Here is a 72,089-nt window from a genome sequence, read left to right as displayed (position 1 = left end):
TCTTAATCCATCCATCCATATATCTATTCATAAATCATCTGTCATATATATCATCTGTTATCCCGTTCCAGGTCGCGGGTGGCTGTAGCCTATCCAGACTGTCATTGGGTGAGAGGTGGGGTATCCCCCATATCTTGGAAGTGTAGTTTTTTTTAGCAAATGCTACTTAGTTCTGCATTTATTTGACAACTTTGCGTGGAGTATACGGTAACATTTGTTAGTAGGATCCGTGTTTTTTCTGGTTTTGGTCTTTCTATGGGATCTGTCGACAATATCACCAGACTTTTCCCTTAACTTTACCACAGCTGCTGAAGTGTTAAAGTGCCTGCACATTTTCAAAGGAAGAGGGGTATAGAATATAAATATGAATATTATTGATTGCATTACTCAGCCATATTATATAAATACTGTCAAAAAAATGGCAGCTGCACATTAATTAGGAGTATTGATAAAACATCAGGGACTCTGCTGGTTCAGCAGGCCACACATTATTAGGGAAAGGTTAAGTGCCCAGCCGACATTTAATTTCCTCCCTCAATCCCTCTCTCTCTCCCTCTGTTGCTCTTCCCTTGTCCGTCTTTCTTCTTCTATTCCACCTCTCAAGTCCCTTCTGTATACAGTTTTGCTTCCTGTATTTCTTTCTTAGCCTCCTTCTCTGCAACTTAAACACTTGAATCATAATTCTTCATATGAGCTGCAAATAAAGTTGGATCCCCATTGGTTCCCCGCAGTCATTTAGTGCATGTAATCACACACACACACACGCACACACACACACACACACACACACACACACACACACACACACACACACACACACACACACACACACACACACACACACACACACACCAGCCCTCACTGTCATTTAGCAGCATCCTCTCCAGCAACACGCCTGCAAGATGGATGCCCTCTCACACGCATTTATCCGCCAGCACAGCGGTGCTTTATTATCTAATTTTGACAGCTCAGTCCCGCCCAACGAGCCGCTGTACCGCTGCCGACGTTTCCCCCAGGGACAGTCTGGGCGAGGCCTCTGCTGAACCCAATCGCAGAGTGCTAAACGTGCAGTGCGGCTCGAATGCTAATTTACTGTAACCAACGCGCTGAAAGACCTCCTGTCATTGCAGATACCCCCTTCAGCCCCAGCCTGGCTGCACCCACAAAAAAAATAAAAATAATATATATATACACACACAGAAACCACACACACACGCATAAACAAACAGCATCAAGCACAGTCAACTGAACTGATTTTTATTTTTCTCTACTCCATAAAAATCTGCATCTTCAAACGCTGTCCAGGGTCCAAGGTTTACTGGGGCTGATAAAAATGATGATTTTGAGGCAGGGTGTCGGCGCTGGAGGGGGAGATGACAAGACAAGATTGAAATGTGTGTGCGGAGCTGTGGCAGTCAGGCAGCGGAGATGAGGGATGGCTGTCCGCTCACTCTGAGGTCTGAGTGGATGAAACATTAAGCCACCTTAGGATAACTGATGGAGGCTTGATGAATGGTCGTAGTTAGCATCATCGCCATTCATCACAGCACAGAGAATGATTGTGATTCATCAAATTCACTGGTTTGCATTAGGATTAGCTTATGCTTGTTTTTACGTCGTCTGAGCTGTGCAGCTCGTCATCAAGTTGTGACAGCCGGCCTAATCGGGCTGCCATACTGAGGCTTGATGGGTAAAGACAAGTGACTTAAATGTATTTATGTTTGCTTGATGCATCTGTGTTAAAATGTGATAACTGACACAACATTTGCATGTTTCACCTTATGTGCAGAAAAGAGCATCCTGAGGTTCCAGGATTTGCTGTTTTTGGTTTTCTACAAAACCAAAGTGAGATAGAAACCTCTGAAATAGACTGTCAGCCCAAAGCCTACAATTCAGCCCATGATTGAGTGGGAAATCATGTATTTCCTTGGAGCAGGCAGTACTGGCTGAATACCTTCTCCAGTGTTTCAAAAGGCACAGGGGAAGAGTTTTCTCTCCAGGCATTTATGACCCATGTTACTGTATATCACGCCTCTTAACACTTAAATAATTATTTTGCTTAAAAATCAGTGTCAGATTTTCCCATCAGACCGTCACCTGTTAGTTTCATTGCTTTTGTGAATTGTTGAAATTCAAAATGAAATGAGCCCTGTTGTTTTGTATTTCTTCTTGAAACGAGCAAATGTCATCAGCAAAGATGTATTTCTTCCCTGCCTACTCACTTCTCTATAAAAATTCACCAACAATGATACACTCCCTCTGATTTGAGGGTGAATAAAAAGCTTAGAGAACATAATTCTCACAAATCTTGTTTTTTTTTTTATCCAAAACAATGAGTGGGTTTGGCACAAAAATGACATTTCTGTTTTAGACAATAATCAAAGCAAAGTTGGGGGCGTTACTTCTCGTAGACTCGGGACTCTTTGTGCCACTTTTCGTCCTCTCCTAAAATCGGATAATCCTCATTTTATGTCCACGCTTCGCCACTGTCATCTGGTGCTTCATCCATTGAATTGGTAATTTCATTCCAATCCCCCCCAAGGCTCGCCCTGCAGTCCTAACCGCCTCCTCCCGATCCTTACACGCAGGCCCTGCATTTGGTCAAATTGCCTAAACCCTGAGCGATTGTAATTTCTGAAGAGGCTGCCGAGTGCCGCTGTGAAGGAGGGGAGGAAGGAGGAGAGGAAGGAGGAGGGCAGAGCAATACTGAGGAAAAGAAAAAAAAGAGGATGGAGATACGGCGATGGCATTGGGCATGCAGGAGCTGGAAGCTAGGTGAGAGGGGGAGGAGGAGAAGTGGAGGACGCAAAGATGGATGGATGGGGAGGCGGTGTTAAGTGCTCTCGCAAGAGGAGTCGAGCCCTCCCTCTTGCTGGTCGCAGCCTCGCTCTTGGCGGTCTGATCTCCTTTGAAGCAATTACCCTTTCACCTGGACAAGCTCATCACAGAATCACTACGGTCACCCCCCCCCCACCACACCGCAAACACCTCCACCTCCAAGAGTCCAACCAAGACTGCAAATACTGCAGGAAAGGGAAGATAGTAGACAAAGTTGTGCTTGAACAAAACATAAATAATGCAAAATCAACATAACCTGTAGCCTGTCAAAGAGCAGGGATGAGCCTTCACCCCTCAAACACTGTCAACAAAACCAAACATAAAGGAGTGTGAACACACAGGGGTCCTGAGACCTCAATACACTATAACAGGAGAAAACACACAAATAGACAGACCACAACTAAATAAGAAGAATGAAATGTAAAAAAGAACTGCTGCAGTGAGAAGGAGAGAAAACTAAATTCAATACTGGAATGTAATGCAAATACAGAAAACAGTAGCACAGACAAAAACAGAAACTTCTTCCAGGGGATACTAAAAAAAATGGTGAACACATCGGTATCACGCTTGTTGACGCACCAAAAAACATAAAGTTTTCTATTTTTCAAACACCACTTATGGCTTACCACGTTTAATTTCAACTAGAATGGACCTAATATAAGTAGATATTGCTTTAATCACATGGGCATGATAGAAATATAAAATATGAAACCTGTTTGTGTATTACGTCCCCTTTTGTGACATTTCTGTATATTTTTAAGCTGGTCTCTGATTACCCTAGACTGAGTCTTGTCATAATTGTGTTAGTAAATGCTGATAGATGAGATGAACTGGAGGTGAAGTGGGTGGAGGAGGAGGATCACAACCATTCTGCACTCACATGACAGCTGACACCAGCAGGGTGGAGAACTGATTCAGTTTGGTTGCAGCAAGTGGATTGGCTGATGATAATGATGATGATGGCAGAAAAATGAAAGAGTAAACTGCTGTTAATGAACAAGTGAGGCAAAAAAAAAAGAAGTGTTTCAGCTTAACTTGAATGTAGTTCTTTGAATCAAAAGCCACTGCAGCAACATGTCCTGTGCATCACTTATTAGTGCCTCTTGCAACAGTTTACGTTGTTCTCTGTGATACTTTTTTTTTAAGTTGGTGGTTTTTGTAGTTGATTTTGTCCACATGTGGGTTTGTTTGCTTTGTTGGAACAATTTTCTAAATATTGTACATCACATTAAGAAATTGGTGAAGATTTTTTTCTGTGATTACTTCTTAATCAGAATACATTTTCTGAAATTGCAGTGCATTCAGCTGTCGTTGACACCTTAATAACTGTTTTTAATTTGGCTTTGGTTGTAAAATTGCAGCTCTGGCCATTTATTCAATCCAACAAGGCAAAACTGGAACACCACGGCTAGGATCAGACCGTCCATCTACCTAATCACGGCTAAGATCAGGTTGATAAAATAAGTCAGAACTTGAAGAAAAGAAGTCAGCCAATCACCAATTTTGATAGACAAGTCAAAATTGTTTGGAGGAGAAACAAAGTGGAAAGTTGAATTACAGCCCATTATATGACTTGTATGACTTTTCTTTTATTTATTCTAACTAAATACGGTGATTTTGACCCATTTCTAGACAAAGACAAATCTCAGGTGACAAATGAATTATCCATGTTTAGTTGCACAAACACCATAGGGTATACAGTACATGTTATTCATGTTCAGTTATAACATTGACATGGAAGTTTTAAAAGAATGAGAGTAGGTTGTAATAGCTCCTGGATACTTTTCAGTCAGAGATTAACCCGAGCAGTTTTGAAAATAAACATGTGGGCCTATATAGTTAACCCAGCCGAAATTGAGGGAAAAATTATAGCCAAATTCATACGTTTGTCTGTCTGTACATGTTGCCCTGATGGACTGACATTTGTAAAATCATACTTGTTATTAATTAGTTTCCCTCTAAAAGCTTACACTTGCTTTATACATTGCTCATCTATTGTGTGGCATAGGACTGTTCAGGTGTTTGTGTCCATCTCTATATCTGTTGATACATTTCCCCTGTCCTTCACTAACCCCCTGCATGCTTTTCTGCAGCGAAGAAGTAAACAGTTAAAACAGGAAGCCTTAGTTGGAAGAAAGCATTGTTCTAACAACACTGCTGAATATTGACTGAATCGATATTCAGTGGATTTCTCGCTCACAAATAGTCAAAAGGTTGCATTATAAGCCAGACAAATGATTCCTGGCTATGGACGTTTGACTCCAAGCATCTGTTTTTCTTGCTCTGATATTTTTCAGCCAATAAGGGGTTAACAACTCTAAAAAGCAGAGCTGCCAGTTTGCCCTGTTCTAACATCATGAAAAAATTCCACTTAGAATGTCTAAGTATATACAGTTTGAATATATGCATATGTGTTTTTGTATGTGTGCGTGTGTGCGCTGCCCATTTTTCTGCGTGCATGAGTGCGTGCCTGCCTGTCTACAATTTGGGCTTGCACATGGTCCTGTCAGGGGTCTGCGCAGCTAATCTTTATGCACTCTGTGACCTCCTCACTGCAAACCCTGCTAAATATATTATTCCCCTGGGCCTTTCATTGCTGCTTGGTGTCAGAAATCAATATGTATGAGGCGCGTAGATGGGAATTTCTAATAGATCTCTGCGGCCCTGCGCTGCTCTTCAATATCTGCCTTGGACTATTAGTGCCGGCTCAGTGGCGGTGAAATAACCGAGATAATCTTTTAAGGTACCTTTCTTAAGGTGGAACCGCAACTCCGGCTCTGCATCCTCCTGCGCACACCTGAATGCTTCAGATGACTTTATTGTTTCAGCATGTTCATCAGGGGAAGTAAGCATGCTCTCTTGCCTCAATTTAAGGGTTTTTACATACAATGGCATTGCTTTAATACAATCTTAATAAAAAAAATTTTTTTTAAATTATAATTTTTGCTCTTTAAATCATGTAGAAAATAAAAGTAATAACCAAATACAGAACAACATAAAAATGATTCTTCACCAGTGGTCACACATCTCTCCCACATAAATACAGACCTATAAGAGTCATGCATTCTGATGAGGAGAGGCGTATTTCTGTTTGTGGATGTGTGGTTGTGCACGTGTGTGCAGAAATGTAGGTGCAAGCGTGTCTGGAGGGATGTGCCACAGTGCTAATTGCCCATATTCCTAATGCGAGGATGATTTGCTGCAGCACTTAGCCGCAGCAGCCGCACAGGAACCTGACTCTAGTTTCTGTCTCTCTCTTTCCCCCTCCACCACCTACAACCACCTCCCCCTCTTCACTCTCCCCCGCTACGCTGAGGAGGAGAAGAAGAGACATCCGGCATCAGCAGGCAGTTAGGGGATTGGCGGGAGTGGTGGAGGGAAGAGGAGGCGAGTGGGGGGGGTGGAGGTGTGGAGGTGGTGGTGGTTTGCTCAGACAGCGTGTGGTCTCGAGGGAGAGAGAGAGCCTGAAATTATTCTACGGTCACAGGCTTTTTTTTTTCTCCCCTCTCCATCTCCCGGCAAGACCTCGGTATATAATCCCTGGCGTTTCCTTGGCTCGTATATCTACCGTCCCTGAGACAAAGGTTATATCTCTCTCCTCCGCGACAACAGGCCGCTGACCAAAGACCACGAACCCGTCATTATCATCACATCATCAGCATACATAGAGAAAAATTAATCACACAAATGGCCTTAATTTTTCATAGATTTACCAAGTCATTTATTCAATCTGGAATCAAGAGATAACGCTGTGATGGGTCATATCAAGACAAACCAACCCGCTATTTTTGCTTTTTTATTTAGTTCCTCAGGTATCATTAAATGTGTGTCTTTAGTTGACACGCTGGCCCTGAAACACATTTAAATCTTCTCTTACCTCCTCACTCATAAGAATGTCACAAACCAACGACCCTGGCTCTGAGCACACATAAAATGAGAATCATTACGTGTCTCTCTTATTCCCTCTCTGCCATTTCTGATTCTCCTTGGCAGAGGCATTACCTGAGCTTGTTGAAGCCCCTTGATGCCAATTGGGAGGGTAGAATTATTAAAAGATATTTAGGCATAATATTACAGCGTGGTGGAGGTTTGGGATTCATTAAATTTGTCTGGTTAGATGAGTGTTGAATCGTCTGTGCCTTTAGAATGAAGGCCTGAAAGCAAAGCTCAGTGAATGACTCAAATGTTGAGAACGCTCAGGCGTTGTATATTGTTCTGGCGTTTGATAGTCATTAAATCTGGTTCCTACTGTACTCTTCCAGTCATATGTTCAACTGTTGTCTCTGTACTAATGCATGCACACTGACCTTTCGAGTGACAGGTAATCCGACCAATTAGGACAATCCATTCCCTGCTGCTACAATAGCCAATGGGAGAGTAAACAGGACTTTCCAAATGTACCTGAAGATAAATGTTCCATTAACATCTTTTTTAAAATAACGTCATAGTTAAAAATGTATAAAAAACTATACACTGATACTTAACTTTTAACAAATGAACGGATTTGTGCCCAGCTCTACTGACAGTTTGCAAGTTTGTGTATGAGAGAAATACTTGTATGTATATTAGATCGGCCAGATTTTTTAAGTATGATATGGGAGGAAACTGGTCATGCTAAACTGCCCTAAAATGTGTTGCGGTTCTCAGACTATCCAATGGCAAAGCTCGCCAACCAGCTCAAAGTGGCGTACAAATAAAAGTAACCAAAGTGTTGTATTTTTTTTATATGTTTATATTAAAATTACTATGTATGTGTTACTGATAAACTTATTTATACTGTTGCGTAATTCCATTTACGGACCAACAGTCATGCTAGCTTGTTTCGGACTTTGCAGCCCATTCATCCTTACAGGATCCTTTTTGACCATGGAAGTGTGTTTCCTTATTGGCCAATATACTAAACAGGTGGAGAATTAGGTACAAGACTGGTTGATTTAGAAACTGATGGAATGAGGACACAAATAAGAAACAATGCTGTGAATATTTCAGAATAAGGCTAATAACTAAGAAATCAAGGGCATATAAACCTAAATCACCTCCTGCTTATTGCAAAGAGCCACTGGTGGGTTGTGTCTAAGTTTGAGCACATAAATACTAGGAATGAAACAATATAGTCTTGAACCGTTCGGTATGGTTCATTACACGATTGATTATTGCGGTTTATACGTTTTTCCGCTTCCCTGCATATTTCGCTCTCAAGTTTTTTTTTCTTCTTCAATCTGTTTGTGTATGTGTTTGCTGGGATGAATAAACGTTAATATCCAATCACGAGGCACTAAAGTTGGGGGTAGCTGACAACACTGTTGTCAGGTTTCACACATTGGTTTTACATGGCGAGCGGTGAGGAGAGGCTGCAGTAAGAGGAAGCACTGGCGTCTCTCAGATCAGTGGTGTTGGGACATTTCAGTTTGAGCGTTGAGTGTAATGACATGGAAGAGAAAACGGTAAACAAAAAAATGACTGTCTGCAAACATTGTTTTACACATGTCGCCTACTCAAATGGAAACACTTATGGAGGCAAAAAGTTAACAGCAACAGAGCAGTCTGTCATGCAGCCACCAGTTGAACCCCGCATGATGCAGACGGGCTGAGAATGAACGGAGAAGCAGCGTTTGAAACAAACTCACCATACACTATGAAATATCAACACTTTACGACCATTTTCTGTGTGAAAGTCTGCGAAAATCATACAAAAATGTATTTAAAATACTGAAGTGTCTTCCTCAAGCTTGCCTCCTTTTCACTGAGACTGCACCACACCATTCAGGTGTGTTTATAAATGGAAACTTTTTCTGTTTAAAAGTAAAAAAAAAAAGTTCTAGTTTGGGTAAAAGGAATAGTTTTTCTTCCTTAAAGCCTTGCTGTTCCAAAAATGTGCCTAAAATTCCTAGCCCCCCCCCCCCAACAACAACAAACCAAACCAAAACAGAACAGAACAACCTTGACCAAAAAACGGATTTACTGATGAACCATGGGCTGATATTGTAACATCCCTACAGTATAGAAACACTACATGCTCACCATACCTCCTTTCCACACACAAACACATTTAATACCCTCAACCCTCCTCCCTCATGATGCTCATCTCAATAATGACGTCCCCCAGGTACAAATACACAGGAATACACCACACACATGCTGCCACCAGGGGCGCTGCGCCAGGAAGAGCAGACGGCAGCCATTGAGTGGGCAGTGATGAGAAAAAGAGGTGACGGAGAGATGATGTGTGAGTAGGGGACGGAGGAGGGGCTGTTGGTGTGTTTGTGGAAGTATTGGAAAACATCAGGGAGGATTGGCTTCTTAAAGACAGATGTCATGGCAGGCGTACGCTCCTCTAATTACGCAAGGTCTCCCACAGCCATTAGTAGCTGTCAGTAACATGAGGGGAAGCAACCAGCCGCTACAGAACACACGTCTACCACAATCCAACACAGACTTTGTGTGTGTGCATGTGTGTGTGTGTGTGTGTGTGTGTGCGTGTGTGTGTGTGTGTGTGTGTGTGCGTGCGTGCATGCAAGCTGTGCAATCCATTACATATGTATTTGCATGTGACATTACCATGAACCATTGAATATTTCATACATGTGATAGTGAACATGTTTCAGAGTTGAAGTGCATACCTTGGGTCGAGGCTTGATCATCTGGTTTGTGCTCGAAATTTCAGTTTGTTTATTCAGGTCGCTTCGCTTAGAAGATTATTTTTTCATTATCACCAAGAGATTCATATCTAATCCTTTGAAAGCCTGGTTTGATTTTTAGCCAATTATTTATTTTATTTTAATTTGTTTGTTATATTTGCAAGCCCAACCATTCCTTTTACAGAAGAATGAAAACTTTATGAAATTCCTATAAAGTGAAATAAAATGTTCTGTTCACAACACAGGGTATAAGAAAAAATACTCTGCTTATCATCACTGATCCCAAGCTGGTGGGAAATCCAAATCATGACATTGCACATGTTGTCCATTTTTGCTTATATCACATAAACATCACTTTTACTGAGGTTTTATTCTGTTTGACATCAATTATTTTAATTCTAGGTCTGTGATTTTGTGACGTGATTTTGTGACAAGAAGAAGGATCTGTATTTTTTTTTTAAAGACAGATTATTTTTCATGATTTAGGGAATGGAGATGTGAAGTGTAATTATCCATAGCAGTTTGTGCCAATAATACACGTTTAATCAGTGCTATCACAAAGAACCCCCCGGGTCAGGGATCACACGGCTGTCTGGTACTGGGGTCAGAGTCCGTGTCATGTCTGCCTGCATGCGGTCCCCGTGCTCCTGTCCTGTGTTTGACTAGATGAGGGCTGCTGGTATTCGTCCCCTCTGATGTCTTGTCACAGCTGGGATGGGGTTGAATTTTACCAACTTGGCAACACACCAAGAGAGTTTCTATGTCTGCTGCTACTGTACTGAGCTGTACACCTGCACCTGTTCACCTGGTCTCTGAGTCCACAAACACACCTCTGTCAAAGGAGCTGGCACACGCCCTGTTTGACTTCTAATTTGACTTTATCTTGTTATAAAGATGCACCACAAACTACAGTCCTTCACAGGGGAGGGACATACTAATGCTCAAAACTTCCATTGTAGCCACATGAGTACAATATCACATGTGCAGGATTAGTATTATTTCATAACATTTTCCCAGGAAGTCAGAACTATTGAATATCATTAGGAATACACTGGAAATGACATAGAGCTGACAAACTAAGGATGCGGTCTATGTGATCGACAGTGAACACCAGGGGGCTAATGGTATTTTAATCTTCCCGCATTGATATGGTTTGGACACCACGTTTCAGTGCATGCTGACATATGACGAACACACTTTAGTGGAGAAAAAAAGGCAGTATCCTCATATTGCAGTATCCTCTCCCCAATCCATGTGGTGGTAATGCTAGTAATTGTTTGGCAACAGTATTAAGCAACACACATGAAAAGATATACGTCGAGATGATCCGTAGGGATGGGTATGACTTGTTGTTTTACTCGAGTGACTGTTCTCTACTTGTGCACCTGTACAGGCAGAGACATCATTTGCCAGCCCTGTTAGCACACGTCGTTGTGAAGATTCCCGAGCAGGGAAGATTAGCCTGCTAATAATGAAATTGGTGACTGGAGTTCATTTTTGTGGAAGGAGAAGCCTCCCCTTAGTTTATGGTGTTTGTCAAGTTGAAATTCAAGACACCATCACCGTCTAGTTTCAAAAGCATTTCAACGGCTATATGCGAATATGTAGCAGTAGAGGACCAAGTGAATAAATAACTGTACCTGCTGTCCACTAAACACAGACAGATGGCCCTAAAGGTATCTCAAGGTGGTCGCACACTTCATCAATTCAGAGTGATCATTGTGTACAATACCCTTCTAATACATTGCTTCTATAGGCACATATTTTATATTTTCTTATATTTGTATGTATCTCATTTTTAAATCAGGAGATGTTATTCATGTCAGTGAATCCTTTTTATTTTGCATCATTTTGTTTCCCTCTCTTTTTTGTTCATTGTTTATTACACTACAGGCTATCCCAACTATTGCAGGTCTAAATGACACTAGATAGAATAAAAACTAATTTGCACTGTGGGTTCAAAATAGATTGAGAATTATGCGTCGTCATTTTTTCTTGTTGTACGTAACCTGTTTCAAACCATGACCCCAAAACTGAGTTGAAACAGAACCGTGACTACTGCGTCGATTACACCCCTAGTAAAGGCACATGCAAACATTGTTTTGTATAAATCATTTGTGTCTGCACACAGGGCCTACGAGAACAAAGAAACTCGTGGTCATGGGCGATATACTGTATGTCCTGCATTATTAGAAAGTTAAAGTTATTATTTTTGCTGGAGATAACTGGCGAACAACATAACTTTCTCAACTGTTAAAAAAAAAAAAAGACGTGACTGGATCCAACAGCAACAGGCATGTTCTCTTGGAAATGTCTGAAGACCACCTGGAAAATGTAGTATGTCATTAACTAGAATTGACACAGATGAGGAAGGTTGTTGGTGCAAAGAAATAAACATGAAATAAGTGCTGGGATGCACTGAACACCACAGATTGATTACATACAGCAGTGCACAGTGAGTATGCGTGGGTGGAATTTAATGAAAGAGCCTGAGAGAGCACATTGGGACAGATCTGCGCGCGTGTGTGTGTGTGTGTGTGTGTGTGTGTGTGTGTGTGTGTGTGCGCGCGCGCATGTGTGGATGTTTGTGTGTTTAATAGGAGGAAGCTTTTTATATGTGCCGATACACCTCCACATTCAGGCTGTATTTTGCCCCTTTTACTTTTTTTCCTTTCATAAAAAAAAAAATTGTGGAGGAAACCAAGCTGAACATAAACAGTCCTCTGTGGATCTCCAGCACGGTGTGGCAGGGCTACGTCACACTGTGTTGTCTACCAGCCCACTGCAGCTGCTGTAGTGATAGCCAAACACACACACGCGCGCACACACACACACTCACACCTCTCTCTTTGCCTGTCCCTGATGCCTTCCCCTTTAAAGAGACACACGGGTGGCTGCGCTCCACTTGACATGTGGGCCCGTATTCTCACCTTAGAGACAGAGGATGGGCATGGTTGCACGCTTTGATGGCTTAATTACCGCCGTGGAAACAGGAGTGGCTTGAGGAAGGGAAAGAGAGAGAGAGAGGGGGGAGAAGTGAGGGTTATGTGCAAGTGTTAGCAGCACTGATAAGCATGTGAGGATCGTTAGTTTGAGGCTAAAATGGCACTGAGGTCCCATAAGGCATCTTAAATGTATGGGCTTTGTGCTTTGTGGGGAAATCTGCAGCTTATTTAGGCTCATTGAATAAGGACAGATTTGTACAGTTGGTGATCATATTATAACTGTACCCTGCTGAGGTGTTGCATTGATTTCTACTAAGTTGCTGCCTCCTTTAAGTTCAAAGCGGAAATACATGATTCTATATTTTTCCTTAAACATGTGTGGCCAAAGCCTCATGAAGCTTATTCTTCTGCGTCATAGACCTCAGTTGCTGTCCAAGACCTATAAAAAAAAACACATAAATGATGCAACTACGTTCTTTACAGTCATCAATATTGCTGCAGGAGAATATTTTTAGTAATTCCTGCTTCTACAAATACTCACAAAAAACAAAACAAATAAGTAAGCAGCTAAAAATAGTTCCTAATAAATGCACTTCTTCCAACTGTTTGAATGACATCTGCTGAAAAACACAGCTCCCATCTAATTAACTGAACAAGTATCTTTTTTCTATAGAACAAAACGTGGCTTAAACACTTCTTTACATCTTTTTTATGTTAACATCATTAGTAGGAATCAATGCCACAGGAAGTTGGGATGTTAAAAAGTACAAGTGAACAGTCTATTGCATTGTTGCTTATTCTCTGATGTGTTAAAAAAAAAATGTCATCCCTTCCTTTCAATGCATACATTTGTATTTCTCTGTATTGTGTGCTATATAGATATAACTCACTGTTTACAAGTCTCAGGCTGCTCACAGGTTGAAAGGACTTGAACTTTTGCCAAATGAAGGGATCATTTACATAGAAAATCAAAGCTCCTCACTTGAATATGCATACTTTACATTAAGGCACTGGCAAACAGCAAAACTGCCGCCCCAGTTGTTGTTGTTTTTTTCTTATTTTGTTCTTCAAATCCCAGCGTGCAAGTGCTAGCCTTTTAAATAAGCATCACATGATTTGAATGAGGGGTCGAGCCTAAAGATAGGTTCCTTGATATGAGACTAGAATATTGCTAAGGTTTAAGTATTAAGTATAACGATAATCACAACATATTTAATATGGACACAGATCAAAGATAAGTTTTCACATTTTGTCAATCTTTAATGATAATTTAATTTCTCTAATGAAATGATCGTCTAATCACGGTTTATGCATAATCAATCAATCAATCAATCAATCAATCAATCAATCAAATAAGCTTTATTTATAGAGCACCTTTCATACAACTCAAATGCAATTCAAATTCAATTCATCGATTGAAAACATTATGTTATATTCCTCAGTTTTAATGAATAATGTTTAAAAAAAACAAATGGAAATAATGAATATATATTTAGAAAAATGAACACAAGCTTGGAAAGAAAACACAAATCAAATGTCAACAGACGGCAATATTTCTGCCCATTCTGTACACACCTCAAGTGGAGCCAAAAAAGTGTCAACATGGCGATATTAAAGCGCAGCGGTAAAAAACGATAATGGCACACGCGCTTGCCATAAAGCATGGCAGCGTGGCAGGGGAGTGGATCATTTATCTTGGGGGAGAGGAGCTCCCTGCTCTGAGGCCCATCTGTCTCAGGATGGGGGGTTGGGGGGGTCGGGTTGGGTTTAATTGAAGATTATCTGCTTAATTACTCAAGCAGAGCCAGCGTTAAACAGCCATGGATTAAGAAAGCATCAGTGAGGCAGACCTTGGGGTCCGGTGATGCGCTCAATTAGCAAGAGGGACCAGATAGAGCGCTCCCCTCCTCACCCATCACTGCACTGCGACTGAAACTGCATGCTAAGAGACCAGCCATGGAGATCATAAACACACACACTGAGCAACAGTACATATAGAGAGTCAGAGTGCAGTCATCACATATGGACTTCCCTCTGTTCTATTATATTTCTTTAGCCTTTTTATGCTGAAGCTTCACGGGATGATGCTGTGCTTAAATATTTACATACAATGCCAGTGGAGGAAGTATTGTGCCCTTTAGTGGGTGTTCACACCAAAAACAATGCTAGCACTGTGTTCAAACAGAAAATGGCTACGTTGGTGGGCATATGTTGTTTCAGGTACCAGCATGAATATAAAATAAGAAGCAGGAAGTCCAGATTGATCAACAGATTCTCATTCATTTTAAAGGTTTGTACAAAATAAACAAAAAGCATATTTATAATAATAATAATTTATACTTTATTGATTTTACACTCTGTCTAGTTAACATGCTACACAAACATAGGCTGAAATATTTGTTTGATTTTAATTTGATAAATCAGGACACTAGATTGTATTCCTCAAAATAACAAAATATTGGGAAAATCTCTCACTCTTTTTTTGTTGAGAACAGCTCTCCAAAAAAGATAATCGGACTTGCGTCGCATGGGAGCTAACTGCAGCTGCACCTCACCGGTCCTCTGCTACGAGCACATTCACTAACCTGAAACAAAACACCTGCGGTTCACTGGATCAAAACACCGTGATTCACTTGTTGTGGGTGGCCACTGATGGCTTTCCTTAAAAATGTAAGAGCAAACTGATTTAGCAAACTATCCTCACTCGGTCATGGAGGTGAGACGGTTGTATTAAACTGAACACATACTGACACGACAACAACTCGCTCCTGGTTATCTTTTTATCCGGTAGGACGGAACAACGGATAACTAATTTCCCCAATAATAAATCTTTCTTCATTTATCTGCCGGTTCAGTCAGAGAGACTGACGGGGGGATAACACAGAGTTATAACTTTATAAATGACCTGAAAGGCATGCATACTTGATATTTTTCTTATTTGTTTAATCGCAGCTCTGCTACAGATATGATGTCATGGTTATCAATCCCAGAAAAAAACAAGTTGATTTTTTTAAAATTAATCCAAAAAAAAAACAAACCCTGATATCAGTGAATACATTTTTCCCACCTGTGATTGTTGTGTTTTTCCCCCCTCTCTTCCTCTCCTGACCCAGCAGCAGAACTTTATTGATGAAGCATGATGTCAGGAACTGACCGCCCTCCTCTGTGCTGGCCTGATATTCTCCTGGTAGATGTGTTATTTATACCAGACACCTTGATGTTTGAAGGTTTAGCCTGACCTAAAAAAAAATCCATCCTCTCATCCATACTCTCTGACACTAAGGTTTATCTGCCCACAGTTTTCTGCTGCGTGTGCCAGTGCGCGTGCACAGAATGTGTGTGTGTTCACTCTTTTACGTGCACGCGTCGCTGACAGATTCTTTTGTCTGCCTGACACCTGCTGCAGTAAGTTGAAGTAGGCGGTCATGTGATACTCCTGGCGAGCCCTTTACCTAAAATAGTTTAATAAAGGTTGTCTTTTAGATGTCATTGTGATATTTCAATATTTGCAATAATGAACATTATTCTGGGTCACAGCCTTAATGAAAACTATAGCGTGCAAACATAACATATTCATCCACATAGTCCATAGTATATCAAAAAGTACATAGTGTGTCAAAAATTACATTTACAAAATTACAAATAAGAGGCATACACACAATATCATATTTACAAGAGAATCAAGAAAAGTAACAATTCATGTCAATAAATATAGTGATCAAGGTTCTTTTTTCTTACTGAATGGCTAACTGAATATAATAAGAGTGCAAAACATTTAGTGAAACTCAATACTGCTGCTGTCCCTCTCCAACTAAACAGGAAGTGGGGCGCGTGAGGGGACTTGTTTATTGTGATGACTGGTCATGTGACCATTTGTATTTAACACACCTGTGTATGCCCTGCGATTGTGCTGGGGGAACCTGAGGCAGGCGAAACACAATGTTAACTCACAGTAAAGTTACAGTTCAGTCATTTTCAGTGTGCCAGGGATTATTGATTTATTTTGTTCCTGCAACCGTGCGTCAGTGTGGAGAACATTTAGGCTGTGAACGGGGTACCTTGTACCTCTATTAAAAAAATATTTTACTTAATTTATGAAATGTATTTACAGCACGTATTAACACATAATAGTAAATAAATGGTTTCCACAGTGTCTTGCACAAATGCAGAAGTGAAGGATTGACATTTAGAGATATGACTCATCTCTTCTTTAATGTATTGAAAAGCTTCACCTACCCAACAACTTGGTAATCATCATGTACCTGTAGTCCATAATAGGCTTAATGTCTTTCTAATGTAAATATCCCAAAGTTCACCAGTCTGTGAGTCAGTTCAGTTGAGAGAATAAATCTACATGAGCGACCTGGAAAAAAGAAACGTTTTCTTAACAATTGAGGGACTCTGATTTAAGAATTCTCACTGCATCCATAATGTCTGCATGAAGGGCAGGAAGGGTGTGGCAGTTTTATCAGAGCCGTGGGCTATGTCGCTACAGTTTGAGTCAAAAGTGTGTGGGGAAGAATTCAATGAATGGATCAACTTTCTTACACATTCCTGAGAAAATATAAACCTTAATGGCATAACAGTCAAAGAGACACTTGGTGAAGATTTACTGCAGTTAGAAAATAAAAGCTTTAATCTGTACCAATAGGCTAGAATGTCCCATTGTATGCTACATCATCTTAAATGTAATAAAAACAGGTATCTCTAATATACGCAAAATCAATAGTCTTTAGTGGCTGAAAGTTCTCTGGTTTTTGTAGTCGGCTTATTTCTTGAGTAGTACGGACCAATCACATTTGAGTAGACTTTATCAATATGCAAGAAACCAAAACATGTAGACAGCAAAAGAGGAAGAGGGCATTGGTCAAAATACGTCCTTTGGGTAAGAGAACTGAGCTTTTTCTTTTTTCCTAAAGATAAATGCATACATACTATTTACAGCTCTGTTGCAGAGGTGCTCTCTCTCTCTCTCTCTGATCCGATTTCATTCTCGTGTCTGATGTTGCCAGTTGTAATATCAATGAAAATGAAGTCTTGTCCTTTATATTTGATATCAGATATCTCCCGGCTACAATGAAAGGCCAAACGTCTTAGTCATTGGCCTATAAGGCTAAATGCGTTGTCGGACTTCATCTGTTTTCTTCTTCTGGGACTGTCTCAAATTTAAGCTATACCAAACATGGTACATCGACTATCCAGGCTCTGAAGTGTGACCCCATGTTTCAGCCATGTGCATCTGAATTGCACTCGAAACTGTCAGTCATGTTTAATATCATTCAGTTTGACATGGACTTCAAGTCAAACTGAATGATGCCAGATGACTTGAATCAGCACTTTCAGGCGGCAGATAACTATTTACACATCTGCTTTTCTTTTCCTAAATGAATGCCTAATTTTTCCACTTGCTCAACTTGAGTCGCTTCTTGTTTCCAATTGGCAGAAGTCATGTTAAAATTTCAACACTGCCTCTGATTGGTTAGAGCCCACAGTTCAGTTGAGGTCTAAAGCGTTGACTTTGCAACATATGACAGATATGAAACTGTTCTCCACCTTGTTAGAAATCAAATAAGCAAAATCGACCAAAAATAAGTCCTTCTGTCTAAATTTATCTCTGTATCCATGTGTCGATGTGTGAAATGTCTGAAATATTGGCAGGTCTGCATGTTTCTGAACATCTCAGCCAACTCTTGTTCTTTTGAGTTGTTTTTTTGTCAACACTGTCATCAAGCAAAGGACCCAAACTTTGCAACACAAACACACGCATCTAGGCTCCCAGTACAGTATCCAGGGATCATTCTGTTATTCCTGGGCTCTTGTGGGAGATGCTAAAAGATAAAGAAAGGGAGGGAGAGAGAAAAAAAAAGAAAGAGACAGAGGGGAGGGAAAGGTGGTTTGGTGGAAGTGCAGTGGGAGGCGAGCAGGTGAGGATTTGGTTCAGCCTGAGTGCTTTGCTCATGCAGCGGAAATGCTGAGGAGGTCAGTCACCAGCCACCACCCCCCCACCCCCCCTCTGTATCCCCCTCCATCTCTCCCTGTCATTCACTCTCCTCTCCTCTCCTCCTCTCCTCTCCTCTCCTCTCCTCTCCTCTCCTTTCCTCTCCTCCTTATCTCTGGCAGTATTTCCTTCCCTCTCAAGCAACGTGCCATTTTGACAAACAGATTTATTGGTTACGTCATATTTCTTCCCTGTTTTAATCAAATGCCGGGGCGGCGGGGCTGACTCGTGCTCAGATTAATATCACCATTGATCAGATTGGATGGAGGTGTCCTCACACCCCCACCACACACCAACCCCTGCTCCCCCCCCCCCCTCTTACACACACTGCTTCCCTCTTTTATTGCAGGGAAACTACATTGCACTCCAATGCATGCCTCTCCTATGGCTGATAGGGGTTGAACATACACGCTTCATATTTATTTATGTGCGTTTGCTCGTACGGTATTTTGACAACTGTTTCTAGACTCACCTGTGCGTGTTTAACTTCTTTTGCTTTGTACATTTTTCCTTTTTTTCCTTTTAATAGCGCCAAAACGTGAAAACAATAGAAGTGCGAGACAAACAGAACATGGTGTTGGAGGATGAGAAAGAGAGCTACAAAATAATCACACAGCTTAAATCAAACTATAAAAAGTGGAGAGTGAAATGAGCTCAGCTTTATGCTTCTAAATCTGGATCTAATGAAGTGAAGCTTTTTTTTATTTTGATGCCTGGTGCTTCTTTCTTTTAAAATGTGCCCCAAATGTGCAGTTGTGTTGTTGTCAAACATTGTTGAATTTTTTGGCTATTTGCAAAGTTTGTTTTAAAGTAAAAGCTAAGCGTTGTGGTTGATAGAGAGACACGGGTAGAGAGAGCTTGCAGCGATGGAGGCCTGGGTGGAGGAGAGCAGGATGCTGCATCTGGCTGGTGGCAATGCTGCACGAGGAAGTCATTTTAACAAACACACCGTGGCGTTCAGGGCTAGTGGCAGCCATCATCACTGCTCCTTCCATTGCCATACAACCTCTCCACCCGCCTACACACACCTTCACACCACCTGCACTACCACTCTGACAGTGCGTTCACCTGCCTCCCCACTTTCCCCACCTCCTTTGTCTCCCCTGGCCTGCCAGTCACACAGCCGCAACCCTCCTCTCTCCCCAACGTCGATCATGCATGACATGGGGGTCAGCAGCTAGCAGTGGCCAGGCAGAGAGCCTCTATACAGCCCTCCCTCATCTCCCTCCCTTCCCTGCATTGCCCCCCCGGGGTGTGACCGGGGCCGGCGGTCTGCCGCACGCGCAGGGAAATTACCACACATCTTTTGTTGCTAAGTGCACCGGTGAGTGATGAACAGAAGCCGCCTTTGGCAGACGCTAACTGCAGGGGTGTAGAGAGAGGTGTGTGTCGGGGAGGCGGGGGGGTTGTACAGGGAGAGAAAAGGGTAGCGAGAGAGTGCTGGGAGGGAAGTGGCGGCTGGTGGTGAAAGGAAAGGAGGAGGAGGAGGAGGGATGAGGAGGACAGAGGGGGGGGGGGGGGGGGAGGGGGGGGAGCGCAGAGGAGCGCAGGGGAGCCGCAGCCTTCTGATTAAGGGCGAAAGACTGCCGGCTAAGGTGGAGGGGGCGCAGGGGAGGGGGGAGGGGGAGAACAGAGTGAGTGAGAAGGAGACAGGGAGAGGTGATAGAGGGAGCGACGGAGAGGGAAAGGAGGTGGGGGAGGGGCAGGGGGGGACAATTTAACGAAGCTCAAAGCCTCTGCCATCTCTGAAAAGCAAGAGAAGGAGGCAGACATGGAGGAGAGCGGGCCGGGCTCAGACTGGTGTTAACAGCCTGTTAGTTCTGCCCTTGCTTTTCTTCCTCTCCTGCCTCTTTGTTTGTGGTTCTGTGTTTTGGAAAATGTGAGGCCGGATTATGCCAGCAATCCAAAAAAAAAAGCACTTTTCAAATCTGTTTATAGAAATACGAATGGTTGTCTGGTGGGTTTCCATGAAACCACTGGAGCTGAAGAACTTGTTGATTAGCCAGTATATTCCCCCTTTGACGAAAAAAACAACAACAACCTCTGATAGGATCCTTTTTGTCTCTTCACAACTCAAATAACTTTATTGTCTTGATAAAAAAAAAAAAGACGAGTAGAGAAGTAACTTTAGAGTCTGATAACTTTATTTCTACTTATTCCAAATACAAATAAACCTGTTTCAGGGATTTTCACAATAAAAAGTGTAGTTCATCAATAGAAAACTTTAAACAACCGCATTGAAATGGAATCCTTACAGTTTTCCTTAAGATCTGTTTTTCACTAAGTTAAGTAAAACCTGGCCAAAAGGGTCAGACAAAAATGCTCAATAAGACAGATTTTTTTTAATTGCTCATAGTCTTCAACCTGTTTTTTATTTTATTTTTTTACCACATCAGAGAATTATTAATAGTAAAAGAAAAAAACAAAACACAACCCCATAGCTACACGTGAAAAAACAAAACAATAAGACCAGATCAGGATGTTCTGAATAATCAAGGTGCAACCTTTTCACAAGAGTAACACGTTCATGCTGAACTTCGAACAAGTGCCATTTAACATCATTGAGGAGAGGAAGCCAAACCCACGAACACTGGAAGAGAGAGATGAGAGAGAGAGAGAGAGGGAGAGAGAGAGAGAGAACGAGCACCTGTGTCATTGTTATGCCTGTTGCCTGGTAACAACATTCTTCAACGTGCAGCAAACGGAAGCCATGCATGAAGAAAGCTGTCCCCTTTGAAAAAATAAAAATCGGGTAAAAGAAGAATTCCATATTTCACGGAGGTTTCTGGAAGATGGCGTTCATGTTGGGATCCATCATCTTTGTGTGGATTTCAACACAAACACGTGTTGACAATGAAATGAACTTGAAGTCAGCAACAATATCTACGTTTGCAAAAGCATGTCAAATGACGGGGTTTTGCCACCTAACACATACGCAACTATACAGAAACAACAAACAACTGGATTTTTCATCCAGCTGTGGTGTATAAAGGCAGACCTTTGCTGAGGTAATGACTTGATCTTCTCATATGGTTTAGTAGGACTGCACTGCTTTCTTAAAGTTACATTTGAAACATGATCAGCGGTGTCACAGCAGAGAAATTACTCTTCTGGCTTTACTATCGGGGTAGTGGCTTCAAGTACATGCTTCAAAACTAGAAAGAAGTGCAGCAACAGATATTTGTCCTATGAGCATGCGTTTAAGGAATCTTCCTCTGATCAGCACTCTTAAATTGAAAGTTACAACGTCAAACACATGGTTCTCATGAATGCCCATCCTGATACACTTAGCTCACGATTTGACGCGTATCATGACTAGAGCCCGACTGATTAATCGGCCAGCCGATAATATCGGCTGATATTAGCTTGTCCAGTGACTATCGTATCTACTTTTATCGCAGATATGTGGCCATGTTACTAGATTTATTCACCAGATAAAAAGCATTTAATTTCAGTTTCATTGTATGACTCCGAGAGATATTGGGACATTGATACCGTTTACATGTGAGTGTATTTAGTATGAAGCTAGAACAACAAATTGTGACCTGTGTAAAAGCGCTTTGAGTAGTCAGAAGACTATAAGCACTATACAGTACAAGCTCAAGTCCATTTACCATTTAATGATATATATATATATCTTACATATATCATCCCAGTTCATCAAGTGTACTAAAACCATACCTGTTGACAGGATGAGGGAGCAGCCTGTTGCTTTCAGTAACACAGGATGACGGTTGGCTGTGCGATCTAGCTCTGCAAATCATCTTTAAAAGACAGAACAGCCCACTGATTGATGCCTGCATGCTCTGTGGATCTGTTAACTCCAGCACATTTGCCCTGGTGGTGCCTTCTCTTCTTATGGTCCAATAAAAACTGAAGCACAATAAATGTCCAGCTGCATGTTGATTACCTTTCAGTGGAGACTCGTCAAATTGCTTTAAATACCTTAACTCTTGTTCAGGTTGGACCAATCAGCAGCATTGTCCAACTTACATTATTTCTATGACACGATTTGAATTTATATATTGTGTGTTTCTTAGAAACATTCATATCGGAATACTGCGCAATTCATTTTAAATTGTCATGTGCGTGCAGAAATACACTGTTTGGCACTATAGGTTAAGTCTCCACTTGTTGAAAACTTACTTGATATTCACACATCATCCCTATCTTAACTCTTTTTGTAGATAAGGTTTATTGCTAGGATGGGATGATTTCCAGGAAAAAGATTCTCCAAATTTAAAAACAGAAGATTTTTTTTTAACCTGCAAGTCTGTTGAGACAAAACTGAGCACTTTCACTTCTATGATCACTAATGTCATGTTTCTGTCTCTCTGTCTTTCATTTATCTCATGCAAACATATACTGCAGTTCATAGTAATCCAATGCACTCTCTTCAATAAGGAGGTCTGTTTAGCTGTGGAATATATATATATATATATGTTCCACAGCTATATATATCTATATATAGATATATATGTATATCACATGCTTGTGAACTATGAAAGGCTTGAAAAAAACAAATCTTGTTGCTGTTTTTTTTCTCACATGAAACATCCCAATCTTTGATGGCTGTTTGTACCAGAAATTCCTCCCTGCCCCCGCCCCCACCACCTCCATCAGCTCCTATCTGAAGAAATGTGCAGAAGCATAGAAATCTCAGCAGTCAGTCAGTCAATCAGTAGTGGAAAGCCCATTTTGATTATCGAGGATAAAGAAGGTAAGGCCATTTACAGCTCAATTTAGCCTCAAAGTTGGGATTTTTTATTTAATTTACTTATTTTTTGTTTGTTTTGTTTTTCCGCAGATGTTCTTCTCCTGTAGAAATGGTGCTTTAAAGTTTAACCTGCAGCATCTCGTTTTCAGCACAAAAAAACCCCCATCATTTTCATCACCTTTTTACTTGTTTTAGAACCACTGATGTTGCAGTTTTGGTTTGCCACTTTAACGAAGTACGTCTTAGCTTGGAGAAACAACAGACTACAGCACATCTCACATTTACAATAACAGGTTCCAAGGTGACCTTTGTGTTACCCATGGACCTTAAAGAAGGCTGAATCACTGGAGGATATTATGTATATGTTGTGTATGTCACCGGCCAACAAGGGCAAAGAAGTGACAATGGCCTTAAATGTTTTCAATTTGCTGAAATAGCAGCATCATTCAAATAAGTCTGAATGACACATATTCAAAACCAAATAAAAACATCCAAAGCAAACACAACAATAGATACGTGCAGCATATGAAGAATGAATTGTTCAGGGCTTCTGTATATGTTTTTTGTGAATGGTTTCTGATTTTGTAGCCGATCTCTCCCAATGGAAATATTTTGGGCTGTTGCAGCACCTTTGCTCTTGTCAGCCACAGCACATGTCTGTGCAGATTTTACGTTGCTGCCAGGACTACAATGTAGGAAAATTCCTGATGGACATTTCTCAACCTATTTATTTGTTTGAAAAGTAAATAATTGTAAAAATTAAAACAAAAGATAGATACTACAATTTGCACTGAGAAATCTATAGGTGTCACATTTAAAAAAATAAAAAAAAGCCCTATACTTCCTGTTACCCCACCTGCCGAAAGAAATGGAATGAAACGCTCTGTGGAGGAGTTGCTGGGTGACACACAATCCTCAAAGTGGTCGGCGCAGAGTGAGAGTGCTGTCTGTGTGCAACAGGGTTCACATTACCCTCTCTGGGGTCACATTTCACATGCTTTCCACCAGCTGCTCGACACCACGGAGCGGATCAACCATCTAATGGCGCACACTGAGACAAAGCCACAGGTGAGATGTTGAGAAAATCATCTGCTTGTAAGAACTGGGGTTTTATTCTTATTTCAAGAGGAAGTATACTGAAAAAAAAAAAGCTAAATTATTATGTAGGCATATTTTTTCTTCATATTCGATTCCATCTTAAACAACTGTCTAGTAAATATCTGCTGGTCGTTTCTATTGGTTGGGAGATGATGACTTAATCAGGCAATAACGCCGCAAACGAAATGATTTTCATCTAATATTCTGGCCAATCATGAGCAAAGGTAACGCTTTGGAGACCGCAAATGAGCCACTGCCTCAAACCCACATGGACTAATGACATGATTATTTGCTCATCAGGACAATGTTGAGTGTTTATGAGTGAATGTGTATGCTTGAAAGTACATGTGTGCATGTTTAAGGCAGGTTTTGGTGATGGGGTGCTGGTCACATCTCAGCATGGTAATAAAAGCCGGAGCTGTTGTCACAAAACTCAGCCCCTACGCCCGGCTTTTAAGTGCTGCCTCTATTCTCAGAGAGCAGCGGACACATTACAGTGAAGGGAGAGAGAAAAGAGGAAGAGAAGAAAGAGAGAGAGAGAGAGAGAGAGAGAGAGGGACAGAGAAGCTGGGTGGGGGTGGTGAGGCCTGTGGCTGAAGGATTGATTTTAAATGTTCTGCAAAGGCAGTGTTTACTATCCTCTCTGGCGAGCCCCCTGACAGCGCCAGCATCAAAACAAGATTTGTCCCACCTCCCCCTACCCAACAGAGAGAGAGAGAGAGAGAGGGAGGGGAAGCAGGCAGGAAAGGCAATGGCTGCTTTAAATGATGGTTCTTTTCACTGGATAAGTGTTTAGTCTGTTCGATTGGTTTAATTGGTTCCACCTATAGAAATTCTGTTATTTCATCTTGCCTTTTGTTTTTATCAGTATAGTACGTTTTGCTTCAACTCACAAAATTACTACCTCATGGAATTCATGTGGCGTGTCCTGATTTGACAAGATTTCAACCCTGTATTTGTGTAAGGAATAAAAACTGCGCTTGTTTTTTTTTTTTTTTTTTTTTCCAAAGGGCCTCCATAACTCATTAGCAGTCTTTATTTATGTGTGTGACATTAATGAGTTTAAGCCTGGCACTTGTTCTCAGGATCATTTCTAACCATGGCCATGGGAGCTGATAACCTTCCAACTCAGCTTGGCTCATAATAAGCAGTGTTGACAGCTTTACTAAGGTAGGTCACAGAGCACAGAGGTAATGATGTGTATAAGCGTAAAAGGAGAGTTAAATAGAAAGGTTAAGTCATTTGTTATTTTATAGTTCTCTTACTTTAAAGTAATACAATGAAACCAAACACAACAATGTGTTAAACCATCTCTCAGTACGTTCCAATTTCTTACACTGTCTATCTATTTCAGCCTCAAACCTCCTCGGCTCATGCTGATATAAATCTTAACAAAATGAGCCAAAGATAGATTAGATTTTTTTAACGAAATGAGTAATAAAAAAAAGGTTAGACCCTCTTACGGAAGTTACTCGCTCATTTGTCTGTTATGCAGTGTTATGCAGATGATTCTCAGTTTTACCGATTGGAGAAAAGAAAAAACTTAAAATAAAAAAAGAGAGGAAAAAAACGCGAAAAGTCAATCTCAGCATGCCTCAAGTACTAGAGGTTGGTTAAATGACCTGAGACCTTTATCGGCTAACTGGGTTGGAACGGGTTAAAGCATACATTTGTAAATAATGTTTGGGTTCTGGTCGGGTTCTTAGTCACATGAGCAGAATTATAGCTAATTTATAGTGTAAAAATACATAAATATAATGGACTTTGATGGGCCTTGATTTGTGTGGCCTACCTACTTGCTGTGCAGTGCATAGGTATGTTAGCTCTGTCCGCAGCTCTGTGTATCACTTTTAAGAACGCTTACATTTGAGTTCTTCAGCTCACAAGGACTAAAGCCTGGTATATACTTCTGAGTTGAATCTATGGCATAGCTAAGCTGTAGTGTCCTATATGCCATTATTAGCACTGCACTTGTGAATTGTTGTGTTTACATAGCTCTGCTACACTCCGCCTAAAAACGCTAGTGGGTTTGCAATTTCTATGCAAGTCTGATATTCCCAGTTTCTGGTTCCGCCACATCCTGGTTCCACCACATTCTTTGCTTGTTTGTGTACAGGAAACCATGGCGACTGAAACTGAGTGTATTATGCTGGAGTTGGAGATGAAAACTATTGAGGAGTAGCTGATTATACTTCAGTCATTGCAAAGAAGAGGAAGAAGGAGGAGACGTCAGAGGAGATGGATACGGCGTTGAATTTGCTACTAGTTAGCCTGCGGTAAACACAAGAGTCTGGTTTACATAAACTGGGTTGAGCTTGGGTCGGATTTCAAACATGAAAAATAGAATGGTTGGCGGTTCAGGTCGTGCTTGGTTCCAACTGCCTTGGACGCAAGCCGGTTTCGACAGAAATATGTGGCCCGAGCCACACATTAAGCACATAAAGACCTGGATGATCAGCAAATTCCTCTTTAACTCAGACCAAACTCAGGTTATTGTTCTTGATCAACTATACCTCACATTTAATATAGCTCCTAGATGGCATCATCTTGGCATACAGCACCACCAAAAACAATCTGGGAGTTATTGTTTAAAGGTGTGTTTTTCTTGGCAATGTTGCCAAGAACTGCCAATTTGTGGATTAAGTGGGGTCTCAGTAAATAATATTACAAAAAGTATGGTGTTGACTGCTATTGTGCAATGTGTCATAAGATAACATTCATTGTGATTTAGCGCTATGCCAAACAAAAAGGGAATGATTGTTAAGGACTATTTTGAAATGTGGAACAATGAATATTGTCTGCTCTAGTGAGTATTTGTGTCAGAAATGGTATATAACTGACTTAATAAACTGATGTGTCCATGGGTTTTCAAGGACATGTCCAAATTTTGCTTCTAAACTGTTTTCTGACAACAGTAAAGGTAGAAACTTTCAAATCAAGTAGTTTTTATTTTTAGACAGGGTTTAGATAATTTAGCTTACACTATAGGCTTTGTATCCAATAACTTCTAAGTCTGCAAAGTTTAACAATATTGTTCGACATTTGGAAGTTGTACATCACAACATTGTGTCCTATTTTAGAGAACGTTCCTTGCAATGGCAAGGAATCAGGCCAAATATTTAACTCGATTTGAAGGAGAAAATTCCCTTTCATGCCACACGGCCACACTCATAATTATCCGATTGTTGTTGACCATTAGGAGTGTGATTTATTGTTCTTTGGCAGTCAGGATGGAGGTTTCTCACCCCCGCCTTGGACGTGTGTGAAATGCAAAAGTCTGGAGGGCTGAGGAGAATATGGGGAAGCGAGAGCCATATGTCTGCGCTGTCAGAGAGCCACTTGTTAGAGGAAGTTTAGCCTCCCTGTGCCTGCAGCCACAGCCTTAATTATTAACAACATGTCTCCCCTCTGAAGAGCCGTGTGAGGGCAACTCACTGAAAAAGGTGCGGTGGAGTGTTGGCTGGGTGCAGACTATCCTCAAGATACACAGATATTCAGTTAGGGAAACGGAAGTCTTTTGGGGAAGTTGTTAGTCTGTAGATATTTATCTTCTTCATTCCATTCAAAGACTGCAATTAAAGCTTAATTCTAAATATAAGCAAAACCATGGTGACTCAATTTCTCTTACATTTTAGTTAAAGCAGTCATCATCAGTTCAGACTGTGCCAGTGAAAAGATTTAAAAAACATAATTTCCACGGGTTTGTATCCATGTTTTAAACCATTAAGAAAGCCATCAGAAGCCCTGCATTGATTGGCTAGTGTTATATGTAACAGGAAGTCTGATTTCCTTATTGCAGGAGCTATCTATATGCAATTTTAAAAATTGTAACTGGCGGCCAATTAATGAAAGTATTGCTTTAAGTGAGTTTTAATTTCCTTCCCCTTTCTAAAGCCAAAACCAATTCCTGACTGCAAAAATAGACAGTATTCAACCTAAAATCACAATCAAAGTCTAAGGAATACCTCTGGAAGCTAGAATGACAAAAATAGAATAATGTTAATATAATCAACAAGCAGACACTCAAGCAAATGTCTCCTGTGCTGACAAACCCCAAAATATTGGATGAACACAGAATATATTAACTTTTTTTGTAAAACTATTTTGCATAAATTAGTTTCAGAGAATACTTTTGGAGTCCATTATCACAACATTAGCACAAAACCTATATTCACTATAACCAATAGTATTGCCTCATGCAAATGTCATGGATCCCCAAACAGCGTCTAATCAATAAGTGTCTGTTTTCATTTCAGCTGCATTGTGATTATCCAACCATCAGTCAACTGTAATTACCAATTACATGATGGAGATGGCCTGATAATTAGCCAATGAGATCAGGTTTACCCTCAGCATTAAACCAGAATTAGGTCAAGATTTGTTAGGTTCTTGTCAGCAGCAACAACGGTCCAAAAAATCATTATGTTTGACCTTCTGAGGATTCACATGGATTTGAGAATGTATAACTTGATAGGAGAGAATTATGATGCAAATCAAAGCTGGGATCTAAATTTGTTCCCTTATTTCAATCCCAGAGAAAATGACTGATGGGCCTTTTACGTGAAACTGATAGAAACTGCACACTTTCAAATCAAACTTAAAAAGATATATAAAGATTATTGTTCAGTGTATACTTTTTAAAAAATTCTACAGATCAGTGCAAAATGTATCACAGATTAATTGCAGCTGTTCTCAACCCGTCTGTTTTTTTTCCTTTTGATGTCAGACAGATTTAGTTGCACATTAAGACAATGTTTCTCCATGACCTTTTCATAACTCTTTTGTTGTCTGTCTTTGTGCCCAAAACTGCCCGAGGGATGTCATGGGTAAAAAAACACACACAAAAAGTCAAGATAAGCTCTCCCCATCCCCCATCCTGAGGAAACACTAAACACACCCTACAGTAGATGCAAAATCACAAACCCTTGCTTCCAATCTTAAATAAATTACATGTATTGGTGGTTTACCCAGTCTCTGCGTGTATTGATGCTCTTCCTGTGCATTCAGGAAGTGAACAGGGTCACTCTAATCGAATATATAAAAATTGATTAATGGACTAAAGACTAAATGATGTCACACAGGTGAACTCCTGTGCTGATCTCTGGGACGTGAGATCAAGTCATAGAACATCCCTACAAGGACTGCTTATCACTAAATGTGCAGCCGAAGACAGCGATACAGACATCTGTTTTTTAGGCCATTTTTGCCTTTATGATAGATAGGGCAGGTAAAGAGAGACAGGAAATGTTGGGAGGAGAAAGTGAGACATGCAGCAAAGGGTTGAGGTCAGACTTGAACCCATGGCCCCTGCAACGAGGTCTATATCCTCTGTACATGGTGCACACCACAGAACTGATATGCTATCGCAGACATCTTTGTCCATTACTTTAACAAATGTTCAAATGAAATGGCGCTTCAAACCCTTCTTTCTAAAAAATCTTTTCCAATGTTTAAACGTCTTCTGTGCTAATAGATCAAATAAAAAAATGTAATGGTTGTCCATGTTTTAAAGGCCTGCATGTATGGTTTTTCACCCAGCCCTACAATTTATGACTGATCCAAAAAAAGAGACACTTCCATTGAATGAAGATGATACCATTAATAATTAATGAAATATTTAAAATGGTGCTTTGAGATGCCTAATTTATACCAATCAGATTTTTTATTGAAATTGCCATTTCTTGAAAAGGGGGGATAAGGGAATTAAATGCGGAAATATTGAAGTATTTTGACAAGTCTTTTGTTTTTTTGTTTTTGTTTGAGTGAATTAAGACCTCCCCTGTGTCTTGTTCTTGTGAGATGTGCTATAATTTCCAACTGTGACGTTAGTAATGGGTAAAAACAATGTGTGTCTGTGAAGTCTGACTGACTTTGACAATGCAGTGAGACTGTGATTTTCCTCATTTCTTTCTTAGCTTGGTGCTTTCTAAACCCCACACATCCCCTCTCACAGTACCTCTGTACATATGCAAAAAGGTGCACACACACACACACACACACATACACACACGGAGCCCAGTGCCGTTGAACAGCCATCAGTCAAAGTGTGTTGGCGCTGCAGGTCCGGGGGCATTTACATAGATAGATGATGGAGAGATTATGGGGCACAGGGGTTATTAATCACGCTGCTGAGAAGGAGCAGAGGGACTCCTGGGTGTCACTCGTCTCTCCAGGGATGGCGCTTTACCCAGAAAGTCTTTTGTGCCATTTCACATGTTCTATCTGCTGCCTACCTAAATCACAGTGGTATTATGAGAGCCTTGGCCTTCAATATTGCTGCAGGGGAAAAGTATGGTGCAGCTAAGTCCACCTCCAGCCACTCGTTTCAGGGAAACAATGCAGAATTGTAAAAAAAAAAAACTTTCTTTGCTGATTTTACAACATGTAGTCTGGTCATTCATTGATTAAACAGCCAAAGTAATATTTGATGTTTATGCAATGTATACAACTATTTTGGGCCAAACTGATTAGTGGAGAAATGTATTGATACAAGTGATTAAAATTGATATCTCGCGAGGGAACTAATTTACGATGTTTTATCTACTTAATGATAAAACATTTAATTGAAACTCAATGATCAGATTTGCTACCCTGGATGGTTTTGGAAGAAGAGTCTTGAAAACATATAGATAATTATTCTATATATTCAAAATAAACAGACTAAAGACATACATTCTGTTTTCATAAAAGTGGATTATCTTTGTGTTAGTTTGTTTTTTGTCTTACCAAGTCTTAAAAGCCGACATTTTTTGAATAAACTACAAAAAAGTTACAGGATGCTAAAACAACAAGAAGACCAGGTGACCAGTTTAATAGTGAAAAAACTTTAAAAATACTGTTAAACAAATCCGTCTCTTGTTTTGAAAGTAACTAAGAAACATCTGGGGGCGGCCGGATAGCCTAACGGTTATGTCACGGGCCCCATGTACAATGGCTATAGTCGTCCTTGAATTGGCTGTGAGTTTGAATCTGCCTCGGCCCTTTGTCAATGTCATCCCCGACTCTCTCCTCCCAATGTTCCCGACTCTCTTCAGCTGTCCTGTCTAATAAAGGCGAATAGCTAAAGAATAACTTTAATAAAAAGAAACATCTGGAAGTAGGAAACATAATTTTTTTGACGCCAACACTGCCTTGTTTGGTCTTTTCTGTTTGTCATATCCATTTCCACACGCACCAAACAATGAAGCCAGCTCTTCTCACTCACTTTATCGACACCCCTTTTAATATTTGAGCCCAGCTGCAGTTTAACATTTCATGGCACACATCCTTCTGCTGGTTGTATGAATATTGAAAAGTGAGTGTGTGGATCGGGACACTGTGGGACTGGTGGATGTGATAATGGAGTAATCCACAGCGACAGGTGAAGCACTCTGCTCCTCTGGGTTGTTTGCTTTGGTAAGCGTCGCCGCCATTCTCTGACCCCAATGGGACCTGACACATGGACCCTCCCTGTCCTTCCTCCTTCTTCCTCCATCTTCTCTTTTCAAACATCCAGCTGGCCTCACCATCGTGCTCATGGCGTTACTGTTGTTGGTCGTTTCACTACACGTCTTTGGTCAGTGATAGCAACAAAGCCCAGTGGGGTTTTTTGTCTTCATAGTAGATGGTAATGGGTTCATTGGATCACTTGACTAAACCTGCTGGGTGGATATATGGGTGGGTCAGATAGATGGATGGATGGATGATGAATAGAGGGGTTGATCCATGGATGAGAGGACAGGTGGATAAATTGAAGGATGGCTGATACCTTTAGAGACACATGACTGAAAGCCTCTGCAGAGATATAATAGGTGTTCCTTTTTATGTTGATGACACACTTCTTTATCACATCTTCCTATTTACAACACAGCTGTACTTTATCTAGTCTAATGAAATTAAAATTGAATATATATTTATTTAACAAAGCAATTGATGGTTAGTATTGGTGTTAGACCAGGAGAAAATTATGAATCGGGGGAAGAAAAGGATGAGAGTCCACACTCCTTAATGCCTTTTTTTCAAAGCATGGTGTTCAGGAAATGCTTCTCGCCGTGTTGGATGTCCTCGTTGGACGAGAGGGTGGTGCTGGAGTGGAGCAAGTTTGTTGGTAACAAACTATTAATCACAATTATATTCTCTGTGTCTAATGCTAAGGCATTAGCTTTAGAATTAGCTTGTTGACTATCTTGTTTCCCTCAGAATCAGATTGGTTTTCTAATTTCTCAAGTATAAAAGCAAAATGAATAGCTTGAGAAAAACTTAGCCTATAACTAGAAGTATCCATGTCACTCAAAAACGACCGCATCCCTTATGTTACGAACCTTCTAGCCTTGATATAATATTAACCGTTAGTACTAAAATAATTAATAAACCATGAGTTTTTCCTAGCGTGTGAAGCACTAGCCAAACAAATCTGGCAATGTTGAGAGAAAGTGCGATGAATGATACATGGTTTGCACCATATTTTGACATTTGATTAATGTTAATATGACATTTTGTCAAACTGCCAGATTCAGATTCAGACTAAGACCTAAAAAGTTATCTTGTTGAAGCTAATTCCCTTCATTAGCTGAAAGACAAAAGTTGCAGCTACTGTACTAAAGTTTGAGGAAGTGATGGACTGTTTGTATTTAATGTTGTGTAGCTGCGGAGGAAAGTTAAAGGAAGGTTACACTCTTTTAAGGTAAGTTAACCACCTGCCTAGGATTATTCACTAATATAGTTAAAATAAAACAATATGTACACCCTCACTATGCAGCACAGAAGATGTAGAGAGGAGATTAGGGTACAATGGAAAGCACATTGGACAGAAATTGGGGTTGTGTTCAAGCTTTCTTGGCAAGTCCAGACCAAACAAGTCTTGCACATTGCATTACTTTTACAGCTCATTGTTAATATCTAAACACACTTGTTTTGTAAAAAAAATGGGTACCACCCTGGAATCCTGCCCGGCTGACTGTGATTACCCAATCCTTCAGAGATCGCTCAGCCTCCTGTTGCCCGGGGCGTCGACATGATGTGGAGAAATGCTGCCAGCCGTCATGAAACCAACCGGCCCAATCAATCAATCAGCATGCTTAACACCTCTCTCTATGTGTTTGAATGTGTTGATGCGTGTGTATGTGTGTATCAGCATGGAGATAACCCATTTGCTCTCCCAGGTCAGTGTGCGGAAAAGAAGAGGTAGGAAGACCATAATGCACGCTCTTTCACGTCTTTCACGTTCATCGATTACAGTCGGAATCTGTACATGAGTGTAGATACATATACTCTGTGTGTGTGTGTGTGTGTGTGTGTGTGTGTGTGTGTGTGTGTGTGTGTGTGTGAGTGTGTGTATGGGTGTGTGTGTGTGTGTGTGTGTGTGTGTGTGTGTGTGTGAGAGAGAGGTGATGACAAAGACAGAGATAGAAATGTATGAGATGGAGATGTACAGATGTGTGAGGGAGATACGTACAGGTGTGTTACATGGGGAGAAGTCAGGGGAAGAGCTGGCGAACATCTCACTGCACTCTGTGATGGCAGCAGGATAACTAATCAATCGACACCTGCCTGGGAAAGAGAGAGGGAGAGAGAGAGAGAGAGAGTGAGAGGGGGGAGAACAGTCAGGCCAAATTAGGGGAGAAAGATCATGTCAGCCAGGTGCCATGCTGTACCGTCCACAGACTCTGTTAGTCTGTGTCCTGCTTTTCATAAGCATGATGACCGAAACACAGAAAAAAACAAGATTATCTGGTGAATAATTGAACAAAACACACACACACACACACACACACACACACACACACATAAGTGATTGCTTTGATGATAATTGCCCATAGAGAATTACTGTTTCAAGATCAAATCATGGACAATTAACCAATTCTGATTAACAGCCGTTTTCCTTTTGACGTCAAGCTCAGGATTGAATCTCATAAGCCGTTTAAGGTTGTGCGGGTGTCTTACAGTTGTAAGTGGTATTATAGACAATCCATCCAGTCGTTATTATTTCACAACTTCCCCACTGACCAGCACCCGATAAGACAATGCATGGTGTAAATAGCAGGAACATGATTCCATATTTCAAGTTGCAGCAACATATTTGATAACACATTAGCTACCATTAGACAACAGTTAATGCTAGCATTCAACCTGAAACCTATTACTGAAATATTGTTAGCCAGGAAGTAATTCTTCAAAAAGGCGTACAATTACTGACTAAAGTCGTTTACACCTTTTCTAATGTATCCTCTTACAGAACCAATCTGGTGTATTAGTTTGTTGCCAGTTCCTTGCAGACAGTGATTCTATTTAAGCGACTATGCTAACAATGGTTGTTGTCTGATTGTAGCTATTGAGGTTTCAACGCTGCTTTTTAAAAAAAATGTTTTACCTGAACTGTGATCTGATTTTTCTCCGGATTTTTCTTCACACTTTCTTTTCAGTTGCTGATCAATAAGAAAGCTGTGAGTTATTTGTATTCAGAATTATACTTCATTTTCTTGAGAGTGTAACAAGTGAGCTAAGCTAAGAGTAAAAGCGCAATGATGGAGAGCTAATGACCTTGTAGATATGATTTTTTTAAACACACCAAAAAAAAAAAAAACACACTTTGTTGATACAGATGTTATTTTGTATGCTTTGGGAGAAAAGTTCAATTTTGAGTTACGCTCTGACAAAACAACGCTTGAATCAGACTTTACTTCTCCCAAAAACTTTTAGAACTTTTTGAACCTGCATTCCACCCAAATGTCGCTTGTGCAAATCTTGCCACTTCCTTCAGTGGGGAGATGTTTTTCTTCTCCCTCCTGCTCTTAACTGTGTACCAGCAGTTCTAGGGGCTGTCATATTGCATCAGCGCTCTGCTGATTACTTCCACCTTGTCTCCCTCGTCAGGAAATGATTCTGACACGCACTCACACCCTGCTTTCTCCGCATCAATATGCGTGCGATGGAAAAACTGCAGACAGTAAATAAATAATGAAAGACGAGGTAGGGAGGAGGGGAGGGAGGCTGTATATGTCGTTTTCTCTCTGTCTCATTCTCTGTCCTCTGTGTGTGCCACTGACTCAATGTGGGAAAGCGTTGTGTTTTTTCTGTGTTCGGTTATGTTAGTATGTGCCAGCAAACATACATGCAGTCGAAGAGGAACACGGATTAGAATTTGAATTCATTACACAAAAATATATTCAGAGTTTTAAAAAAAAGGATGACGTAAAAAAGATGTATATATTTCCATTCTTTTAGTTTTGATCAACCTCTACGAATATCTGCAAATGATGTAACTCAGGCACAATCATCTGCACATATAATGTAATTTATTACATTCTTTCACATAAATGTAGTCATTTATAGTTTTGTCATCCTTGATAAAAAAAAAAGCCTTAAGTAACATTCTGACCTCCTTCTATAATCCCTGAGGTGTCATCTGCATTCTTTTTGTTTCCTTAAAGCTACATGTAGGCGACCAAACCATTGACAAATGTCCAGTCTTATTTCTGATGAGCTCAACTGTAACCATTGTTCACTTTTTTGGGGGGATTTTTATAATCCAAATTGTGTTGTTTATTTGGAGTTCTCGTGGAGGAATAGCCAAACCCTGTACTGTCATAACTGGTGTTTTGTATCCAAAGATCTCACCCTACTGTCAAACAGACGATCGATCACTCAGTATCTTTTCCATAAAAAATTACAATTGAAGTTTAAAACAACTACGTTATCAGCTCTGTTACAACTCCTCACACTAGGTCAAAAATTCCTTCAGTATTTCATAATTTTATTCCAGTCGTCCATGTCCTTCCTTAGCTCCCTTGCAGGAAGGTGTGTGGGTTTTTTCCTCTCAGTGAGAAGTATGCCAGTAGAGTGAGGGGGCATTTTCAGTCAGAATCCCTAAAGGGATTATCACAGAGACTCTGCATTCCTGTGGAGGACACAGGGAGGGAAGGCACATCTGATTGGCCCACTAACCTCTGGCACCCAGTAACATGACTGGCATCAAAGGGACCTGAATTTATTTTGAGGTTTTATTCGAGTGACAGCTGATATTCAACCACTCTTAAATTTGTCAAAAGGATCTTGAGACGGTTACTACCAAAGATGTGCTTTCTTGTTGTAATGACGAAACCATTCAGCTTCTGTGAGACTGTTCTGAATGTGATTGCATTTCTCTGCTCTCCAGTTCATCAGTTTCTTTGTGATCTTATCCAAACAGATGGCGCTCTTTTTGGTTGAACACAAAGTCAATGTAAAAGACAAAATCATCAGTAAATGGAAAATATAAAGTGTATGCATCAGGCCCATTTCTCTCAATTTCAACTCCAGTCTCACTTCTCAAGTTGCTAGTTGGGCTATAAACAATGGTAATGAACGCTGAATAAAATATTGGCTGGATGTCCTTTATAGCTATCTGCTTGCTACACTGCAAGCCGGGAAAAGTTGGCTATCATTTCCAGATGCTTTATCACCACAGATGGTCAACGCATTCTGAGACGGTAGAGCAAAAAACAGCTTTCATATACTGTTAAGAATAAAATGTTTGATTATAAAGGGGAAAGGAACACTGTCGTCACCTTGTGATGATTCTGATTTAAGAACGTTAATTCCCCAAGTGGCGCCTCCAGCTGTGATCCTGTAAACACTGTGCACAGATTTTAACAGTTTATTTTTTTCTATAAACATAAAACTGTGATAATGGAAGAACCTGTCTTTAATTCACTTTCCGGAAATAGTCAAAAGGTCATAATATCAAAACAGTTCTGGCGCCGAACTGTAAAATTGGCTTTGTTGAATTAACTTTAATGTGTTGTCTTGGGGAGACATAGGAGATTAGAAATGAGGTAATGCGGAAAAAAAAAAAAAAAAAAAAAAAAAACATTCTGCAGGCTTCTGGAAATAAAAAGCAACTTTGTAAGGAACGAGAAATACTGGCACAGAGTCTGATAATGTTAGTACCGCTAGTATTTTGTAGTACGACATAAATCAGCAGCTAATTAGTCCAGAAGTCCAGGAGCAATCTAAGATCACAGATATCCCCATCAGTGACTTTTTTTTCAAGCCCAGAATGTGCTGATATTTTCCTGTGAGACCTGGGAGATAAAAGGTCTCCGACACGAGCTATAATGGTTCTTGAGCGTGATATGAAATTTAATTTAATCCTGATGAAGCCAATGACCCCCTTCCAAATAAATAAATAAATGAACCTTAAGATTCATAAGGACTGAGAACGTGTCATATATATCTGCACCACTCTGCTAGCTTGTTAATTTGGCCCTGCTACAGCCTCTCTCCGCCTCTAAAGCAGGAAGCTGAACATTACCATCAGGGCCTGAGGACTTTAAATCCCAGTTCCAGAACCGGGGGAGGGAGGAGGGAGGGGGATTAGAGAGAGCTGTCTCTGATGTTATTTAATCTCACCGGCCAGGGAGTGAGCAAGCAGAGCACCCTGATGCACGTTATCAACCTCTGATGACCAGCGAGGGGGGGATTGGGCAACTCAGATGCCACATTGCTGCTAACACCGGCACTACAGAGCACTCTGAGTCGTCTTCCCCGGCCGGCCCTAACCAGTCAGCAGCTCAATTTGGGTGATGGCAAGCGTGTTCAGTGAGGGGAGAAGTCAGTCCCGGATGATTTCCTCCTCCTCTGCTCGTTCCCCTCAGCATCAACGCCTCCCCCCCCCCTTCCTCCCCACCTCAGCTACCGCCCAAATGTGCCTCCTCTGTCCTCTCTTTCCCTCCATAACTGCTCCCCCCACCCTTCTCTACCCCTGAAACCCAAAGAGCCGGCAATCGCTCAGTTCAGCTCATACTATCTCAGGAGCCTGTCTTGCTTTACCCCCCCCCCCCAATCCACCGTCGTTCCTCGTCTTGCCCCCCACCTCCCCAAGTGCATTCCAGCATGACAAACCACATGGGATTTCACTAGTCCTTTAAAGTCTGCTGCCTCTGGGAACCTCTCTTCTCCGTGCAACGTTTTAGTATTCAAGGGGATACGTGACTGGGGAGGCAACCAATGCTGTTATATTCCTCACGTCTCCTCCTGGATGTTATTTCTGTTGATGCTTTGCAGGAGGGAGGAAAAAGAGGAAAGTGTTTTATAATCAGGTGATCATAATTGTTCAATGACGCCTCTCCTTTTTCAAAGATTCACTGTCAAGATGTGTTTTACTGAAGTCTTTTTTTTTTATTTGAACACATAAAAGCATCACAACAACAATATACAAATTCTTAGTAATCTTTAAAACCAAAACACATTTACACATGCAACAATAGGGTTTAAGACAATGAGTAACTTATTGAATAATTTGATTTGGAATGTGTTACTTTTCAGGAGGAAGGACTGTTGTTCCAAGTCCAAAGTATCCCACAGCTCCAGAACAACATCTGATATGTCAAATATGTTGAGTTTACTGTATTTAATTTACTTAATTTGAATGTTTTCAACATAGCATACAACTCCTTTACTGGCATTACTCTCTACCTTTAAGACAGTTACAACCTTTAGTCATTTAAACTTAAAGAAAAAAAAAACAAACAAGGATTTGAAGACTGAAGAAGTTTGGTTTTTCAAAACACAAAATTGAAACGCCTTTGAGGATATGACCTCCAGGCAGAATCTGACTCTTAAATTCTGCTGCTGTCACAATGAAATGACGCCCAGTTGGGTTTTTTTTGTTTTGTTTTTTAAAGAGGGGCTACTCGCCACACAAGACAATGTGCCCTGTTTTGCAGTGAGTCAACTCATGAGAAGAAACACGTCCACATGTCTGTCAAAGAAACATGGCCGCCGTCTTTCACGCCGTGGTCCGCAAAGATCTTAAGAAAGCGTGGCATCTCGAGACGTGGTTTACAAAGAAATAAAAAGAGAAAACCAGAGGATGATTCAGTTTGAACAAATAATATGAGAGTGAACAGAACATAAAGGATGAAGAATAATCAACAGAATAGATTATTGCTCCAGAGTAAAGCGTGTTGTTTTCGTTATGTTGTCAATCCTTGTGGCCTCTTCTGTTTGACAGATTCTCTGTGATTGTATGATTGTCTGTTGGAGCTCTTTACATTGGATCGGCTGTGAACCTACAGCCACGACACTGAAAACACATTCATAGACACCAAAAATATACATTATGATACTGTCAAAAGGTACAATAATTACACAGAAAAAGAAATTACAGAGTTAAAACAACACCATTATGTTTCCATTTCTCTTTTTGTCCGTCCACTTTTCTTCTCTTGTCCATGTTTTTGGGGCGTCTTGTGGGTGGGCTCAGTGTACCCATAGTGTTCTTTTTGCAGAGAGTCAAGAGTCCCACCTGCCCTCCTGCTTCTGCTGCTGGATGGGGCGGCCATGGCTCATACCTCTAAAAGAACCACCGAAAAGCTTCTCCAGTGTTGACCGGCGTCCTCTGCAGGAGACAAAATGTGAAGGACACGTTTTAATTTTAAGGTTTTGAGGTCATGGTAAGAATTGTTTTCAGTAAAAAAAAAAAAAAAAACAGAAAATGATGCATGTTGTCAAAGATTATGGAGCAAATATTTGGAGCAGAAATGGATAACGGCAGTTTGAAATGAAACATGGACATGAAGTAAAATAAAAAACCCAGAAGGGCACTTAAAACGGCAATAAAAGCGCAACCACCAAACCAAGTATTTCATCAAAGAGCCAGCGAAGGTGATTACATCCACGTTCCCACCCACACCCAAATAATCATTACGCTGGATGAAATATTCAATACAAATTCCCAAGAAGCAACAATGAGGCATTTAATTACTGTGAGCTGGAGCCGCAGTGAGGGGGAACAGTGCATCATTTCAATTTGAGCCCGCGCCAGCAGCTGCCCCTCCTCCTCCTCCTCCTCCCCAAAACCTCTGTGCCAGAGTGACAGCCTCCTCTTTCCCAAACTCATTTGGAAGTCAAAGACATAAAAATACTGAAGTCTCCCACCAATCCCCATGACCAATTAGCACATTTTTTGATTATTTTTTTCCCGCTGTTGACAGGAGGGAAATAGTGCATAATCACAACTAAAATCACTTTAGAGTGAGTGGAGCGCAATTTGACATTTTAATACCAAGTGTCATCAGTGGCTCTTCAAAGGCACACTGATGAGTGTTTCTGCAGCACACAGGCTCCTACAGTCAGGCGTATGGACCTTATGTAAAGATTATTTAGAGAGTGCAGAGCAGCACGGCTGTATCAACACACTCACTTATTTTTGGAATCACATGAACAAAGCATGTTTGTTTTACAAAAACAATACAACATCATTTGTCTTGATAAAGACTGAGTGGAAAGTGAATAAGGTTATTTTATTTCACATGTGTGAAGAGTTTTAATGCCTAACATTTAACCTCCAACAACATGTCCACTAATCAACTAGTTGATCGGCACAAACTTATTTAGCAACATGTTTAAAGTCTTTTCAAAGGCAAATAAAAAGAACTCAAACAGGTCACAAATGTGCTTAACCGAGCCAATATTTCCTGGATTTAAACTTAGTTATAAAAAGTAAGCATTTATAGGACACCGCTTAGGGCTTTGAAATTTCTGATACCATTTTTTGTTTTTACTGTTTTAAATGTCGTTGACTCCAGAATTCAAGCTGCACTGGTGTATAAGACGCAGCCAGTTTTTGGGGGTCTTTCAGAGGGAAGAAGGTTCATACTGTCGTCCTGTGTGACGATTCATGTGCAGTTTCTCTGCAGCTGTGGAGCTAACTTGGTACCATCTGTTTTTTCGCCTTAAGGAGTTTGCAATCCTGCAAGTTACCGATACCTACTTAAGCTCTCAGCCTACGATAATGCTGGGAGTTGTGTAGGACGGACCAACAGCCGGCGAGTCGCGCTGCTCACCTCGCTTGGTCACTTGTTATCTTCAATTAAGGAGCCTTTTCAATCAAACCAGCACTGCACAAGGTTTATTTACTTCACATTATACCACTTTGTCTTTAAATGCACGACTTTAACCTGATGAGTGCAAAAAAAGTGGCACCACAAGCCTTGTCCAAGTCACTATGTATCCCAACACCTTTTATGAACAGTGAAGCAGGCGCTAGCAATACACAATGAACAGGGCGTATTTTAAATAGCGTTAGGTTGCATGCAACGCGGTATGGTTGAGACTGCACTTACAGTCATGTCTCAGCGTTTTATACTGGTATACACTTTAGAGGTAGGATAGTGGATAGAGTCAGAAATTGGGGAGGGAGCGAGTGGGTAATGACATGCGGGAAAGGGGCCACAAGTCGGATTCAAACACGGGCCGCCTGCTCTAGAGAACTTAAACCTCTGTACATGGGCCGCGCACACTGAACAGCTAGGCTACCGGTGCCCCACACATACAACTTTTTTTAGAAGAAAAATTTGATATTCAAAGTGTGTCTTTTGTGATTTTTAGGGTATATTGGTTGAAGAATCCAAAGTAGAATTAACCAATTTCAGATTTTTTATGTGAAACATAAAGGAGCTTGGATGAAGTATTTAAAATGAATTGAGCTCTTCATATTATGCTTTTTAAGTCTAATAGGAGAATCATTAAAACAGCTTTATTCAACTAAATATGAACAAAAAACAACAGCCCTAATAAAGATCAAATTGAAGAAACATGAAACTAAATCATACAAAAAGTCCACCTCTTTCTTTAGGGCAAAACCTGTGCTTATTAAACTGGTCAGGGTTAGGGTTAGGTAGAGAACCTAAACTGAGTCCGTCAACAGGTTCGGTCCTCTAATCATATTACCTTTGGATGCATTCCTTCTATGCATGTAGCAACCATTTACCATTTTTCCACACCACATTAAGCAATCACTCTTATCCTTCCAAGTGAATAATGGAGCAGCAGGAAACCATCATCACCAATTTAATGTCGTGGATGAAATGAAACACTGTCATGTTTTGAAGGGTCAACACGCTCTCAGAGATCTCAGGTTTTCTCTTTCCATTAATTAGAACAAGCTGACGCCTGCCCCCCTTGTTATGTCACCACAGCTCCATTTACTTTACTTTTCTCTTAGCATTTTTGAATACAATTTGACAGAGAAATATGTATAATTTAAACCATTATTAAAGTTCTGCTTTCAAAGATACTTCAGTGAAGAGAAAAAGCCATGATTATGGACGTTTGTCATGAAACAAATTCAGCCATAGTGACATTGTGAATAGTTGTTCTGAACAACATAATGAATGTCAAAAATAGTTGACATCAAGTGCAGATCTGCATTGCATATGGCACAACTACAGGGGTGCTTAAAGAGTTAAGCTCAGCCCTCTCCGTCTAAAACTTGACACTCTGAGAGCGGAGGCAAACAGGAGGTGAGAATGTTTATCTTGATCCATATTCTCACATTGATCAGTCCCCGGTGGAAGTGCGGCTCGCCAGGGACAATAATGACCCTGATCTGGGCACTCGGCATGTCTCTGTTTTGTTAAGTTCCTGCGTTATCGATCCAGCAAGGCTCTTGAGTGCTGCTTGGATTCACTCCTGGGCCCGCTCGCCTCGGCACACTGCAGTGACCAGGCACAAAGAAGGCTCAATTAGCAGAGCTCCGCGTTGTCTGCTACCCCACCTGCATGCAACTACAAAATCACTCCGTCAGCGAGAGACAGAACGGAGAAAACAGAAACAACAGGGCAACGGCAGGAGAGACAAAGAGGGATGAAGGAGGAAAGAAAACAAGAAGGAGAGGGAGGAGGAGAGAAGGTAAGGGTTGATAGTGTTACACCAAGGTTTCACCTCAAATCAAGACGCTGTGGCAGCAGCTCAGCTTCACGTCAACACGGCAGCCTCTGCAGCAGAGCATACATAACAACCCGGCTACAACGACACACACAGGGAAAGACAATTTCCCACTCTGGCAATGAATGCACACCACCGAGTATTGAACCGACTTACGGGGAGGAAAGAGATTTTTCTCCAGACCTCAAATTAACCCCACCACACCACCACAGCAGGCAGTGTTTTCTAAGTGTCTGCCCGTGGCTTTGGGTGATAACGACACAGTAAAAGTGACATGTGGTGGAATAATTCTCTGCTGATTCCGGAGAGGCGGTGTGAGGTCTCTGGGCAGCTATGACACCCTTTGATCCTAAGTGAACCTGGCAGGTGGAGTTAATGATAGAGCCACATTGCCACTGATTGAGACAATTCTGGTAGAAAGACATTGCCGGCTAAAACGTGACCCTGACAGGCTTAAAGCAATTTCTGCAGGGCTATATGCATGCATGTACGCACGGACGGACAAAAACCTCAACCAACCATCTGTATCATCCAGGTTAGGAGCAAACCTCAATATCTTTTTCCACACTTATATCACAAACACAGGAGCGGTCCTCGACCCCCAGCCTACCCCTGCCTCTCCTCTCCCCCTGCAGCCTTGGCGTCACACAGAGCTGAGGCCAGAGATAAACCACTCAAGACGATGAGGATGATAATGGCAGACGCCGCAGCGCCTCAAAATTCAATCAGCACCGGGACGTCAATGCGGATGAGTGTAAAAGTGAAATATGCTCGGCGGCGTGTGTTAAAAGACACCGCACAGGGCTCACAGAAACAACAACAGGCGATGAAGAGGGGGAAAGGCAAGAGAGAGAGAGAGAGAGAGAGAGAGAGAGGGAAGGAAAACAAGAAGAGGAGAGAGAGAAAAACTGAAAATAATGTGTCTCTACTACTCTGCTTCCCGGCACAATCCCACTGGCATTCTGAGCAGCCCCGCTTTAACCACAGACTGTGAATAAATTACCCTTTTGAACTCGGGGTGATTGCAAATGTGCCCCGGTTTCTCTTGAGACATGTCTGGCACTCACCCTCAGCTCTGTGCTCCCAGCCAGCCTTGTCACAGATGCCCCCCCCCCTCTCTCCCTCCTCTCCCTCCCTCCCACCAACACAGACACACATGCTCAGGGCACACACACACACACACACAGGCATGCACAACATCATAAAACTTTTAATTTACTATAATTACGGGTGGAATTTTTTCAGCCAACTACACAACCCCTTCCCTGCCCCCTCTCTCACTACTTATTCAGAGAAAGAATTCTCAGAATTTTCTTTCGATAAAAAACGAGTTAAAGAGATGACAAGGTATTCTAGGAAAAAATATGTAGTGGCAGGAAAATCAGAGTGGAAAGTGAGCAGATAGAAAGGGTGGAAGAAACAGATAGCAGTATAAAGGGGAAGACCGAGGGAGGAATCTAAGGGAGGGAGAGACAGTGGCATGTGAGCAGTTTGCACAGCAGCCTGTGGGAGTGTTGCTGATGGGTTTCAGAACGCTCATTATAACACACGACCCATACATTACCCTGACAATACCCATAATTTATTAACTTACAGACCGGGGGAACCAGGCCACTTTTCACAGCCGCAATCCTGTGGATGCAGCTCTGACGGGCTGCAAACTAAATATACATAAATAAAAGACACTGTCAACTGTCGCTCTTACACACACACACACACACACACACACACACACACACACACACACACACACACACACGTTCTGCAGCTTTACTGCTTTCCTTGTCTAGAGACAAAGTTTCTTAAAAACATAATTAAAAAGACTTTTCATACAGTATCGTATAAAAGTAGAATTAGTGTGCAAATGCCGGTCAGCTGATCTGTTTTTTTCCATGGACTTTCCAAGAACCAAATAAGCCTTAGAGCTACAGAAAGAAAGTGTAAAGGTCCTGTGACTTTAAGTTGTCCTGAGGACAAAGCAGTACATCCTATTTATTTGCCCATCTTTTCCTATATCTTAGCGAGTAATGTTTTATATACAAAAAAAGTATCTTGTTTTCTGCAACATGCTATTAGTCCCCTTGTTTGGCACCTACCCCATTGCCGAAATATCAGGCAATCCAAATAGCAATCTACTAATTGTCAGCCTTCTTGCTGGTGGTCTTGTTTGGTTTTGTAGGTCATAAAGAGGCATCAGTATTAATTTCAATCTGTTTCATGACCTGCTAAAAACTCCTCATAGGACCTTTAAATCTGCTATCATTTCTGGCTAAAAGGACAATATGTTGAGAAATGACTGATTCACAAAAAGCTTGGGGAGGTGCAGAAAGAGACAGGATCAGGAAATAGGAAATAGGAAATACAATGTTTAATCTGAATCAAGGTAAAGGCAGATTGGGGAGCTCGCCAAACATTCAGGGCCGATCACCGAGTCTCAAGAAGAGGAGGAGGACGACGAAGTTTCAGTGGTGCAGTCAGCCTTAACTGATGTGTTATATATTGCCTGTCACTTTATTCTGCAGGAATATTGGGGCGTTGCCAAGCTCAAACCTGGAAGGTAGAGCAATCCATCACCAGCACCGTTACCGCCGTTGGTGGGTGGGGGGGGGCTGAAATCTCATCTTGAAGCTTGTAGCCAATATTCCAGCCACCCAATGCCGTTTATAAAAGGCATCTCTCCAAGGCCGCCATCACGGACAGGCCGCTCATCTGCTCATGCACATGCCTCCAGTCCTGCAATACAACACTCAAACGCAGACAGACTCACTCAAACCTTGAATATCACCTGTATTTACCAGTGGCAGTAATCTAGAACATGAATTCTGGTGATTATGTCTGGATGAGTTAGCTGGCTTTAATGGAATAAGCATAGCAAGGGATGGTACAAAAAAAAAGCTACAGAGCGCTATACTCCATCAGTTTTTAAACACTGTCTTCACGTAAACCTTCCTATGTTGTGGGTTTCTCTGTTGTTCTACTCTTTTTTGTCACATAAACAGCTGGATGCTGAATTTACCTGATTTTTTGGGGGGATTGATTTGATTGGATATGGTCCTCAAGAGTGCAAGACACTCAGATTTTTACTATTATGAGATCTTCGTCTGTAGCAACTATCTGTATTTCAAAGCAGATTCCTCTTATTAAGAAATGTCAGGCTGAGGAATATTTCACTTGACCAATCAGAATCAAGTTTTCAGAAAAGCCATGTCATAATCATCCCACGATTACACGACAATCAATGTTCATTAGAGTATATCCATTTTGGAGCTGGAGTTTTTTGTTTGTTTAAAGTTAGGGAGAACATCATGAGCTAAGGTCATACCACAAAAAAAAATAAAAAATGATATACAATCTTTGCCCTGACTCTACAAAGTGTCATGCTATGTGCCAAAATAATTTGATTAAACACCTTCATTGTCGGTACAGGTTTAAGTATCTGCTGTTACCTCAGACTATAACCTTTGAATTATGATTCAAATGAACCATGAATGAACCACGACTTGGATGAACCATAGAAATATTAATCAAGTGTGAATCAAACGGCTTTTGTTACTGACTGTGGATCTCTTTTGCCTCAACTGGAATAACACTCCCAAGCCTTTCTTTAAAACGCTGGAAAAAAATGTGCTAGAGCCATCGAAAGTCTACACAGCAGTCCGTCAGATGAAGAAACCTTCAGCTGGATCAATGGAAGTACAATTTCCGTGGAGTCTAAGTACACAAAAAAATCACAGACATACTCTCATTTCATACCATTCATCAGCCATAATTGCCCCCCGGGGACAAATAACGTTTTTTGAATTGAATTGATAAAGGAGCAAAAGAGGCTGAAATCAAAAAAATCAGTTTACCTTTCCTACATGTGAGAATTTCCTCTTATTTGAGATGATTCTATGGATATGTAATAAGGGATTTATAAGAATTTATAATCAGTCAGTGTAATGTTTAAATCTGTGTTCCATGCCTTTAAAAACATCAATTCCGTATGATCTGAAATAGACACTATAGCAGACTGGCTCATTTTTCAGCTCATATTCTTCACACTTTAACAACATTGTGGATTTTTAGTTGTTATCTCTATTTATATGATTTAAAAAAAAAAAAGCCAATTATTGGAAAAGTTTTTCCCTTCTCATCCATTTCTTACTCTGTATAGTCTACATATACAAATAACCAATTCACTTGATACCAAAGAAACCGAGCAAGCCAGTGTCATTATGGAATTCCACCACCAGAGCTACAATCCTTTAATTCAAGGTCCAGCCTCGCATCAGGCATCCTTCGAGCAAATCAGGCTAAGTGTATTGCGGATGTTTGTGAGTAATGAGGAATTTGGGAGTTTTTTGCTGACTAGGCGTGTATGAACCGGGAGGGGTTGGGGCGGTGTATGATGGTGTGCTTAAGAGCCGTGCCTGGGAGAGGCGGGGTGGTCACAGGGGGGAGATTAGGCTGAGGGGCAGCGGAGGAAAACCAAATCCATCTCCATCTCAGAAACATCCTAAAGCAGATTACTTACTTCAGTAGAGGGAAGAGGAGGGAGAGGAGAGAGAGAGAGAGGGAGAGAGAGAGAGAGAGAGGGAAGGGGGGAGCGGGGGAAAAGAGAGAGAGGGAGAGCAATTAGCATAGATGCAATTCTGGCACCGTCCTCTGACTTGATATTTGACCTTCTGCAGAAGTCTTGCCAAATCTCGCCTGAGAAGAGCAGACAGACCATATGGCAAAGTGCTGCTGGAGGCTGAGTGCAGTGTGACTCTGAGCCTCCGTATGCTAATGGGGGAATGTAATTACAGCGCAGTATTCCTGTAGGACGTATATTTTACCAGCCCTCCATACGAGAGGGTCTGCAGCGAGACAGGCCAAGCCTCAGTGGCTTCAGAAAATACACTTTTATCAAACAGTCTGGCAGCTATTCAGTGGACAGTGCGATGGAACGAGCCCGGTCTATCTGTGATGGCTCAGCAACCTGTCAGTTTGTGAGGAAGTCTGTTTATGTTGATGAAAACTCAAACACCGAAAATATAATGTTTAAAAAGGGAAATATACACTGGGAAGCTGCTGATCTGCTGCTTACCTCTGGACACGCCCCAGTCAGTGATGTCACAGCAGATGTTTTCTATCAGCTACCAACAGCTAGACACCTGCTGAGCTGATGACATCACCGACTGGGGCATCACTTAGGCGCAACATGCTTGAAATCAATATAAATTAACCAATTACATCTGGCAACATTGACAAATTTTGCATAACAACTGTTCAAAAAACTATGTTAATCATGAGTAAGACAAATTATAGCAAATGATCAAAAACTGAAATCAGTAGTTTTAAATAGCGTACATACGGCATTGGGAACATTGGGAAAAAGGCAGGATTTTTTTTCATACTGTAAACAATTCAAAATCTTTTTTTTTTTTTTCATAAATTGATTTTGCATCCATTGAGTTGAGATACAGACAGGAAACAAGCAGAGTTGGTTGTACCAATTAAAAAAAGCTCATGGCTGAAATCATATACCGCAGCTTTAAAGTATCTTTACCACTGTGCCAGAGATACTTGCTGCAGTAATGTCTTCTTTAGGTGTCACTATACGTCCCAATATCTAGGCTTCTACGGCAATGAACACAAACAATAAAAAATGTTCATACTGAAGCTTTTCGGTAAATATTTACTGTCAATATGTTAATTTCTTCCTTCAATCTCAGCTCCTCTCAATCAACACCAAAACACAAGACTCTTCAATCTTTCCCCAGATTTAACCCAGTGGCCTAAATTTCCAAAGACACAGGAGACGCAGCATGAAAACTCCAGTATGTGGAAATCGTGTTATTATATTAATGCACAACCATTCATAATGGCCTCCATTCATCCTGACAGACCAACCATATCACACTTTATAGCAACTGACAATTGAACATAATAAAGGCGGCAATCATATTAACTCCCAAATACATCTGGCAAAGCAAATCACTGGTCTTTTAACTGTTTGAATACTCACAACAGTTTCTATTAAAAGTGTTTCAACCACAGCTTAGGATAGGTAAATCATCTGCATTCAACATGTAAATGATAAATGCAGATGATGGTAAAAAAAAAAGATCTTAGCAACTTGTTTCTTGATTTCCCCATAACACAAAATAATACAATCTCATCGCACACATGGAGATATCATTACCAAAACATGACTTGAATAAGCCAAGTCTCTTCTATTTAAGGTGCATGGAAAATTCCCTGCCCACACAAACGGAGGCTGAAATGACCCTAACAGGAGGAAACTGAGGCAGCACCCTTGGGTCAGAGGCTGCAGTTTGTAGCCGGGATCACCTGCTACTAACTACAACAGTGCAGGCCTTCATTTCAATTAGCTTCACCTGAGTATCCTCGTCTGAGTAGAGCTATTTTAGGAATGGCTGCTTCAAAGCCACCTCTCCTCTTGGAGTAAAGGGGAGACAGCGGAGTGGCTTTAAGGTGCTGCTAAGATTTCAGGAAAAACAAAACAAAGAGATGCGGCAGCGAGGTCAATTGAGCTCCACGACAGGAAATCAGAGCAGTGTGAGCGAGGGAGAAGGGCAGGAGGGGGGGGGGGGGGGGGGGGGAGAGTAGGATCAGGGAGCGGGGGAGGGGAGGAGGGAAGATGAACAGGACACGCGTTTGACTGTGTAGATACCTGAGGGATCGGGTATGGAAATCCCCAATTTCTCCGCCAAGTTGCAGCCCTTTGAACAGCGGAAGACGTCAGCAAGCACGGTGAGAAGCCATGTGGGTGTAACGAAGCGAGGGCTAAGCGAGGCAATGTGCTGCCAGTTCTCTGAAATGTTAAATTGAAATGCAAAGTAGGAGCAGGCCTCCTTGTTTTGAGCAGATTTCTCAGCATCTGTGTGGGAGCCCTTAAACTCAGAGGGTCTATATGCAGAGCTCTGCATATTTACTGTATATCAACATCATATTTTGGTTAGGCTTAGAGAATACACACAACCACAGTTGAATCTTTAATTGCTCCCACTTAAAGGAAAATTGAGTGAAATAAATATTGGCATCAAATTCGTGAGAAACAAAAATGTCAGTTTGGTAAATAAGACTTTGAATATGCTTGCACCTGTCAAGTTCAGTGCCTTGAGTCTATTTCCTGGTGACTCACAGTCATACAGCTTTAATGCATATGAAACTTGGTTAATTTCCCCCTCATTAGCATCACTGATGTGCCCCTGAGACAGGCCCCGAACCCAAACCACTCCAGTGGAGCTGCGCAGGGTCCGCAGGTCACCCCGTGGTTCTACTGGGCAGATCACGAGTGTGAATATGTGTGTGACTGCGTGGGTGTTTTCCTGCAGAAGAAAGCTGGCCCTTCAGAGGAAAAATTCTCAGAAAATGTGCATTAAAAATGTCAGGTGAGAAGTAAGCCGTGTCCGTTTACCGTGTATTTTAGTAGACAACATCAAACGAGAGGGCTAATAAGTAAAGTTCTAACAGCACAGCTCAAGAAAACTCTTGATTTAACCATCTTCCATTTAAAAGAATTCACTGTCAGATTCATAATCTTTCGTGCTCTTCAGTTTGTTCTTGTCCACTCTTTAGTTTATAGTGTGAATAAAAGCACAAACTGTTGTTATAGCATCAGACGTTGCTGCTTCATCCACCATCTTGGATATGTCATAAATAGTACACCATGATTCTGTGGCCTTTTTTTTGGTCATGTCCTGCCTGCTGCCTGCCCCCCGCCTGACAGGGAGAATCTCCCGCTGTGAGGGACACGTGTGAAAGAGCAGGCTGTCCTGTCATTTTCTAAACATTTACAGGGTTCCATGTATTAAAGGGGCTCCTGTATTTTTCTCATGAGTCAGTTGATACTTTAACTCATCCAGGAATATAGCACGAGGAACTTTAAGCATCTATTAAAGAATCCAGGGTACGATCAGTCCAAGAGAAATATGAAAATGGGAATTGAAGACGAATTACTTCTAGAACCAGCAGCTCTACCCACTCGATACTGTCGTTGAGAAATCTGAGGGTCCCAGGAAGTAAAAAGAGGTTCAAGCAATAGGAACATACTTTGGGGAAGTACGAAGCAGCGTGGGCAAATTTGGGTTAAGTTTCTTGCCCAAGGACACATCGGACATGTAGCTGCAGGAGCTGGGGATCGAACCCCCGACCTTCTGGTTAGGATAGGAGATGACTGACTCTACCAACTGACCCACAACCACCCCACATACTGTAGGATGGTTATGTACATTTTGTTCTTTTCTTTGTATCTCACTACAGGAGTTGAAAATTGGGCTTACTTAAAAGATTGTGTTACATTAGAATAACAGTGAATAATGGGCTCTCCAGACGTGTTTAACCCCCCCCCCCCCCCCCCCCCTCCGAGAAGAAAGTAAAACAAGGATTAAAGACACCTAGTTAGAGTCATAAGACTAAAATGCCAGAGCAATATACAATGAGGAATTACACACGTAGGCTTAAGTTATACCTGAAGGTGATGCTTGACAAAGATGAAAACAAGAGAGAGCCAGTGGGCAATGTAACATGTGAACTTCTATGTTTAAGACAGAGCTCATCCAACTTCTTCATCACTCCAGATCCAAAATGATCAGACGGAAACGGGTCGCACTTTTTCAAAACACAGCTTGAACTGTGAGCAGATTGAAATCGTTTCTCTCCTAAACACAAGGCCGCAGACGAAACAGGTCCTTTGAGGGGTGACATCAGGCTCAGGACAAAGAATCTCTCTGCTTAGGAATGAAAATATCCACCTGATGTCATCAACCGCTGCATCATAAATCTATCCTCTGCCCGGGGGCCACACGCTGACTTCACGCCTCTGTGACACTCTCCAACCCCAGGGTTTCTATCAGACAAAAAAAAAAACCTTGAAATATCTTTCTGGGCACGGTGTCAGATGCTCGGCATGAAATATTCATAATGTGAGAGCACAGCCACAATAGAGGAGGTGGCAGTATGCGAGGATTTGACTTGCAGAAACTGAGACGCTTAAAGCACGTAGGCCGATTTCTCCCATCGCCACTCACAAATTGACTATCACATTGGTTTTCTTGAGTGAATGGCACAGAGCAGTCTGTCATTTAGTGACCCCACAGATATACCCATTGGTAAATCTGCAGTCGGAAATTCTATTGCCCTGCCCTGTTCATCCGCTTTGCAAAGTACAAGGTTAAAAAGCTTGGAATTTCATTCTGCAGAACCATAAAGTACCAAGTAACACTGCAAGTTAAACAAAAAAGGGCCATTCTGGTGTTTTCCTATAGGCTTCAATGCAACACTAATCTTACAGTATGTGTCCAAAACAAGTGTGAATCAGTGATAAAAAAAAAAACAGTTTCTAGAGAAACTTTTTAAATGTGCTTCCGGTTATCCAAAGGGACAAGAAGAGAGGAGTCACAATCCAGATATATAGTCCTTATTCGTAATTAAAATGAGTTAATCAAGTGTTCAAGTCCATTACCAATCTAGAGATAAGCTTAAATGAATTATATTTATGTATATGTCATTCCACTAACTAATGTGAAAAAAATGCAAGGTTCACATGACACCTTCTACAACATCCACATGAAGTTGGAGATTGTTTTTTTGCAAAACCTGCATGCATTATTTTTGCAGCTGATCCTTAAACTTTGCACAGAACAAATTCTTTAAAAGCACTAAAAGAAGACTACAAACCAAAGGTCCTTTTTTATAAGCACATAATCATGCACAGATAAGGTCACCGTATTAAAAGGGAAAGATGTGATGGAGCAAGCAAGCTTCTGGACAAACAAGAAAAATCTCTTAGTAATGAGAGAAAGACACGAGAATGGTATATTGTTTTAGTATTTTGCTGGGCGGTGTCATGGGTATAAAACGGATAATTTTGATGTAAGAATTTGGACATATCATACAGATTTGCTGAAGCATTGATATTGTGTAGCAAGCTTTAGCAAAACATAATTGTGTCAAGGATTGGATCTGTTTACCCAGAAAAACAAGTACTCAGCAAGTTTGATATGAAATGAGCTCTGGTCTGGACCCTTTGATGCACTGCTAAACGGTAAATGAACCCTTAGCATCAGGGCCAGATAGAAGTTCATGGTATTTGGCATCGAGTAGCAGCCAATGCACCAGTTTTGTGGAAAACAAAGAGGTTTGGGTAAAACATTATCAATCTACTAAAAAATGAGATGAAATGGTTTGCCAGAGAGACAATGTGTAGGTAAAAAGTAAGAAGACAAAAAGACAGAACGTAAAGCAGAAATGTCCATTGTGGCATAAATCCTCACACAGAGAGCAGATCAGCTACACCTTGGGTTTAATTCAGGTCTCATCTCTCACAGCTTGACCTCAGAATTAGAGGATTATTTTAAACCCACATTATGACTCCATTGTGACTTGTTGCCCTCCTAAAAGTCAATCTCGCAATCAAAAGTCTTTAGAATTGCTCGCAAGCTTGAGGATGATTGAAGCATGTGAGCCAAAAGCTGATAAACCGTAAATAAGCCATGAAGTCAGAAAGGAACAACGATGAGTTTTAAACAACGCCAAAACAGACAGTCTTGTTTTTATTGAAAGTTCTTTATGGCCAGATGCTGTCATGAACTGTACTGACCAAAAGTTAGTTGTGAACAATGAAAGAGTTCAGCTGAAGATCAGTCTTGAAACTTTACATACAGATGACATCACAAACCCACCAATAAATCCACCACTTTTGTTTTGGTGTGTTTTGGTGCAGCGCCATTGGAAGAAGTAGAAAACGTTTATTCTGCTTCAATATATATTATAATATTTCCAACAGTCAGAGAAATCATTTTTTTTGTTGGTAGTAATGGTCTTTGTGTCGGCTGCCATGACAGAGCTGCCATGACAGACACGACATGTTTTATTGTTGCCATGGAAATACCTGATGTTGCGTCAAATGCCGCTACATAAGGAAGTGGGAACTGCTACTGAAAGTTGGCGTACTGTTGCTGTATGTGCTGCTATGATAAAAAAAAACATCATGTAAAGTATACTTGGATACATTGACTCGTCGGTAAACATATTCTCTTCCTCAGGTCTGATTTTAATATGACTCGTATTGTTCCATCAGTTCAGTCTCTTTGCATCTTGGTTTGTTAAACTGAATGAGGGCAATATTTCTGTAAAGGAAAGCAACCTTCTATTGCTTATATGTTACATTAAACTAAGAGCAGAAATCAAATCACATCATTTTTATCACACTAAATAAATAAAGACATCCTGTCACAATTCTCTGCGCTCATTGCAGTCCCATGATGCACTGGCTGAAGACTTTTCTCTCACACTTTTTCATTCAGGCTCTCAGTAATGACGAGATACCTTTTAACTTCTCAGCCAGAGTCAGCATCAATTATTTATCGTCATCTGTTTAAAATTTAAAGTGCCACACATTAACGTCCTCTCGCACCTGCTCTTTCACGCTGTCCACCCTCCACTGGGCTGCTTCCTACACCAATCCCTGTCTCCCTCTTTCTCTTCCTGTCCTTCTTCGCTCTCTCTTTCTTTCCTCAAACTATAATAAAGACAATGACAATGGGTTCTCTCTCGCCGCTGATCCAGGGATGTTAAATCAAACGGGGGCAGAGGAGGCGACAGACCACATAATGTAAGACCATCGTCCAGACGCCTCCGATTACGCTTTGGCCTTAATTGGTGGCGGTGGCAAAAATGATGAATTCTTTAACAGTGCCGTGCGGTTGTGCCTTTTTGAACACAGCAAAAGGCCTGAGGAGGATGGCTACTCAGTGCAAATGGAAGCTGACAGAAAATCCACACGGCACGACCGGTCTAGGAGGGAAAAAAAAGGGGCATGACAATGAATAAGGGGCCCTGTGCTCTTAGGTAGCTCGCAGGGAAGATGTGTATAATTAAGCGGTCTGCATCGTGGTTCAGATGGCAAAATCCTATTGTCTTGACAGGAGCTTAAGGTTGCCCTTTAGGTTGAGATGCGTGGCAGCGCTCGGGCCTCATTTTTCCTTTTTTTCACACTCCTGCAGACCTCTGCGACCAAATTAATCTGCAGTTTTAAAGCTTGAATAAATCCAGTAAGTTAGGGATCTGCAGATCTAAAGGCCGTCTGTCCCTCAGGCTTTTTTTTTTCTTCTCCATTTTTTTTTTTTATTTCCTTACCCCCCCCCCCCCCCCCCCCCCCTCTCCTTTGCCCACAGAGATTGGCTGGCAGCACTCGGTGTTATCTCCAGGGAGGCAAAGGTTGGGGGGATGGGGTGAAGGCCACAGATTCGCCCTTATCTATTCTGAGCACACCTAAAACAAATTAGACCTGGCTGCCGTGCCGTATTTGGCTTCCTTGCTCTCATTAAGAGGCTGAATCCAAGCTATTTTCCTCAAGGTCCTGCTTTCTAGCATTTTGGGCCTTGTCTTTTATCACAATAGCAAAGGTTTCCAGGCAGCCTTGCCACCTTTTCATCTCCCCCATTTCATGTAGTCATATCAATGGTGCACAAAGAGCAGTGAGGGAGAAAGGGAGGGAAAGACCGTCCCCTTATACACTATAGGATGCTGTTTTTTTTCCTGCTCAGGGTTGATGCTGGCCTTTGACATTTGATAATTGAAAGAAGAAATCTGTTGTTTGCCCTTTTCATGCTTTTTTTTTTTTTTTTTTTTTACACTGTTCTACTAAAATCATAAAGCATTCTTGAATGTTTTTATTTCAAGGATTCTAGCTTGCTGTGCTACAGCTCTGGTGTTAAGGTCAAATAGTTTCTCTCAATGAAGGCAACAACACATTGAACTGGCACATTAAACGAGGAGTCTACACTTCTCTCAAACTTCAGAGGTATATTGCTTATATTGTATATTGCTCTAGCAATGTATCAGCACGGTTTACATCAGAATCCTGAATATCAAACAATGTTGTAAAACTTACATTTCATGGTGACCCAAAACGTATCTGCTCCGTCAATAGGTAATTAGGATCATAGAGAATAAAGTCTGACTATTGTCACATTTTTTCTAAAATGTTCTGACGTCTCTCTGCTTTGGGCATTAAAAAAATCCCTAAACTTAAACAGGAGAAGGAGAATCAATGTTTGGGTGAACTGCTGGAAAATAATGTTCATATGAAAGCCATTAACTTGTGATAAGGGGTCAGCACTAGATTTTCATTAAGTTTAGGCTCCTTCACACCTAAAGATTGGGAAAACACTGCCTTAGAAAATGACAGGATTACCTCACACCATTTCACTTTTAGTGCTTAAATGTTGATCAACACCAGACCTGAAAACCATGCCTTTTACATTCTCAAAATTAAGAGCATGGCTAGGACGATTTCTCTAACCTCAATGCAGAAGTCAGAGTGGAGTTGAGGTAAACATGTGAGGTAAACAGAGGAGAAGACACAGCCTGCCCATATTTGAGCATTACTGCATTTGAAAGTTAATGAAGGACCTTTGAGCTATAGGAGCTCAAGCTACGCAAAGGTAACGGCTCGGGAAATGTTAGGTTAGATGAGATTCCTTTGCCAGACTAATCCATCCTGGAGCCTGAGAGCAGCACAGACAGAGAGAGAGAGAGAGAGAGAGAGAGAGAGAGAGAGAGAGAGAGAGAGAGAGAGAGAGAGACGGATCTGCAGCAGAACAGCACAGCAGTGACACAGGGCAATTCTCTAGGGCCTTGCATTAGCGCGCTAAATTAAAGGGGGTATTAGATTAAATTGGCTCTCCGATTTCAGGGGTGTGAGTAAAATTCTGATTTGCATTTTCCACCGCTGCTTAAGATATAATTAGTTCAGGGTGATTCCCATGTGGAAAACACTGACAGCCAAATCTAACTGGCTGCCAGTAGCTTATCGTCTTCTTCCGAGGCAAAAGGTGCACTCAGATCATGTTTGTGTTTGTCAGTGTTTGGTAGGTGTGAGGATGCATATGTGTTTGTGTGCAAAGAGTGAGGAAATATCTCCTTTTTAACTGACTTCAGGACGTGATTTGTCCCACTTCTCAATCAAATCCCTCTGAACCGAGAGCGACCATGTAAACACCACTGAAGAAGAAGTCCCTGTTAAAGCCCATATAAATGTTTGTGGAAGCATAAGCAACACTTCACACCTCTGAGACGCCTTTAAACTCCAAACCTATTTCCGCAGCAGAAGGTGCACCTGTAATTACAGATGCAGAGTCAAAAATAACAATTACAGCCGCACAGCTCCATCTTACGAATTACTGAACTCTGTGGAGCAAGCTTTTAAAAGCAAGTGTGGATCTGTTTGGGAGGGGGGGGGGGGGCGTTCACACCCTCTGTAATTCTAACTGTCTTTGCAAATGGATGTTTTCCAAAAGTGAGTGTACCCATGAATTATGAATGTGAAGCCAGCTTCCTGGACACCTGTTTGGGACACCTGCTGGTACATGATATCAGCAGTCAACATTAAATGAGTTTCCGATTGTCACTTCTGTTGTTTACATGACATGTCCAACCTTTAACCCCTAGCCCGTCAGACTTTTTTGTCTTAAACCCTAATTCTCCCACAGTTGTCCACACTGAAGGAAAAGTATTTTAGCTGCATCAGATTTCCTCAAAAAGTTTCAATTAAAAGGTGTGTTTCAACAATGCTTGTCTCCACAAGGTGTATGTGTGGTATAATGCCTGACCTGAACATGTGATTAGAGAGGAACAGACATTTGGTCTATTGATTATTCTTTAGTTACAAAGTGGTATGTCCTCTGTGATTGGGACATGCTTTGAAACCCGGACTGAATAAACAGAAAACTAGAGAACAAAATAGGCTTAACTGGTGTATCTTATGTCACACGATGCATACACCATGCTTAAAACAAGGCTTAATATCTGCATTCAGGTACAATTTCAATGCACTTGAAAATCTTTCAGAATGTTCTGATCAACAGCAAAGAAAAGGCCCCATCAAATGTGATATTCAAATCCTGAAATATGACAAAATCTCAGCCAACCACTCTCTGCACATATTTAAACAGGCATCAGACAAAGTTTACCTCTTATTCTCCTCTCTGTGTAATTATTTAATTAATGAGCAGATCATCCAGCTTCAGGTTGCATGTGCTGGTGACTCATCCACAGAGACTCATGTAAAGTCAGACAAGTTCAAACTCTCAGAGTGAAGAAAAACAAATCTGCAACTTAACATTCATATTCTGCCTGTGCCCTTCATAACCAAACGGCAGCTTCAAAATAAATCAATTTAAATGAACCTTTAAAGAAAAAACAACACAGCCTCTGATTGTGTCCTAATGAAGCCTCTTGCTACTTGTCAATTAAGCCGCTGCTTAAGATGTTTTCCTCTCTCCTAGGTGACACTTTTTTTCCCTGCGTCTGCACCCTCCTGATATACATCACCCTCCAGATTGATCCATAATTGGCCATAATGACACAAATGTAATATAAAATGATTTCATCTCAGCCCTTGTGTATATGCAAAATCAATCCATACAGGATCAGTAGGAGAGGATCAGGCCCCCTCCCCACATAAAAACTTGGGGGCTGTTATGAGAAACACCGTCAGCAGCCCTGCCATCACTCTCAGCATCTCTAGGTGGTCGGAGGCTGAGGCTTTGTGGGATATTGATTCTCCCCATCCAGAGACGGTTTCCATAATTGGTTAAAATGACCGGGTGCAGAGAGGGATGGCTCTCTGCTGAAAACCATTTCCCAGCCCTGCTTGGAGCTGAGCCAAGCTCAGGGTTGTTCGGATGCGTTCCAGCCCCAGCCTGACTGGCAGCAATTAGGGGTGTCTGAGCCAAGCTCAGCTTGCGCTCCACACAAACACCCCTAATTACTGCCAATTAGGCTAGGCGGGTAGGCAGATTTGAGAAGCCGGGGGGATGTTCAGGCATGGGTGGGCATGGAAACAATTTTCAAGGGCTTAGAACGTGACTGGATGAAAAGGTTAATGCTTTGGAGTGCGAGGGGATAATAACAAAAGAAGGGGAAGCAGAGCCCCGGTTCTCACCTCCAGCGACGAGCCTGGCTTCTTCTTCAGCTCCTCGCATTTCCTAAATTTGCAGATCTGGTGGCCCGTTTTGCGGTTCCGACAACTGCTGCAGACACCACAGTTGATTAGCCGCCTGCAGGGTGCACAGACCCCACACCTTTTCCTTTTCTTCTTCGCCGGGTTTCCACTGGATACCGAGGAATTATTCTGTGGGCAGTCTGCCAGATTGGCAATTTGAAACGCACTGTCTGTAACGGCTGCTGAGGCTGCGGGGGAGTGAAGGGCTGTCATGACGATGACCCCAGGAGGTAATGAGATGCCCCCTAAAGCCGGGATAGCGGAAAAAGTTCCAACGCGTTCTGGGAGATTCATTATCTCTGCTTCAGCAGCGCCGCATTTCAGCTTGTTCATGCATTCTCCTGCTAAAGGTCTGCAGTGTTCGGGGGATAAGGTAGAGAGGAAATTATTATTTGCCATTTGCAGCGTCTCTGGCGGCACGCCAGGCTTCCCCGGCCTCTGGGAGTCATTTCTATGCATGCTGGTCCTATTAGGGTTTATTGCCGCTGATTTCCTTCCCCAGAGCATGGCGTTATCGCAGTTCCACGGGGACATGCCAATTCTCGCACTGGGAAAAATGGGCGTTGTGATGCGGGCAATCTTGGCAGTCTGTGGAAATGCCCCATTGGTTTTATAAAAGTTCGCAAAAGACCTGTACCTTTCCATTTCTGCGTTATAATCCAAAAGCTGGCTTAATCCACCATCCTGGAGATTATCCTTTTGTAAGAGAGACACTTCTGCGTTCTGTATGTTTTCAATGCAAAGTGCATTGTTTATGTTAGACATGGCGGAGGAACAGTAGTCGATGTTTGGTAGAAGAGTGTGAGGTTACAGCGGCCTTTGTGGAACGGAGGCTGGTTACCAACAGTGTGTTACCATCCTGGTTTATCTTCTCCAGAGCTAGAAGCAAAACAAACAAACAAACAAAAACAAAAAAAACAACAGTTACACATAAAAGAGGCAAATGTTTTCATTTGAATCAGATTTCATTCCTCTGCTGCAACTTTTCTGCGGAACATTTGAAGACTTCTCTGGCTCGTTGTTTACGCCCTGCGTTGTACGCTGAAACTATCACAAACAGTCAGAACTGATCTCCCTCTCATGACAATATGTGACGGACCAACATGGCATTATTTTAATGGGGAAAGTATTAGCATGCTTCAAAAAAAAAATACCACTCTTTCAACATTGTTTGGATGTCTTGTCAAAGAATTCTTACATATTTTTGAAGAAAGTCCAATCAGCGACTTCACAGAATGAATAAATACATTTTAATACACAAGGGGACGTTTCATCAAAACACAGAAATTGAATATTCAACTGGAAAAAACCACACTTTTTTTTTGAAAAGTTAGAGAAGAGCCTCAGCAGAATTCAGATTATGGCAGCAGAAGCTACAAACTGAGATATTTGACTTCAGGCCTGTGATATAAGCTCTTAAAAATAATCTGCTTTGGGTGCCAGGAGGAACATAGTTAAATATATTTTCTTTCTCCTTTTTTTTCATCTTATCAAAATAGCGAAGGTGGTCCATGCATGTAAAGTCTACCCTGTCTAGCCTTTTCGGAGCTCCTGGTGTTCATCCATGGCGATGTACTCAATAACAGCACAGATAGCCACTGCTGGATTTACATCCAGCTCATGGACCAAACCAACAGCGGTGTCATCTGCCTCAGGATGGGATGTGTGTCAGCGTGTGTGTATAGGTGTATGTGTGTCTCCATTTCCTCCCTCTCTCTCCAGCAGTCTGTCTGGATTTGGTTTCCACAGATAAAAGCCCATTAGACACATCTCCCTCTACTTCCATTACCTTTTTCTGGGCTTTCTCTCTTAATTGCCAAAGCTGATCCATTGCTGGAACACTAAAGCATTTCAAATCACTTCCATGGTGCTACCCAGCAGCTGTCTCAGGAAAAATGAACATAAATATGCAGACATGGAAGTGGAGAGATCTCACTGGGTGGCTTATTAAAGTCATCCTGTCATCATACTGGACTGCATGCTTGAGCAGGTAAACATGTCCACATAACTATAAAGACAATAATAAATGCCCGCTTCAAAATTATTTTTTTTACATGAAGTCCAAAAACACTAAAATGTATATAAAGGTCCAACAACCATTCTTTCACATATTGTAAGTTTGGATTGCACAAATGTGAAACCAAGAGTCCTCCTAACCAGCCTCCAATCCAGATCTGCAGGTTCAATGTCGATGTGGCATCCACAACACCCTGCAAACCGGCAGTAAACAAAACCTCCTTGGTTTAATGATCAGCCCTCCTCAGGGTCATTATTACTTAATCAATTCACCCCTGGAGCGAAATACGCAGCCCAAAGGCAATCAAGTCACGGACATTGATTTCTCAGCCTGTAAACAAAGTTTAGAGAGACAGAAATGTTCAATACTTGGAGCTGGAGAGAGACACGGAGTGAGGAAGGAAGTAGAGGGGGAAATAAAAAGGGAGAGAGAAAAGTAAAAGAGCCCGCACGTCCGATGACGAACCATTGTGCCTCTGCTGCTGCACCACGATGCCTTTAATGACACCCAGTCTGCTGTGAGCTGGACATTCAGATCAAAGGTCATGCACAGATAATCCCAGGAGGAGAGAGCGGTGCAAGAGTGCAAATACAATCCTATAAAAAAAATAATCTGACGTTGCTATGATCACTTGGCAGCCACATGTACACAAATCCGGACGGGTTAAAACGCATGCAAGTGGACGGAGAAATATGGACACACACACACACACACACAGAAAGAGAGAGAGAGAGAGAGAGAGGGAGGGGGGGGGGGGGGGGGGAGAGGGAGAGAGTGAGCATCACCTACCTGGTTCCTGTAAAGAAAAGCTCCCAAGATACTACCAGCCTGCGTCCTCGTAACGAAACATTACCGCGAAATAACGCAAAGATGCGAGAAGACGCACGAACACAAGGCTGCCGGAGGAGGAGAGCAGGGCGCGCGGCCGGATGCGTGTTTGTGTGTGTGTGTGTGTGTGTGTGTGTGTGTGTGTGTTTGTCAGAGCGCTCAAAACAAAAGGAGCATTTTTTTATCGAGTTTCTGGTGACGGCAAAAAAAAAAAAAAGGTTGGAAAGTGCGTAAAAAAGGAAAGAAAGGTGCAAAAAGAGAGGAGGGGAGAAATCGCACAGGGGGTGAGGTGTTTCCTCTCCTCCTCGTGATCCGGGGGCTGTATTGTGTGTCTGCCTGCTCTCTGCTCGGTCCGTGTCTCCTGTCGCTGTGTGTGGCTGATTGGTGCTGAGGTGAGGAAGCAGGGATGTGGACACCTACTGATCATTGGCTGGAAATTACTATAGAAACATTCGGGAGGTGGGAGGGAGGGAATGATGGCTCAGGGCGCCCCACAGGGAGCAAATTATCCACGCGAAATATCTGCGTCTTTTAGTGGCCTTTTTTATTTTAACTATTTTTTTTTTTTTTTACTATGTCCTTCATGACGGGGCATTTAAAGAGGAAAGGGAGCAGGATGGTGTCATTTGAGATGCGTCTTTTAATAAGGATGGGGGAAACTTGTCATATTAATTTGAATGGAGCTGAGCTGTGATTAAGATAAAATGCCTCCGCCGGGTTGCACCCCCCCCCCTCCCCCCCCCTCCCCTTCCTCCGTCCAGAGACAGCCATAATTACTGAAACCTCCGGGATTCATCACCACAATAAATCCCGCCTGCTGGCCACCCATGCCTATACAGCTCCCACAAGCTGACAACACGCGCACGCATGGCATGTTTGTTCCACGACGACGACCCCCCCCCCCCTCCCTCCCTGCACGTTCATTCATGTTAAAGCCTATAAGCTTTGAGTTGAAATGAAAATAATGAGTCCAATCACTGCCCGCATTTTCCCACATCAGCATTCATCCATGAGTCTCGGGAGGGGAGTTGAGAGAAAAGTTAACATGGGACCATCGCTTCTGTAACTCCACACTATGACTAATTAATTATTGATGACACTAAAAAAACAGGTTGTAGGAGCCAGGGACTATACTTATTTTTGAAGAAGTTGGAGAAATACTTTTTAGGCTGTAATGTGACTTGTTATTTTTACCACTAAAGAAGAAAAAAAGAGATCAGTTTCTTTACAGAATTAGCTGACTATCACATTTTTAGGGCATCCCAAAAGTTCTCTGTTTTAATGTATAGCTTTATTGAATAAACACATGATCAGATAAGAGTTTTTTTTAAGTTTAAAGGCTGAAAAGTATATTTGTGTTTTCATGTTGTGGGAAATCACCATGTCTAGAGTTCTTCTGTTGATTTGGTTGGTATTCAGTTGAATAGTTTGCAGCCTGTTTATTGATGAAGTTTCTCACTGTCTGAAGAAAACAAATCTGCAGCTATACCATTGTTAAGTGATCAATAATAAAGAGGTGGACGGTTGACTTTTGGTTAAAAAAAAAATCTGCAGCCTAATCTTAAAATTGGTTAAAAGTTGTTTTTATGCTCTTATTGGGATATCTCTAAGTTTTGAAATACCAGCAGGAGTCTACTGGATGTGGAAGGTACAAGATCCCAGCTTTTACATTCAGTTCACCATCCCAAGCCACTTGTTCCAAACAGACATGAACTTTCTGACTACAGCTGAAGTCCATGAGAAAGAGCTCAGTGCATTGCTGCCGTTGCCAGCTGTATACAACTACCGATCTCTGTCGTTCTTGTGGAACTAGCTTTCCTGTTTTGAACTTGTGGCTTTAGCTCTAGGACTGTTTATGAGCAATGGGTGCACGGGCAGAGTGCATATAGGTAGACAGGTTGGTATAGGGAAGCTGACAGATGAGCAATAGGACATGCTAACTAAAAGTCACTCACAGAAACCGTCTTTTTCTTTTTTGTCAGAGAACTTGATGTATTCTTTGCTGTGGGATGTAGAGAGAGATTCAACAAAAAAATGTATATCTGCGCTAGCTTCAATGGCTGTATAACTGATCCTAAAGAAATCATCTGAGTGCTACTAAGGAGGATTTTAATTATGATTATAATGATACACATTATCTTCTTGATTAAGATGACAGAACATGTCTTTTACAACTTCTATTAAAAGGTAGCTGATGCTTAAATTGATGTTTAATTTGTTTTATTTCCCTGAGCAACTGTTAAAAAAAAAACTGTTTTCATGTTTTACATCAGAGAATATTCAGTAAACCAGTAAATATTCATAGAACCAGTTAAGGTTTGCCTTAAAATGGACTTTCTACAACTGGAGCTCTTTTCTGTCAACGGAGAGATCAAACAATCTGTTAATCATTCGGGCTCCACATGACCTATCAGTTAAAATGACATGTGACAGAGGAGAAAACAGTCCCTAGCTTCTTCTTCTTTGAGACAGGTTTAAGCGTGAGTAAACAAAGTGACAGCTACACTGTCACATTTCTAAGTCATGCAGCCCCTGCAGGTGAGCCGTGTGACACAGGCCTTCAGGCTGCTAAAGGCTACACTTTAATGGATTTATTGAGAGCTAGGATCACATAGGAGAGAGGAGAAGGAAAGAGTTTAACGCTAAATGTTTTTCAATCAAGTGTAAAAATCTGTGATTCTAAGAGACACAAAGTTAGGAGAGGAATAAATGGATACATTAACGGTTACATCATGACTCTAAGAAGAGGTGATGTGGGTTATTGTCTGATTTTTGGATTAATGAGTTGACTTGATCGAACACCTATAAGTCTGCCTTTCACACCTTCAAATGACTAAACCACCCGGCCCTAAATCGTACTCTTCATAATCATTAGCTGTCAAATCGTCTTTTTTAATTGGCTGTTGATTATTGTGGGAGTGGTAATCTCTTAAAACAGACCATGTGGCGAGCAAAGGGACCAAACTCATTGGCCTCAATGAAATCTCATGCGGCCAATCAGAAATCTCATTCTAACTGCAGTCACCTGAAATAGATTTAGCTTTTTATTCATTTATTTTCTCTACATTACCTCCATTCTGGTTTCTCAGGCAGGTTGGACTGTAAAGAATGTGCAGCACAGAGTAACGGATGTCTCGTCCTCTTATTTCTTTTATCTCACATCAGAGGAAGTATGAGAAAACCGGGCGATGCTCCCATGCAGGAGGCTTTTATTGTCACCGCGACACCCTCAGACAGTCCACAAGGGGCTCAAAAATTGCCCTTTAAGCTGTCGTGAGTCGTTGTGGGCACGGTGACGTTCATACATCTAAATACTGAAAGACTTTTAGAAAGTGCAACAGATGCTGGTCACTGAAGCCCCGATGCAGCCGCAGTGGAGCATTTAACAGAAACTGATTAGTGTCTCGACCAGAGTAGGTGTTAAGGTCAATAAACATGACTCTGTTGCATCTTCCACTGCAGATGCCATACTCTGTGATTACTGTGAAAATGGGAGACAAGGCTTTATATCGTTCCTCAATTATTTCTGTCTACATTTGGTTGCAGGGAGAGTCACACAAACTTTATAAAAAAGAGACAATACATAAAACATATAAAGTGCAAATGCACGGTACATGGGTAAAAGTGCGGAGGTGCATAAAGTGCACAGGTTCCAACGGTACACTTGATAAGAAGAAGTTGATCTGTAAAAGTTACAGAGCCGAGAACAGTAAAATAGATAATAGACAAATAAACAAAGCATTAAGAAGCATGCCATCAGCTTCCCAGCCTGCTATCTGTGTCCCTCCATATAAGACCTTCATGAAATGACAACGACCACATCAAGCAGCAAAGAGGAAAAAGATGAAGAGAGAAACAAAAACAATACATGACACGGATTCCTAACACTTGTTTCGCTCTTTAACGGCTGCTGCGACAAAGCTGTTCCTATAGCGCTTTCTTCTGCACTTTGGAACTTCGTCCAGAAGGAATGAGCTGAAACTCACAACGCAGAGGATGGGACTCATCTTTTAAGATCAGGTAATCAGAGTACTAACAAGCAATAGGTCCTTCACACACTTTCTGGCTGTACTCTTTTGTCCTCAAACACAATAGGTAATTATTTTTCCACTCAATGTTTCACAATGAAAAAACAACAGAAGTAAGTTTAATTGTCTCAAGTCTCTGGGGAGAGTACCAGCTTCAGGGACAGAACGCACATCAAGCCACAGATAGTTGTTCTCTAACAACAAGTGGAACAACATGTAAGGATTCGAGGTATGATATAATATAAGCGTGTTGTAGTGGATTGTTCGATGGCAGATTTCTGAGAAACTGAAAACTGCTGCTGAAAAAATACATTTTCAACTGTAGCATCTAACAGGCTTTTTTTTTTTGGCAGAGGAATAAAATGCTTAAAAATAAAAGCAACATTACCTTAACTAAAATAATGAAGTCTTCTTTATTTGAACATTTTGGTTAGTATAGGTACACAGCTCAACAAAATATTACAGTCATTTATAGAAATTTGAATGTAGAAAAGTTAAATGCAATGGCTTAAAACTGAAGGTTCATCATGCTTTACCCTCTTTTTTTGTCCAGCTGGTACACATGAGTTTGGTGTTTTTGATGTTGTGTTCCAGTCACACTTTTTTTTTTAAATACATTTGTCTGTACTTCGTCTAAAATAATGATGAATCAGGACTTTTGTTCTTTGACATGGCTGACATCAAAGACAGTAACCCTCCTTGGAGTTTTATGTTCTTTGGTATCAGACCCTGTGAATCTGTGTGTATCTGTGTGTGTATCCGAGTATGTGTGTGTGTGTGGAAGCTCCTCCGTCTGAAAATCATTTTATCTTCTGGGTGATAATAGCCCCCAGGGGAAATCTGCCTAGGTGGTCCTAACCTCTGTCTTCAGAGCCTACAGTGTGCGAGTCTGTAGCCGTGGGAGGCTTGAACCCTCGTGGCAGGCCTTTGTTCCTGTCTGCGTGCACCGCTGTCGCTCCCCCTGCGCCTCCTCCCTCCCCCCCCCCCTCCCGTTTTTTTTTTCACTGGGCTTTCAACTGAACTCTGACGAATAATTAATAACCATGACCCCACATTTACATGTAGCCCGCATTTAGTCGATGGAAATGGAATCAGGGAGGAGTGAAGTCATAAGACATGGGTGTTTGAGGGCTGATGGTGTGAATCCATTGATTCATCTGTCTCAATTTGATCCCAGAACATCTGTCACAAGAAAGAGGAAACAGGCGGCATTAACTCAAGCAGCCTGCCTGTTTCTTAATGTCGACCCAGAGTTTCATAAAAAAAACCTGAAGGATTGTCGATTTGGCCAAATATGAATAAAGATAAAGACAATAAGACAACAATCAGAGTAAAGGAGGTGATTAGAGATGTTCTGATATCATTTTTATCCTCAAAGATATTGATTCCGATAACCACACTTGCACATTGGCCGATACTGACACGTGTAATCCAATACCAGCTCATGAGTTAAAAAACTGCTGTCTATCATCAGCCCTGTAAGTCTGTGATGTGATTGCTATATATATGCCTATGAGTGTCGGAAAGACATCCAGTTCACCTTGAAGATGCCTTTTTCAGAGTCATTACTGATTCTACATATCTGGTCAGTTTCTTTTGGAGAGGAGAAGATCTCTGCAGATAATTTCTCTCCTGTTAAAAACCTCAAAACGACGGACAATTAAGGTATTCTAACCTTAAACGAGCAGAGCGCCTACCAACAAGCTAAGCCAAAAGAAAGACATTGAATTCTAACATAACATTGCTCAGTTGTTTAATTAAGTAAACAACTGATTAGTTCTTCTTTGTTGCTCTGAAGCAGTAGTTACACTTGGAAGTCGTAAAAACCTCCATGTTGGGAGTACAGTGCAGCCTGATTTACATGTAAGGGGCTCAGTTTTGGTTCATTGTTCATTGATGTTGTTCCACGCTTATAAAGGACAGAATCAGATCAACACTGGTGTACAGGGCCTTGTCCAGAGAGGTGGCCAGGGCTGGCAATGGCCCCCCTTGAAATCTAATTGGCCATCCCAGGTGTTACCCCAAAATCAGAATCTATGATTGGCTATTTGCTTAATTAGAGGAGGGACTTAAGTGTAAAATCAACTATTCTGGCTGGTTTCAACAGGCTTATGTAAGTACTTTCAGTTGTAAATAAATAATTTGCTCTCTCCATATACATTTCCAAGGAAAAATGTGTGTGCACTGTCTTTGCAAGTTAGACAACTTTCAAGAGTTTGCATGCAGTCTTCCAACTTTAAATTGTGACTTTTAACATATGTTTTACAGAGAATCAAGCAAAGAAGACTTATATGTTAAGCAACACCAAAGTGTGTTGCTAACATATCATTAGTGGTGATAGAAAGCGTAAAAATCCACAAAAGCAAACACAAACCTCATGCCACCCCTATATAAGCCAGTGCCCCAGTTGGGCCCCCCTAAATTAAAAGTCTAGATGCGCCCCTGCTGATGAACCCATTCCTGCTTTTTATGCCTTAAAAGAGGTATATTGGATAGGGGTATCATTATCAGAACAACCTATTGGGAGATGATGGGATATGTTTGCTTTCTTATATCCCCACCTGTTTGTATTTTATTCAGGCATACTGTATGTTTCCCCGTTGTAGAGCTCTTGAAGGCCTCAAAAACGAGCTGACATAGACTATTACTGGATAAACAGCGTTCCTCTGAGGCCTTTAGGACGAAGGAGAAGAAGACAGAGACAGAAGAGAGGGAAGTCAGAGAGAGAGAGAGAGAGAAACTTTGGAAAGTAAACAGTTTGAGATTATGGCTTTGGCAGTGATGCACCACATTGCAGTAGCAACCTTGTCACTATTTATTTAGAAACGTGCCTTGTTTGCTCCTGCGGGCTGTAATGTGTGGTGCCCTCGCCTCACACACATTAGCCTTTTGCTATATTTGATGCGTATCAGGTGGTAAAACGCTGCTCGTCGTCAGATACAGACAAGTCATCCTTACTCTCTGGGCTATTCGCTGCTAATTGGAGTGTTGAGAGAACCCTTAGTTATCCAGTTAGAACATTTGCAGAAAGGAAGCCGACTCCTGGCACGCAGCCTGGTACAGACGACAGCAACCACACACAGTCACTTCCATGGAAACCTTCACTTACATGGATAGAAAATGTCAGCATGTAGGCTGCATGAATGAAAGTTTGCAGTCATATTTTGAAAGTCTATTTGTATTCAAAACTTTCCGCAGAAAATGGGAAAAGGAAAAATGCGATAATGACACTGGAGATTTGAGACTGGATAAAATCGGATTCTTCCTTTTTGTAAATCAGTACCAAAAAATGTCTCACATTCAACAGATGAATACAGCGCACTATATTTGTGTTACAAATACGTGGACATTATACAGTAAGTGTTTTGTTCTAGCTTGGATGAAGAAATTAAAAAATCGTTGTGTAGCAGCCTTGACCACATCAATGACACATTCATTTTTTATGTGTTTAGCCCAAAGACCAGCTGCCTTCAGAGTAAAGAAATGGTGGAAGAACTATTTGGCTTCCTTTTTCTTTTTTTTTTACAGAGAATATAGCTTCTAAATAAACAACTCATTAAAGGTAAAAGGCCTTTATTGGCAATCTTACTTGCGTGAAATTACAGTTTAAAAAGAATTACCAGCAAAGTGCTTATCATACACAGTGCGAGGAGTTTCTAACTGGTTATGAAATAGACCAATGATGAGAAGATTGAACATTTCCACACACTTATTTTTGATATCTGTCCCAGCTGTAACCATGTTGTATTTGTGCCATTAAGTGCAAACAAAGTTGTATTGTTCAGATTTTCCATATGAAGGGTGAACGTTTAGCAGCTAAATGGAAGCAGGACGCCATTAAAGAATACTACACAGACATGTACATAACCAGATCAGTACAGAGATAAGACATATGGCTTTGTCCATTGGGCTTTGACAAAACTGACAGAAAAGTATAGTTCCTCGCAGAGAAACAAGGCACATATGGACAAAATATTTGAATAAGCTATACTGTTTTTACACAGGAGATAACTTCTAGGAATAGTTGGAGGATCTGCCTTCTTTTTCCTACAGTTAGGAATGTGAAACATCTTTGTTCTTAGAAAACAATCTTTTTTTAATCTCCCACGTCAGATTAGGTACTATCCCAGATCAAGGGAAACCTTGAGTAACTGTGATTGTGAAACAGTGGTGCTGACCAAAATGAAAACTCAAAAGGACGTTGTTGGTGTCATTGGGAGATCCTCAGATGGGAACTTCATTCCGGGGGCTGACACAAACTGTTTGGTCTGTAAACTTCTAACGTTGTAAATGTGAGGATACTGTTGGATTTGAGTTATCAACAGTTTCGTTTACTAATTTGCAGTTCCTCACTTTGAGTGATCATCACTGTCAGAAATGTATCTGATTTACACGATACAGCTTTGAAGTAGCTTTACTGAAATCGAGATGTGTGACCCCAAATCAACATTTGCTCTACAATGAACTTTGTTTGAAATGAATGATTTACAGTTATCCCTTATTGTGGCAGCTGTTATCCAACTCCCATTGCCATAAATTCCTGTCACTTATCAAGACAAGACGATTATTTGTTCGACCTTTACAAGCTCATTTATAAGCTCTTAAAAATTACAAAGTCTTTATCATGTGAATTTTAGTCTTTATCCAGTTTTTCAAGTGTTTTTAAGTCATACTAATTTACCACAAGCCCATAAAAGGACCTTAAACAGGTTGTAAAAAAAATGGTTGTAAAACAGTCTTTCACCTGTAGCTTTGATTTGAAATGCTTTGATTTGTTTATCTTACTGAGCCAGCTGAACAAATCGCTCAGCATACAGTTATATTTATTTAAAAGCAACAAGTTATTTGACTTTGGGTCCTTCTTCATGAACCAGGATTTTGGATACCTATTGTTTTTTTTGAGCTAATATGTGTAAACTCAGTTGATATCTGTCAGTGAGGAGGACGGACAAAAAAGTTCCAACACAATCACCTAGGAAGCAGCCGGCTAAGTCCATAAGTAACATTCAGGATGTGAGTCAGTTTTAAGCAGCTCAACCAGTAGTGTTCTCAGACATGTCAGACCGGGATGTTTACAGGTGGTCATGACAACCTTGTATTTTTTTGCTGCCAAGCTAACACAAACTGCAGCAGACATTTTACCCTCATACAACATCAGCTGATCATGAACGGTGGAGATGATTTGACTTTGTAGTTCTATTTAGTGTTAAATCAGTTCCTTGAGGATTAACAGGCAGCAGTAGCTCATACTGTGGGCAGCCCTGTCACCTTGACATCTCTCCATTAATGCATGTCCATATTATCCTGTTTGTGCATGTGTGTGTATTTCAGCCTGCGTTGGTGATGTCTCAATAAGAGAGAGTAAAATTGAATTGAATCTTCTTCTTTTTCTCTTATGGTTGCAGCCTACAATGCAGAATGTTTAAACCTTAAAGTTGCCCTGCAAGTTACAATATTCAAAGGCTTTTTTTGTGTTTTATACAACGCATCCACAACTATAGGACAATTGCTTCAAAACAGCCTTCTACTGACTGAAACCCTTTTCGCACATAAGGTAAAACTCAGGAGATTACCCGGAGGGGCTGTATATGTGAATGCGAACAGCCAAATGTTTTGCTCGGACTTCACCCGGAGTTTCTCCTGCCAGACTCCTTGTATCTTTTCCGCAACAAATCCAAGTGGGCTAATGTGAGAACACAGCAGGATATGATCAGGAGAATTCAGCTCAAGCACAACAGGAGGGAGAGTGACATTTGAATACTGTAACTGATGCGTGGTGCATAAAGTGTCTGCACGCGACCACTACGATCTCTGTGCACGAAATTAAACGGCTGCATTTTTTCCCCTGATTGCCAGAATGTTGTTCGCCGCTCTTTTGTTGATGTTGTCATTCCGTTGGACTACACATAGCATTGAGTTAAAGGCAAATATTCTCATTATAATGTCGTGTAGCGGACTATGTTGTTTAGTTGGCTACCTAAGGGTTGATTTTTTATGTCACGTCTTACCTCGGGAGTGGATTATTTTTACAATCGGTATTAACGTGGGATCGGTATCTTGATCTGTTATCTATTTAATTGGATTTACACCTTGTATCGATAACATTTTGCTCCTTTATTGATAAATATTCTTGTAATCTAAGTTCCCATTACCATCCATATTATTTGTTTCCTTATTATCAGAAGATATCAGACAATGATTTTCAAATTGAGTTGGCAGAGGCGTTAAAACAAACTTCCCCAGGTCAAGGTAAGTGATGAGATCTACTTTTCCTTTTAGCTGAGCACGGCTTAGG

The 72,089-nt window shown here is 41.3% G+C and overlaps 1 protein-coding gene across 2 annotated transcripts; it reads right to left on the bottom strand.

Annotated features, from left to right (window-relative positions):
- Nucleotides 1-38,329: 38,329 nt before the first annotated feature.
- Nucleotides 38,330-62,161, bottom strand: cxxc4 (CXXC finger 4). Of its 2 annotated transcripts, none has more exons than XM_061058422.1 (3): nucleotides 61,728-62,161; nucleotides 58,862-59,800; nucleotides 38,330-39,592 (listed from the first exon to the last, which is right to left on the bottom strand). In XM_061058422.1, the coding sequence occupies exons 2-3, from the start codon at nucleotides 59,684-59,686 to the stop codon at nucleotides 39,548-39,550; spliced, it is 870 nt and encodes a 289-aa protein (XP_060914405.1). In that variant the 5' UTR covers nucleotides 59,687-59,800; nucleotides 61,728-62,161; the 3' UTR covers nucleotides 38,330-39,547. The 2 variants fall into 2 exon arrangements, with proteins under 2 accessions (XP_060914405.1, XP_060914414.1); XM_061058431.1 differs by lacking the exon at nucleotides 61,728-62,161 and adding an exon at nucleotides 61,404-61,570.
- Between the last annotated feature and the right edge of the window lie 9,928 nt (nucleotides 62,162-72,089).

This window comes from Labrus mixtus, chromosome 2, assembly GCF_963584025.1.
Source record: "Labrus mixtus chromosome 2, fLabMix1.1, whole genome shotgun sequence".
Classification (NCBI taxonomy): Eukaryota; Metazoa; Chordata; class Actinopteri; order Labriformes; family Labridae; genus Labrus; species Labrus mixtus.
This window is presented reverse-complemented; position numbering and strand designations above follow the sequence as displayed.

Excerpts from the sequence above, each read along its gene's own strand:
- cxxc4 (XM_061058422.1), bottom strand. The coding sequence starts at position 59,686 with ATGTCTAACATAAACAATGCACTTTGCATTGAAAACATACAGAACGCA. Across the intron at positions 39,593-58,861 it reads AGCCAGGCTCGTCGCTGGAG|AGGACGCCGGTCAACACTGG; the intron begins GTGAGAACCGGG and ends TGTCTCCTGCAG.